The sequence below is a fragment of the Dendropsophus ebraccatus genome, chromosome 7 (assembly GCF_027789765.1).
Source record: "Dendropsophus ebraccatus isolate aDenEbr1 chromosome 7, aDenEbr1.pat, whole genome shotgun sequence".
In the NCBI taxonomy this organism is placed as follows: domain Eukaryota; kingdom Metazoa; phylum Chordata; class Amphibia; order Anura; family Hylidae; genus Dendropsophus; species Dendropsophus ebraccatus.
In genome coordinates this window covers 116,997,386-117,069,474 of record NC_091460.1, presented here as the reverse complement: position 1 = coordinate 117,069,474, position 72,089 = coordinate 116,997,386, and the positions used below count along the sequence as shown (strand labels likewise).

Below are 72,089 nucleotides of genomic sequence, written 5' to 3'. Positions count from 1 at the left end.
ATGACCATAGTATTGGAGGTCACTTTTGTACAACACATGATGGCAGGTGGCAAGAGTTGCGTGTATGTGGAATTAATCACATGTGTTTGGGGTCCAGAGATTGGCACAGTTGGAGTGTAAATGGATGACTAAATTAGGGACGGTATTACCAGAGAGTTTGAATGAGCAATAGACAAGTTGTATAACTATATACTGAGTTATTGTGTAACGACTGGTCATGGATCTGCTGTACCACCACTAGTAATGACGTAAGCCGAACCAGAGAGCGGAGTCTAAGGGCCACTGGACTTCACCAGTGCCCACCACAAGGTCTTGCTGTGCCCCCACGTCCCTACCCCTGGCGAGGTGCAGCTGGAGACACATAGGCAGGCAAGTATGAACACAGCAGGACTCACGGCTTGAACCAGAATAGCAGACACAGGCAGGAACCAAAGGTAGCTGGAGCTAGGAACAGCAGGAGGCAGGAACCATGGGCAGGAACCATGGAGAGCTAGGACCACACACTTATGGGAGCCATGCAGTGGCACCAACAGGGAAGGACAGGGTGGGTGCATAGTTATAGGGACAGATGATTAAGTGCATAACCAATCAAGGGCATATTGGCCCTTTAAATCACATGTGTCCGGCCTGCACATGCCGTAGGAGAAGCAGGCAGGATTGTGGCCAGGTGAGGCACCCAATGGAGATGGAGCCGCCGGACCCCTGCACGTGGCACACGGCACACAGGGACAGGACCCCTGCATGTGGCACACGGCACACAGGGACAGGACCCCTGCATGTGGCACACGGCACACAGGGACAGGACCCCTGCACGTGGCACACGGCACACAGGGACAGGACCCCTGCACCTGGTACACGCCACACAGGGACAGGACCCCTGCACGTGGCACACAGGGAGAGGAGTGGGTACGGCACACAGGGACAGGACCCCTGCACGTGGCACACAGGGACAGGACCCCTGCACGTGGCACACGGCACATAGGGACAGGACCCCTGCACTGCACACGGCACACAGGGAGAGGACCCCTGCACGTGGCACACAGGGAGAGGAGTGGGTACGGCACACAGGGACAGGACCCCTGCACGTGGCACACAGGGACAGGACCCCTGCATGTGGCACACGGCACACAGGGACAGGACCCCTGCATGTGGCACACGGCACACAGGGACAGGACCCCTGCATGTGGCACACAGGGACAGGACCCCTGCACGTGGCACACGGCACACAGGGACAGGACCCCTGCACGTGGCACACAGCACATAGGGACAGGACCCCTGCACTGCACACGGCACACAGGGAGAGGACCCCTGCACGTGGCACACCGGGAGAGGAGTGGGTACGGCAGTGGCGGCGGCCCCGAGCACGGGGCGCTGCCGCAGCCCTAACATTTTGTGAGCTGGTTAGTGTTTCATCTTTCAGGGTTTCTCTATGGTTTTTACATGAATAGATATAAGTTCAATTAAATGAGGAGATTGTTGTTTGTTTGTTTGTTTTTTTTGGGGGGAGGGATAGTTTTAACTTGGTGACTTTTGGCATTTGATTAGCGGTGGCTGCTGAAGTTGGATAAAGCCCTAAGGCTATGTGGAAAACATGGATATAGTCATTGGCTGTATCCATGTTTTCCAGACAACCTTAGAGCTTTATCCAAGTTCAGCAGCCCCAGCTAATCAAATGCCGAATGTTCGGGTTCGGATCGACTCAAACCCGAACCCGGTTCGCTCATCTCTATTCCCTATATATGTATTGTCTAATAATAGGTCACCTTAAAGGGGTTGTCCGGCGATAAAAAATTATTCACAGAATAACACACATTACAAAGTTATACAACTTTGTAATGTATGTTATGTCTGTGAATGGCCCCCTTCCCCGTGTTTCCCCCCACCCACACTAGACCCGGAAGTGTGGTGCATTATACTCACCGCATCTTGTGTTGTCCACGGTCTCCGATCCTCAGCAGTGACGTCTTCTTCGGGAGGCCGGCGGATCTTCCCGAGTGCCGGCCGCCCTCTGCAGCGTCATCCGAAGCTCAGCCGCGATTGGCTGAGCATAACTGTGCTCAGCCAATCGCGGCTGAGCAGCTGATGACGTGGCCGCGTTATCAGCTGCTCAGCCGCGATTGGCTGAGCACAGTTATGCTCAGCCAATCGCGGCTGAGCTTCGGATGACGCTGCAGAGGGCGGCCGGCACTCGGGAAGATCCGCCGGCCTCCCGAAGAAGACGTCACTGCTGAGGATCGGAGACCGTGGTCGGTACGTGACAGGTAATGTATAGCGCACCACATTTCCGGGTACACGGGTGGGGGTGGTGGGACACGGGAAGGGGGCCATTCACAGACATAACATACATTACAAAGTTAATAATTTTTTATCACCGGACAACCCCTTTAATGTTTTGGGCACTTTATTTTTCATTATCATTGTTGTGGTCTATGCTTAATTCTTAAAAAAAAAAAATGTTTTGTTTTCTGACGTGTTTTTGTTTTCTTTTTTACTTTGCTGTTTGATTAGTAGCATTTAGCACACAGCACTTTAGATCTCTGTAACAGGAGCAGGGACATATTGCACGCAAAGCAGAGGTGTGGGCTAAATGGTTTGCCTTTCCCTCTTCTAAGATGGCCGCCAGAGTTGAGCCCTCTGGTGCGCATGCATTCCCCTCCTGGCATTGCGTCTCTTCCGGTTATTGCTTCATCAGTGGCGCATTTCCATCACCGCATCGTGATGTCAGCCTGGTGGCCAATGATTTTAGGTTAGGACCTAATGACACGATCAGCCGATGATTGTTGTCATCAGCTGATTGTAACATAGTAACATAGTAAATAAGGTTGAAAGAAGACAAGAGTCCGTCAGGTTCAACCTAGGAGAATCCTACTGTGTTGATCCAGGGAAGGCAAAAACCCCCACGAGGCAGACGACAACCGCCCCACCACAGGGAGAAAACTCCCCCCCCTGAATCCAATGGCAACCAGAACAATCCCTGGATCAACGTATCACCGGAAATCTAATGCCCATAACTTGTAATATTATATTGTTCAAGAAAAGCATCCAGGCCTCCCTTGAACTTATTTAATGAATCGGCCATGACAAAATCATGTGGCAGAGAGTTCCACAGTCTTACCGCTCGTACAGTAAAGAACCCGCGTCGATGCTGATGATAAAATTCTTTTTTCTAGACGTAGAGGATGCCCCCTTGTCATGGTTACAGACCTAGGAGTAAAAAGACCACTACAAAGATCTCTGTACTGTCAATTCATATATTTGTACATTGTGATCAGATCGCCCCTAAGACGTCTTTTTTCTAGTGTAAATAACACCAAGCTTGATAACCTGTCCTGGTACTGTAACCCACCCATTCCCTTAATGACCTTTGTTGCCCTCCTCTGCACCCGCTCTAGTTCAGCTGTGTCCTTCTTATATACCGGTGCCCAAAACTGTACACAGTATTCCATATGTGGTCTGACCAGTGATTTATAAAGAGGCAAAACTATGTTCTCATCTTTAGCATCTATACCTCTTTTGATGCATCCCATTATTTTATTAGCCTTGGCAGCTGCTGCCTGGCACTGATCACTAAAGTTGAGTTTACTGTCCACCAATACCCCCAGGTCCTTTTCGGAGGTAGTTTTACCCAGTGTTTTATTATTTAGCACATAACTGTATTTATTATTTCTACGGCCCAAGTGAATAACCTTACATTTATCCACATTAAACTTAATTTGCCATTTCACCGCCCAAGCCTCTAGCTTCTCCAAATCCCTCTGTAATATGATATTATCCTCCTCTGTGCTGATTACTTTACCCAGTTTAGTATCATCTGCAAAAATGGAGATTCTGCTCTGTAGCCCCTCAACAAGATCATTAATAAAAATATTAAAAAGAAGTGGACCCAACACTGACCCCTGTGGTACCCCACTAGTAACTAAAACCCGAATATGTTCCATCAATGACCACCCTCTGTTTTCTATCACACAACCAGTTACTTACCCATTTGCATACGTTTTCTCCGAGTCCCAGCATCCTCATTTTGTAGACAAACCTTTCATGCGGCACAGTATCAAATGCCTATGAAAAGTCCAGATACACAACATCCACAGCCTCCCCCAGGTCCAGTCTATAACTTACCTCTTCATAGAAGCCGATCAGATTAGTCTGACAGGACCGATCCCTCATAAATCCATGCTGGTGCTGCGTCATAAGATTATTTTCATTAAGATACTCCAGTATAGCATCTCTTACAAACCCTTCAAATACTTTACCTACTATAGATGTTAGACTTACGGGCCTGTAGTTTCCAGGATCACTCTTTGACACCTTCTTGAATATTAGTACCACATTAGCTATGCGCCAGTCCTGTGGAACAATCCCTGTCGTAATAGAATCTTTAAATATTAGGAATAACGGTCTGTCTAACACAGTACTCAATTCTTGCAAAACTCTAGGATGGATACCTTCTGGGCCCGGTGACTTATGGATTTTAATGTTTTTAAGGCGTCTCCCCACTTCTTGTTGTGTTAGGCAGGTGAGATTTATGGGGGTATTTATATTATCCCTAGTCATGTCCTCTGTTATGGGATTCTCCTCTGTGAATACAGTAGATTGTTTTCCTTATTACTCAGAGCGATGAGCTGCTGATTATCGCTCCATGTAATAGGGCCCTAAGCTTGTGGATGGTGCGGAGAATCGCTCATAGAGTAAGGGGGGGGGGCAGTATCACTTTAAGCAAGCCTGTTTTATAGTATGCCCAATAAGACATTATTACTAGTGCTGAGAGGAATTGCTGAACTATTTGGGTTTGGCGATATTCTCTAAACCCAATTGCTTGGCATTTGACTCCTGGTGGGTGGAGATTACAGGACGTCCCTGGGGGCTTTGTCCTGGGCTTTCACTAGATGCAGGTAGAGAGGCTTTACAATTAGGTTACAGATCGAGCCCCCTCACTTTAGGAAAACAATCAGCATTGATTATGGTGATAAAGGGAGGAAGTAACCAATATATTTGTACACAGTGGTACCCTGGTTCTTGAACCTAATTGGTTCAGGAAGGCAGTTTGAGGACCGAGCAGTGTTTTTCCATAGGAAACAATGTAAATGTGTTTAATTGGTTCCAGCACCCACCAATAATTACCTACAATACTCATTTATTACATTGTATAGTGTCCAGTTTTATCCCTACAGTACAGTACAGAGCAGCACTATATACTGTACAGTACATTATACATAAGAAACATTCAACAAAACCAGCAATTATAGTACAGAAGTCACTAACTCCTCACTCATCCTTTACTGTATAGAGTCCCCCACCCCAGCACTGTAACGTATGGGAGATGGTGGTGCACTGACTGTACTACTACTGTACTATATATGCACTCCAGCAGTCTTATTCAGTACAGGATGGGAGATGGTGGTGCACAAACTGTACTACTACTGTACTGTATATGCACTCCAGCAGTCTAATACAGTACTGTACAGGATGGGAGATGGTGGTGCACTGACTGTACTACTACTGTACTGTATATGCACTCCAGCAGTCTTATACAGTACTGTACAGGATGGGAGATGGTGGTGCACTGACTGTACTACTACTGTACTGTATATGCACTGCAGCAGTTTTATACACTACAGGATGGGAGATGGTGGTGCACTGACTGTCCTACTACTGTACTGTATATGCACTCCAGCAAAATGGATAAATGGATACAGTCATAGGCCATAGGCTGTATTTATATTTTCCAGGACTCCCTAGGGCTGCATCCAATTTCTTCACACACCGGTATTCAAATGCCAAACTCATCTCTAGTTACTTTTTTTGCATTGGATTGTACAATATAGTATAGTATAGCAATGTATAGTACAGTACAAGACTATACAGAACAATTAGTAAGTGCATTGTAATTTTATTTGACACATTTATAACTTCATCCATGGTATATTAGACAGTTTAGCTTCACTGTTATGTCTGCTTCGAGACATCCTTGCAGGAGACAATGTAAAGTACACTCCTTTTCCAAGTAAACTTTCTCTCCCCACCTTGAACCTTTTACATATTGACATACTTTGTTACTCACCCGCAACGACGAATGGCCCAGACAGATATTCAGTGACAGTAGTGATGAATCATACTCCGGAGCGTGAATTAGGGAGGAGGAAAGCGTGCGCAGAACAGATGTTATGTCAGAGCATGTTTAACAAGCAAATAAAAAACCACTCAGTTCTTAGAGTCAAAGCTACAGCAAGTACATCCTATACATCCACAGCATGTTATTAAGGTATTCTAACTGGGAATGATGGACCAAAAGCTTATCTTTCACTATCATTAACGTTGCTTAAAGATCCATCAGTACGTGAGCACATTACAGCTTAACAATATTCTTGATATTCATAATCCAATCATTAAAGGAGAAGTCTGACGGATTATAAAATCCTGCAGATAGCAGGGGAGAAAGGCATTACAAGTTCGAACTTACCCCCCACCCCACGGTCACTGACTGCTGAGCGGCCACTCCATCAGCCGGGTTGTGACGTGTCAGCTCTGGAGATCCAGGAGTCGGGCAGGGGTCCCGCGGCCAGCTCCGCCACTCACATGGGCACGGGGAGAGGTAAGTTAGTACTTCCAATCAATTTCCCCCCTGCCAGCTGCAGGATGTTATAATCCGCCTGACTTCGCCTTTAAAAGTGTCATGTGTGGAAGCCTAATATACTCAGCCAATCAGCGGCCTTGATTATCTGAGCTTCTGATCAGCTGAGCGAGGAGAGTATGCAACAACCCCAAACACAGCAAGCGCAGTGTAACTGAAATGGCTGCAGGAGAATGGCGGTGAGAGCGAGGGAGGTAAGTATAATTAATGTGCTTGTAAAAGCCCTATATTATAACCCCTTTTCTTTCTTTTTCTTCTTCTCCCGATTTTCTGTAATTAATACAGCCCGAACCAATTTGCATGCAAACTCAGTTCAAACTGCGCTTGGGAGCCCTCGGCAGGGACGGGTGTGCTATGTATTTTTGTAATTCGACCAAATGTGTCAGACTCCCCCTTAGAAATAAATGGCGAAAAGTTCAGAAATTCAAATATCACACAGTATAGCACTGACCAGCCAATCACAGCACACATGCAAGTAGCTGAAATGTAGCAGCTCATAGAAACTCACAGGTCCTTCACTCACATGTCCCCTATTGGACAATCTCCACAAGATTGTCATGGTAATGAAGCAATTTTCTTTACCATTAAGGCTGCTGTGGATTTCACTGTTAAAGAGCCAGTATGAAAATCGCTCTTAAAGGGTGAATACCAAATTAGCTGTTAAAGGGCATTTACTGAATTTGCTTTTAAAGGACTGGTACCAAATACTGAATTCACTCTTAAAGGGCCAGTTCTAAATTTGCCCTTTAAAGGGCAGGGCTAAAATTTCTCTTAAAAGGGTTCTCTGGAAGTCACTGTTAAAGGGGCGCTCTTTTTGAACACTATGGGGGAGATTTATTAAACTTATGTAAAGTAGAATTGCCTTAGTTGCCCCTAGCAACCAATCAGATTCCACCTTTTATTTTTCAAAGAATCTGTGAGGAATGAAAAGTGGAATCGGATTGGTTGCTAGGGGCGACTAAGACAATTCTACTTTACACCAGTTTGATAAATCTCCCCCTATGTATTTTCTCCTGGAAATGCACATTTAGTTTTTAATGTTTTCCAGCAGGCTTAGCACAATTCAGAATACCCATTTAACCCCTTAACGACCCCGGTCGTACATTCACGCCCCCACTGCCGGTGCCTTAACGCAGGAGGGCATAAATGTACGCCCTGCTGGGGTCCCAGGCTATGGAGCGGGCTCAAGAGCTGAGCTCGCTCCATAGCAAGGGATTAGTGTATACAATCCAATGTATGTAATCGATAGTTCCCTAAGGTGACTATAAGGCTGGGTTCACACTACGTATATTTCAGTCAGTATTGTGGTCCTCATATTGCAACCAAAACCAGGAGTGGATTAAAAACACAGAAAGGCTCTGTTCACACAATGGTGAAATTGAGTGGATGGCCGCCATTTAATGGCAAATATTTGCTGTGATTTTAGAACAACGGCTGTTATATTGAAATAATGGCCGTTATTTACTGTTATATGTTTATTTGCAAATAAAAGTTTTACTTTTAGTTAGAAAACCTAGTAAACCTGCATATCGCTGTGTTCATACCGACCTATAGAATAAAGAAAAAATGCCAGTTTTACTATAAAGTGCATTACGTAAACATGGAAGCCCCCTATAATTTGCAGAATCACATTTTTTACCCCAAGTCTTCCCCCTAAATGATATTTTGGGGGTTCCGTTTTTTTCATTTAATGGCAGAATGAAAGATGCTCCTAAAAAAAACAAGCCCTCACATGGCCCTGTAGGTGGAAAAATAAAAGTGTTATGGCGAGGAGGAAAAAACAAAATGCAAAAGTGACAATTGGCCCGTTCCTTAAGGGGTAGTGCGGCGTTAAACATTTATTCACTAAATAAAACCCATTACAAAGCTATACAACTTTGTAATGTGTTTTATTTAAGTGAATGGCCCCCTTCCCCGTGTTCCCCCCCACCCCGGAAGTGTGGTGCATTATTCACTAAATAATACATATTACAAAGTTATACAACTTTGTAATGTGCGTTATTTAAGTGACTGTCCCCCTTCCCCATGTGCCCCCAACCCCTGAAGTGTGGTGCATTATACTCACCGACCCCGGCCGCCATCTTGGGTCGACGACGCCATCTTCGGTAGGCCGGTGGAACCACTCGAGCCGTCCCTCATGCCGCCCCCCTCTGCCGCATCATCAGCTGCTCAGCCGCGATTGGCTGAGCACAATTATGCTCAGCCAATCGCGGCTCAGCAGCTGATGATGCGGCAGAGGGGGGTCATTCTTTTGAACATGGTATATATTGTGGATATTTTATTAATAAACAAATGTTCATGCCAGGTGAGTTCTGTGCAGGAGCCCTGTCCTGATTCAATAGTGCTTGTGCACAGACCGCACTCAGTGTGGACATATCCATGATTGTCCAAACTTCTGGCAGCAGGAGTGACGGCACACTAATTGGGAAAGCTTCATCATGACATGTACACTTTAAAACGACTGTGTACCCACAATCTGCCCCCCCCAAACTGCTTGTACCTTCGGATAGCCGTTTTTAATCCAAGATCTGTCCTGGGGTCCATTCGGCAGGTGATGCAGTTATTGTCCTAAAAATAACTTTTAAACTTGCAGCTCTGTGTCAACTTGGCGTGGCCTAGAGTGTGTGTGTTAAAGCCTTGCACCGCCTCTCTGTCCCTCACCATCATTAGGAATGCCCTGGGCAGGATTATTCCTATTCATCACCAGTGTGAACACTGCACATGGGCTGGATCGTTAAGGCACATGTGCAGTGTTCAGACAAGTAACGAATAGAAAAAATACTGCCCAGGGCATCCCTAATGGTTTGGACGGCGGGAAGAAGGGACAGAGAGGCGGTGCAAGGCTTGAGCACACACACTCTAGGCCAAAGGGCTGCAAGTTTAAAAGTTGTTTTTAAGGACAATAACTGCATCACCTGCCAAATGGACCTCAGGACAGATCTTAAAAGCAGCTATCCGAGAGTACAAGCGGTTTGCGTAGGTTAGATTGTGGGTACAGAGTCACTTTAAAATCTCTTTCCTGATATGGAGCTGGATCCAGTCCTGGGAAACTGGCAGACATTTCCCAGGACTGGATCCAGCTTCTCCAGGGACCCGGAGTGGAGTGGCAAAGAGTGGCACAGAGTTCAAGGGCAGCTGGCTGATCGCTTTGCTTGATTAATACTGTCAATTCACTCATCTCTATTCTCAACATTCACATAGGTGATAACATCATTTACTTTTCCATGCATATACTGTTATATATACTTCAAAGTTTAGTTTTACTCATTTGTATTGGTACTTGTATGAACAGTCTTGCCTCTCCCACATTCGAGTGTATGTTGAATGAAAGAAGCCTTTATGTGGTATTGCTTAACGTGTTAAAGGTGTGCTTCTATCAAGGAAAACATCTCCCAAAAATGTTAGTTTTCAAGCCCCGGTTGAGTCACGTATGGAAGTTACAACATCAATTATAACTGAAAGTACTGAGAAACCAGGTGAAAAGTATAATCTACCCACAAACCACATTGTTGGATTTTGTCCAAGACACAAGTAGGAAGTGCCATAGATGGAAGTAGCTTCTGGCACTCACACGTCTGCGTGACAAGGAGAGCAGCTGCCTGGTGGAGGTTGCTTTTGAAGTGAAGGCTTTATTAGATAATGGATAGTTTTACAATGTATGGAAGAGAATTTTGTTGTTGTCACCATCCTTAACAAATCTGAGGTAGATATATGACTCTTTAAAGACTTCTTTCAACTGTGTCACTGTACTTACAAAACAACATTATTATTCGTAAACAATGATGGAGAAGGGATCATTAATATTGGCCTCCGATTTTCCTCTGTACAAAGACCTAAAAAGATACCACCAATGGTCTTCTAAGACCATCGTGTTCTAAGCTCAATACAACAAGATCAACCACTCAGTTTGAAGCATGAATTACAGCTGACAGATTTTCCCTTGAAGAGCTGGATTGGCGGGAGGCCAGGTAGACTAGAGGAAAGTCATGAAGGTGCAAATTTAGGCTATGCTCACATAATGAGTTTATTTTCAGTATCAAATAACAGTCAATGGTACCTTATTGTAGTTCAGGTTAATGATGGCCCTTTTCGGTGGGGCTAATTTTAAAAGGTCAATTTAATTTAATAGAAAAGACGGTGAAAAAAAATCTATGTGTGAACAACATAAAATAACAGCCACTGTTCGCTCAATAATACCACAAATTAATGAGAGAAACATCGGCAAACAGCAGCCGTTATTTTATACAATGTGTGAAACGCCTGTTGTTTCCATAAACTTCAATGGAAATCTTTGAAGACTGAAAACAACGGCTGGCATTTGACAGCATGTGAACATAGCCTAAGTGTGTTTTTTTTAATAGTCTTTTTTGCCTAACAAAAGGGACCCTGTCACTTGATGTCTTCCACTTGGTGTTTCTCCCGTAGATTCCCTGTCACCTTTCCTCCCCCTCACCTCAACCTACAGAGCCAGTGTCCTTCCAGCTTACCAGGGACCCCCTCCCACCACAGAGCCCCTGCCAACACAAGTTTCCCTCTTCTACATCCCTCACAGAGCCTTAAAGCCGCATTACATGGCCCGATAATCCACCTGATAATGTCAGGTCAGCGCTCACTTCCCCCTTGTTCCCTGCTCCCTGCCTGTGCTATTATATGCAAAGACAAAGAGCAGGGAGCAGTCGGAGGGGCCGCCTGAACGATCCTTAGATTGTACAGCCGGCCCATTGAAGTCTGCGGCTGTCTGCTTTTACTGCTTGGTAGCTGCTGTAGATTTCTGCGAGCGAGCGGGCATACATCATGATATATCAGGCATGGGAGGAGGCCATGCTTCCTCCTCGCCTTGCTGCGGCCCCTGCTCAACCATTGGGTTAGTGGGAGATATGGCAGGCGTACGCCATGGAAAAGAAGCAAATCTGTGTGTGCTGCGGCGCATCTTGATAAATCTCCCCCAATATTTTTTACAGTCCATAAAAAAAGTGTAACACTCAACCCATCACAGGTATAGTTGCAGTCTATTAAAATGAAAGAAAAGAAAACAGAATTTCTTCAGCTTATAAAATCGTATATTCTTTATTTGCGTTCTATTAAAGAGAACTTGTCAGCCGGGATGCCGTGGCGGAGCCCACCTGTCATGATCATGCCTGAAAAGGCATCAGTGCCACCCTCCGACCACTGCGCCAAAGATTGCGCTTTTGGCATTAAGTCCGTGCCTGGTTTTGTTATGTTCTCTGCTTGTCTTTTGTTATCCAGTCCATGTTTTCTCAGTTTTCCATGCACTTTCCTTGTTGTGGTCTGTTCACTAATTGTGTCTGCTGTGGTGTGATTGACAGGTCTCTTCACCTCTGGATTTCTTGTGTGTTTCTCCTGCTCCACCTATCCGCTTGGAGTCCGGGACTTCTGTTCCCTTATAAGCTTCTCCCTCCCTTCACTCAGGGCTCTTGATAGTTTTGCAGCTTGTCTGTCTGCTAGATCCTGCCTTTGTGATTTTGTCTGTATTCCTAGTTCCTGATCCCTTTGCTTGTTTCTTGCCTTTGTCTTTTGGTTCAGTGTTCTCCTTAGTCCTCAGTTTACCTTGCTTAGTGCTCAGTTCTTCTTGCTTTATCTCTGGCTTTGGCTTCACTGTTCTGGCTTTGGCTTCACCGTTACCTGGTTGCATCTCTGGCTTTCGTCCTCCGTTCGTTTGGTCCTCTGTTCCTTGCTGCTTTCTTGGTCCTGTCCTTCTGTGTGTTTTTGTGATTTTGCTTTGTCTGCTGTCATTGTACCTTGTTCGTCTGTACTGTGTCTTGTACTGTGTTCACACTTATTTGAGTGCAGGGATCGTCGCCCAGTTGCGGACTGGTTGTTTAGGACCTGCACTGCAAGTAGGTAGGGAGAGTGTGGGGGGTCTTAGCTATAGGGCCCACTTGTCCTGTGTGTCTTTGTTCCCGGGGGCCCTGACACCACCTGACCTCCCGGTGGAGCCTGCCATACTTAACCCTCCTTGCAAGTCTCACTCCTGGACCCGTTCCCTGGGCTGAGAAATCACGTCCCGAAGCTGAGCGTGCGCGTTTTGCAAAGCAGTAGAGATGAGTCGGACGTCCATCTCTACTGCTTTGCATAACGCGCGCGCTCAGCTTTAAGGCGTTTTGAAGCTTTCCTAGTTCTTACTCATGGTTTCTGCATTTCTGTAATTTCTGCATTTGCTGTGGCTCTAGATAATTTTTCCGGACATGCACTTTGCGTAATATATGAAAAAAATTACAGAAATGCAGAAACTATGAGTAAGTACCAGGAAAGGTTCGAAACGTGTTGGTGTTTCAATTGAAATAAAGAATATATGCTTTGATGAGCTAAAGGGATTCTGACTTCTTTTCCTGCATTAATTACCCCGGAGTCCAGGGGCCTCTCTATCGTGCTCTCAATCTATTGGCAACGGGCCAAAAAAGCACGTTTGCATATTACAGAGTGCTGACCACAACACCATTATTTTATTATAATAAAACCCAGAGCCACCGGCAAGCAGTGATTAAAGCACTCAAACTAGAGCCACAATGGGGGAATGGGACACTTGAGTACACGTTACTTGCTATTTCTAAGGCTAGGTTCAGTATACGTCAGATCCCTTCAAACCAGGGATGCCAACATATACCGTGACATACTGCAGGGGGCCTGATTTACTTCAATGTCATAAACATAAAATTAGGCAAGTAGATTAAACAGGTGAAACACCATTAGAGGTAGAGAAAAAAGAAGGGGGGCACAGGATGAAGTGAGCGAGCACACTAGAGAAAAACGTAAATAGGGAGGTGCAATAAACAAACCATCTTAGTGCAGATTACTAAAACTGACCCCAACCCTCTATCAGAGATAAAATGTAATATAATGATATGCCTTGATTTAGTTGCTATTCTGCAAAATGCAAGTCCTCCCTTAGCCTAGATATTTCAGGACCCTAGCAACATCACTGGCAAATAAGCAAACACTGCCTACGTTTTTCTGACTCATAAATAACAGATAAGAAACTTCATTGCAGGTACAGTACTAGTAATAAATCAGTGACGTCAAACATAAACTTGCATCCAAATGCTGATTGCAGAAGGTGTACTTAAAGGATCCAGGAGTAGAGAAACGTAGGTGCTTTGTTATAAAAACAGCGCCACCCCTTTGCTCAGGTTGTGTGTGGTGTTATAGCTTGGTTCCATTCACTTCAATGGCACTGAGTTGCAATACCACGCATAAACTGAGGACATGTGTGGAACTGTTCCTGGAAGATAGCAGCTATGTTTTCTAATTCTGAAAATAGGGAATTAGGGAAATTTACCTTTTTAAATTAAATTAAAACCATTTAATTTTAAAAAGGCCAATTTCCCTGGGTTAAGAGCTAAACTTCAGGGCATAGAATAGACTGGGAGCAGCTGTTACTAATACCGATAATAAATGAGAAATTTTCGAATCCACATTAAGGCCAGGTTTAGACTATGTAACTGTGCGGCTGTATTTGCGGCTGTAATTGTGCGGCGGTATTTTTGGTGGTTCATGCGTGCGCTGGAAAGTATAGGATATACGGCTGCACAGTGCACACTATGTATGAATCTACGGCCCGATCGTAAACGGACCCGTAAAAAATGAACAAGACCGTTGTTTGCGGCTGGAGATGCGGACGAGGATTGACAGGCGGTCCGTACGGAGTACTTCAAAAATAGCCGGCAATGATGCCGAATGCCGATGCCTCTAATAGTTAATATATTAAATTAATAAAACACATTCTCTTTGTAATAAAGTCCCTTTCGTTGGTCAATAATTTAATTCTAACGAATCCATCATTGTGCAATTAAATATACTGTTAAAATAAATAGATATATAAATAAATGTATATTTATATATATATTTATTTTTTGACAGTATATTTAATTGCACAATGATGGATTCGTTAGAATTAAATTATTGACCAACGAAACTGAATTTATTTCAACGAAATTGTGTTTTATTAATTAAATATTAATTAGTACAGGAAGCTCTATAAGCCGTTAATTCATATTGCCGGCAAAAGAGCATTCTGTACTAATCATCACTTTACTTTAATGAAAACATCAAATGTTTCTTCTAATTATGTTATGACAATAGCATTATTAGAAGAAACATTTAGAATTATATGTGCGCTCAGCTGATTGGCTGATCGGCTCAGCGCACATATAATGTGACAGTGACTTCATTGTGCTGCGGACCAGCGAAGAGACAATATCGGGACATCGGATGGTGAGTATAGAGCTCTCCCCACCCCCTCCCCAGCACTGCACCCCTCCCAGTAAGGAAGGGGGGTCAGTTAACCCCTTCCTTGCTGGGATGGGTGCAGTCTGACATTAGTCTGGCCCCCAAGGGGTTAAGGGGGATGCAATGCATCCTCCCTTAACCCCTTGGGTGCCACACTGTAAGCAGCGATCTGTAATGATGCTGCATACTGTAAGGTGCACAACACCGCTCACAATGATGGGTGTTGTGCTCCTGTTTGTGTTTCTCCCTTTTTGTTTTTCAGATATCGGTATCCTGGGGATTACGTCGGATTCCGTGGACTACGTCGATGACCAGCGTTTTTTTTATGTTTTTTTTTTTTTATAAAATGGTCAATGAGGGGTGTGGGGGTGTTTTTATTTGAATAAAAAATTTTTTAACTTGTGTCTTGTCTTTATTTCTTTACTTTATAGACTTAGTAGTGGAAGCCGTCTAATAGACAGAATCCATTACTAAGTTGGGGCCTAGTGTTAGCCGGTATAAAATGGCTAACACTAACCCCCTATTATTACCCCAGTACCCAATGCCACCAGGGGTACTGGGAAGAGCATGGTGCCAGTGGTCCCGGAGCGTCAAAATTGGCGCTCCTGGACCGGGCGGTAGCAGGCTAGTAAGATTTAGGCTGGGGAGGGCCTAAACCAATGGCTCTTCCCACCCTGGTGTTACCAGGCTGCTGTCGTTTGGTTTTTAACCCGGCTGGTTATAAAAATAGGGGGGACCCTATGCATTTTTTTTTAAATAAATAAATAATTTAAAAAAAACGCATAGGGTCCCCCCTATTTTTATAACCAGCCGGGTTAAAAACCAAACGACAGCAGCCTGGTAACACCAGGGTGGGAAGAGCCATTGTTTTAGGCCCTCCCCAGCCTAAATCTTACCAGCCTGCTGCCGCCCGGTCAAGGAGCGCCAATTTTGACGCTCCGGGACCACTGGCACCCGGCTCTTCCCAGTACCCCTGGTGGCATTGGGTACTGGGGTAATAATAGGGGGTTAGTGTTAGTCAATTTATACCGGCTAACACTAGGCCCCGACTTAGTAATGGATTCCGTCTATTAGACGGCTTCCACTACTAAGTCTATAAAGTAAAGAAATAAAGACAAGACACAAGTTAAAAAAATTTTTTATTCAAATAAAAACACCCCCACACCCCTCATTGACCATTTTATTAAAAAAAAAACATTTAAAAAACGCTGGTCATCGACGTAGTCCACGGAATCCGACGTAATCCACAGGATACCGATATCTGAAAAAGAAAAAGGGAGAAACACACAAAAAACACACAAACAGGAGCACAACACCCATCATTGTGAGCGATGTTGTGCTCCTTACATTATGCAGCATCTTTACAGATCGCTGCTTACAGTCTGGCCCCCAAGGGGTTAAGGGAGGATGTATTGCATCCCTCTTAACCCCTTGGGGGCCAGACTGATGTCAGACTGCACCCATCCCAGCAAGGAAGGGGTTAACTGACCCCCCTTCCTTACTGGGAGGGGTGCAGTGCTGGGGAGGGGGTGGGGAGAGCTCTATACTCACCCCGATGTTGTCTCTTCGCTGGTCCGCAGCACAATGAAGTCACTGTGCTGCGGACCGGCTCATTATATGTGCGCTGAGCCGATCAGCCAATCAGCTGAGCGCACATATAATTCTAAATGTTTCTTCTAATAATGCTATTGTCATAACATAATTAGAAGAAACATTTGATGTTTTAATTACAGTAAAGTGATGATTAGTACAGAAAGCTCTTTTGCCGGCAATATGAATTAACGGCTTATGGAGCTTCCTGTACTAATTAATATTTAATTAATAAAACACAATTTCGTTGAAATAAATTCAGTTTCGTTGGTCAATAATTTATTTCTAACGAATCCATCATTGTGCAATTAAATATACTGTCAAAAAATAAATATATATATAAATATACATTTATTTATATATCTATTTATTTTAATAGTATATTTAATTGCAAAATGATGGATTAGTTTAACCCTTTAAGGACATGGCCCATTTTCGTTTTTACGTTTTCGGTTTTTCCTCCTTGTGTTTAAAAGGTCATAGCACTTGCATTTTTCCACCTAGAAACCCACATGACCCCTTATTTTTTGCGTCACTAATTGTACTTTGCAATTACAGGCTGAATTTTTGCATAAAGTACACTGCGAAACCAGAAAAAAATTCGAAGTGTGGTGAAATTGAAAAAAAAAACGCATTTCTTTTATTTGGGGGAAATGTGTTTTTACGCCATTCACCCTGGGGTAAAACTGACTTGTTATGCATGTTCCTCAAGTCGTTACGATTAAAACGATATATAACATGTATAACTTATATTGTATCTGATGGCCTGTAAAAAATTCAAACCGTTGTTAACCAATATACGTTCCTTAAAATCGCTCCATTCCCAGGCTTATAGCGCTTTTATCCTTTGGTCTATGGGGCTGTGCGAGGTGTCAGTTTTTGCGCCATGATGTGTTCTTTCTATCGGTACCTTGATTGCCCATATACGTCTTTTTGATCGCTTTTTATTAAATTTTTTCTGGATTTGATGCGACTAAAAATGCGCAATTTTGCACTTTGGGATTTTTTTGCGCTGACGCCGTTTACCGTACGAGATCAGGAATGTGATTAATTAGTAGTTCGGGCGATTACGCACGCGGCGATAGCAAACATGTTTATTTATTTATTTATTTGTTTACTTTTATTTAAAACCTGGGAAAAGGGGGGTGATTCAGACTTTTATTAGGGGAGGGGGCTTTTTATTATTAACAACACTTTTTTTTTTTTTTTTACACATATACTAGAAGCCCCCCTAGGGGACTTCTAGTATATACACTTGGATCTCTCATTGAGATCTCTGCAGCATAGATATGCTGCAGAGATCCATGAGATCGGCACTCGTTTGCTTTCGGCTGCTGCAGCCGAAAACGAACGAGTGCCGAGCCGAGGACGGCGCCATCTTGGACGCGTCCCCGGCCGGCATCAGTAACGGAGATCGCTCCTCCGGGACAAGGTCCCGGAGGAGCGATCTCCCCCACTAGACACCAGGGAAACGTTGCCTCCGGTAATCGGAGGCAGCTGTCAACTTTGACAGCTGCCTCCGATTAGCTAATTAGCGGGCACGGCGATCAGACCGTGCCCGCTAATAGCGGCGGTCCCGGGCTACACACGGCACCCGGGATCGCGGCACTTCAAAGCGGGGCCGCCGCGCGGCCCCGCTTTGAAGTGCAAGTGAGGACATAGGACGTACCGGTACGTCCTATGTCCTTAAGAGGTTAAATTTAATTATTGAACAACGAAAGGCACTTTATTACAACGAAAATGTGTTTTATTATTTTAATATATTAACCATGAGAGACATCGGCATACTGCAGAGGATCGCAAACCCCGGTAATAGCAATTCATGTAAACTGTGTTCCCTGCTTTCCCAGACGCATCCAGAGGTGTTTGCATCACTTTCTTAAGATTTTATTTGTTATTTTTAGTTCAACCAGATTTCAAAGTAAATGACCGTATGTTTTGAGCCGCATGTCTATTTTTTCCCACGGCCGGAGTTTCATCCGCACATTTACAGCCGCATAAAAAATACAGCCGCACAGTTACATATTGTGAACCTAGCCCCCATAACTATACTGCTAAATTTATTCCTATGGGTGAGGGTATACGCACACAGAGTAATTCTGTCAGAAAACTGTGCGGAATCCGCCGCTCGTCCCTGCGCGCTCCTGTTTTCCTCTTCACCGGCTCCATAGGCTCCATTGGCTCCATTATATGATCCGGCGGATTCCACTGTCCACCCAAAGAATTGACTTGTCAATAATCTGGGTGGACAGCGGAATTTGCCAGAGCATATAATGGAGCCTATGGAGCCGATGGAGAGGAAAGCAGGAGCGCGCAGGGACGAGCGGCGGATTCCGCACAGAGTTTTCCGAAAAAATTACTCCGTGTGCATATACCCTAACAAATGTAAACAATTCAAATTTAATCCTACATAACTTACAATTCAAAAGGGCTATAAATGACAAAAAAGGCATTCAAAAATCGGCAATAAAAGTAGCAAAAAATCACAATGAAAGACAGGTGGCCATAGATGCCAAAAGAGCCCCCCAAATTCTTCAAATATATTAATCCAAAAAAAACAAGATAAGAGCATGTAGGACCCCTAAATAATGGAGACGGGGAGTTAATTACTGGGCGATCAAGAGAATGGATTCTGAATGGATTCTTTAGCTCTGTATATACTAGAGAAGAGGATGGAGGCAAGCTGGACGGGGCCAGTGCTGAAGTAGGCGGGGCCAGTGCTGGTAACACATGTAATGAACTGAACCATACTGTAGATATGGTACTAGAAAAATTAAATAAACTGAAAGTAAGCAAAGATCCAGGACCTGATGGATTACACCCTAGAGTTCTTAAGGAACTCAGTTCTGTAATTTCTTCACCCTTGGACAAAATATTCAGTGATTCTTTGGTGACTGGTATGGGCCGAGGGATTGGCGTAAGGCAAGTCAAGTGTTAATCTTTAAAAAGGGCTCTAGGTCTTCCCCAGGTCCACATCTTCATGGCATTAAGAACTTCCTAATAGCAATGGTCTCTCTTCTTTCCCTAATAAGAATCTGCAAGTGTTACCAACACTGAAAGTGGTATGAATCTGTTAGCAGATTATTAGTTTATTATTATGCAGAATTCATGTCTAGCCTATGCTCTGATCTCTCAGGATCCTAGCAACACGTCTCGTAGACAAATACAGCCTTAGTTTCTATTACTCATAATACTAATAAATCAGTGACATCAGATATATATATATTTTCAGCCAGAAGGTGTTTACAGTAATACAACTGTCCACCAGTCTTACCTTTGCTGTAGGTGGACTATCTGTTGTGGATACTGGTGCCTTTCCCACAAATGTGCAAGGTCTAAACATATTTGTATAAACTGCAAAAGTCCAAGACCATAAAAAGATTTGGTTGCCTTTCAGCTTTATAGAGGGAAGATGCAGTTTCCTGGCCCTTTTGGTGCCTCTGTTACACATAATGGGGGACATGTATCATCCGGCGTACGGAGGATTTTCGTCGGAAAGTGCCGATTTGCGCATTATTTTATTCGCAAATCGGCACTTTCCGCTAAGTACGCTGGGGGGCGGGGAGGGGGTGTGAAGGGGCGGAACAGAGGGTGCGGAACAGAGGGCACGGAACAGAGGGCGCGGACTCAGAGTCCGCGCGATTCACCATCCGTTCCGCCAAAAGATACGCCGAAAAGCTACTCCAGTCCTCAGTTGGCGTAGGTTTTCGGCTGTGTGCACCGACGCGCACAGGATTTATGTGGAGGCAGTAATGTGAAACGCTGGACTTAATAAATGTCCCCCATTGTGTCCCACACGGCCCACTGCAAAGCTTGTGGTTGGGCATTTTTTGGGCCTTTTACATTTTAATTTATACTGTGAACACTGTAAGAATGAAGCCTGTGAAGGGTTCACACACACACACACACACACACACTCTAGTAACTACTTACCAGAAGGAGGCAGAGTTTAGCTTTAGTCCAGCCTCTTTACTGAGAGGAGGTCAGCAGGCAGCTAAATACAAACAAGAGGGAAGAGGCAAGTGCGAGAGGGAGCAGTACAAGGAAAAGTTTTTTTTTAGGGAGGAGAAGTTGTACAAGGACCTCTTGGCAGTTATATCTTGATCCAAGTATGCCTCTAGTCAGGCCTAGTTAATAGCGCCTAGCATGTCATGGATTTTACAGATTAGCAGTTTACAGCTGAGATTTGATGTCCTGAAATATTTATGGAAACTAGTAAGACAAGCAGATGTGATTCCTGCCTGGCTACCTTAACAGAACCAGAGCTGTGAACCTAACGGTTAGAAACCTGCACCCAGAAAAACTTAATTGCTAAGAAGGCTAGAGTTACAGAGGGATACAGCCCCAGACACCTACAAAGGTAATATACTGAGAAAACCTGCTCCAACATAAACCATGCCTGCCTGAACAGTTGTAAAGATGTGTGCCTTGATATTAGAAGTATTACCTGTGTTTAAATTACTAGTAAAGAGAACTGTAAGACTCTTTTACACGGGGCAACTGAGAGACTGTCAGCGCTCGTTTGCTGCTCATTCCCCGCTTGCTTCTGGTGCTGTTACATGCGTCAGCAGCGAGCGGGTAAGTGCAGTGGGGACCGCGGGGAACTTCGGGGGGGGGGGGGGGGGGGGCTGCCCGGGTGATCGCTAGAAGATAACGGTGGTCTGCTGCCGCCGCTCCTTTTCCGCTGGGCAACAGCAGCAGATGCTTTCTATCTAAGCCATTTGTCTTTCAACATGTTGAAAGACAAACAACTGACAACGACCAGCCGACATCATTTATGTTGGCTGATCATTGTCTCTTATTACACAAGACGATTATTGGCTGTAACGGACGATATCGGCCAAATCGTTTTGTGTAATAGGTAGAGATGAGCGAACCGGGTTCGGGTTCGAGTCGATCTGAACCGGTCGTTCGGTATTTGATTAGCGGGGGCTGCTGAACTTGGATAAAGCTCTAAGGTTGTCTGGAAAACATGGATACAGCCAATGACTATATCCATGTTTTCCACATAGCCTTAGGGCTTTATCCAACTTCAGCAGCCACCGCTAATCAAATGACGAAAGTTCGGGTTCAGATCGACTCAGCATGCTCCAGGTTCGCTCATCTATATGAATAGGGCCTTTGGGTATTCATCTATGAGCTATTCTTGTATCTGTCACCTTTATTACACATTATCAACTAGGGCAACCCAACTACCATTAGCCAAGGGCACTGTTTGCACTGAGCTGTGCACTCTGGAAACGATAGAGTTAAAAACTCCAATCAGCTTGACAGGTACTGCTGCAATTTAGCTTGTGAGCCTAATTGGTGTGTGGTTTTAGCATTTTCCTTTCTAGAGTTCACAGCTTGGTGGGAGCACTGACTCTGTTGTTTCCAAATCTTTGCTCGTTGCCTGACTGTCCCCGTGTTAGACTAGGTCACTGTTTTCCAACCTTTTCCACCTCAGGGCACCACTACCTAATAAAGTTCTACAAAATACAAAAAACCTCATTCAATGACACCTGCCTTGAGGCGTCACTTTTCCTTTTCCTCTCCATCCAGCCCAGACATCCATGACGATTTCTTCCAGCTGCAATTCATCTCTTCAGCACCTGCTTAACACACATCTTAGGGTGGTATTACACTGGCCGATTTTTTGGCGATTAAACGATCTTAAACGACCGCTGTGATGAAGAAAATAAAATCATTCACCCTATTACACAGAACGATGATCGTTACTTATGGTCGTTCTTGCACTCGTCCTTTCCTGGAACGACCGAACAACGTGTTATTACACCGAACGATGTTCAAATGATTTGTGAACGATCAACGATGAAAATAGGTCCAGATTCTATCAACTGATCAATGATTTCTCGTTGGCCGTTTAATTGTTGCCTGCTATTACGCGAAAAGATTATTGTGAAATCTAAACGATCTATCGATTTTTCGAACGATAATTGTCCTGTGTAATACCACCCTTAGGCTCTGCACTTTACAAGCAACTTCCTTTCCCGTTTCCCACCTATAGGTTCCCATATAGTAGTAATTCTGTTGTTTGGTGTCATGTGCAGTACATTGAGTAGGTATGTGGATTCCCCTCTGTATGTATTATACCCTTTATATCAATAATATCCTCTTCTGTGACCTACCATATAGTAATAATGTTCCTGCACTCCCCACACAGTAATAATGCCTCTGCTCACACAATGTACCCCCTCGCACACACAGCAAAAATGCCCCTTTCATGCACTCCTCCACAGAGTAATAATGCCCCCTGCTCTGTACAGCCCCCCAGCCATAATAAAAATGCCCCCTGCTCTGTACAGCCCCCCCACCCATAGTAATAATCCTCCCAGCTCTGTACAGCCCCCCCACACCAATAATAATAATGTCCCTTGCTCTGTACAGCCCTCCATCCATAGTAATAATGCCCCCTGCTCTGTACAGCCCCCACCCATAGTAATAATGCTCCCTGCTCTGTACAGCCCCCACCCATAGTAATAATGCTCCCTGCTATGTACAGCCCCCCACCCATAGTAATTATCCCCTTTGCTCTGTACAGCCCCCATCCATAGTAATAATGCTCCCTGCTCTGTACAGCCCCCCACCCATAGTAATAATTCTCCCTGCTCTGTACAGCCCCCCCACCCACAGTAATAATGCCTCCTGCTCTGTACAGCTACTCACCACCACTGTAATAATGCCCCTAGCTCTGTACAGTCCCCCACCCATATTAATAATGATCCTCTGTTTCAACATAAAAAAAACAAACACATCATACTCACCAGGGGCGTAGCTAGGATTCATGGGGCCCCATAGCAAAAAACTGTACGGGGCCCCATGAATCCTGTACGCTCCACCCCCCCACCCCCCGCCAAACACAGACAATGACGCACATATATACACACAGAGGCACCATTAACGTATATACAGATACGCCACTGACATACACACATATATACGCTGTAATGTGATTACACTAGTGCAGATGTATACACCATGAGTAGACTGTACACAGGGAAATCATCTCAGTGTAATAAGAAATACTCAACCAGAAATAAAAGAAAAGCAGCAGATATTAATAGTGGGTTCTTTAATTAGAGCCCAGCATTAATAGAAGCTGCTGCAGAACATCTTTGGGAGCAAACCTGTCAATCACTTGAGACACTACTGACATACACAAACACACACACATATACACCAGTGCTACAGACATTGCTGACATACACACACACATATACAGTGGCGGTCTTTGGCACCAAGCACCCCAAGCGATCGCTTGGGGCCCCCAACATCCAGGGGGGCCCCCACGCCCCGCTCTTGTGCTCAGGACCGCTGCCTCGCTTGCTGCTGCCATCTGAACTGTAACTATGAGCACTCGTAATGAGCGCTCATAGTTACATGCATCAGCACTGACAGGGCGGGAGACATTGGCTCCCTTCCTGTCAGTCACTCTTGTGGCTGCAGGAAGGGTTTTCCCTGCGGTCACAAGTGGCAGCTTTGTCCTTGTGGTGCCAGCGCTCCAGTGACATCACTGGAACATCGGCGCCAGGACAAGGGGAGTGCTGCCTCTTGTGATCGCAGGGAAAACCCTTCCTGCAGCCACAACAGTGAAGAGAAGAGGAGACACCCGGACCCAGGTGAGTATAAGTGTTTGTTTTATTGTGTTATATACTATATGGGAGGGGGAGCACACAGGGGTCTGTTTAACTGGGGAAGCGCACATCAGGGGTCTTTATAAATGGGGGGAGCACACAGGGGGGCTATATAACAGGGGGAGCACACAGGGGGGCTATAGACTACTGGGGCTTTACAGAGGGGTCTATATACTACTGGGGGCAGCACACAGGGGTTCTATATACTACTTGGGGCAGAAGAATGGGGTCTATATACAACTTGGAGAGCACACAGGAGGTCTATATCCAAGTAGGGGAGCACACAGGGGTCTATATACTAATGGTGGGGCACACAGGGGGTCTATATACTACTGGGGGAACATACAGGGGGTCTATATACTACTTGTGAGGCACACAGGTAGTCTATACATAACTGGGGGAGCACACAGGGGTCTGTATACTACTGGGGCAGCACACAAGGGGTCTATATAATACTGGTGGGGCACACAGGGGGTCTATATACTACTGGGGGAACCACACAGGGGGTTTATATACTACTGGAGGAGCATACAGGAGGTCTATATCCAAGTGGGGGAGCACACAGGGGGGATAAATACCCCTGAGGGAGCACACAGGGGGCCTATATACTAGTGGGGGAGCACACAGGGGGTATATACAACTGGGGGCAGCACACAGAGGATCTACTGTATATACAACTGGGGCAGCACACAGGAGGTCTATATACTTCTGGGGGAGCACACGGGGGCTATATATAACTGGGGGAACACACAGGGGTCTATATACTACTGGGGAAAGCAAACAAGGGGTATATACTACTGGGGGCAGGACACAAGGGGTATATACTATTGGGGGCAGCACACAAGGAGTATATATTACTGGCGGTAGCGCACAAGTGGTATATACTACTGGGGGCAACACACAACGGTCTACTGTTTTGGAACGCGTGTCGAGGGGGGGGGAGCCCAGACATAACTTCGCTTGGGGCCCCAGAAATGCCAAGACCGCCCCTGCACATATAGCCACAGATACATACACATACTGACATATAAATATATACACAGATACATATATACACACACTGACATATACATATACCCACAGATACATATATACACTCACTAACACACATACACAGCACTTACAGCTCCCAGGCTTCCCCCCTCCTCCTCCTGTAGTCCGGGCTGATCATCACATAGAAGTATTCAGGACTTTTGAGTCATGTGACCCAAAGGTCCTTCATCCCTCTTCTGTGCCGTCTGGCAGGTCCTGCTCTTCTGTTCAGCCTGCTCACCCGGCACTACAGTGAGGGGCTGAACAGTGCAGTGGGGGTCCCTCTTCCTCTCTGGACCCCTGGGGGAGCGGGGTGCCTACCATGAAGGCAGGGCAGGCTTCCTCAGGCCCCCTTCCTGCAGGGGCTCCATAGCAGTCGCCTTCCCTGCCTTCATTGTAGCTACGCCACTGATACTCACCTATTCCAAGTCTGAAGTAGGTCTCTTCATCTTCAAGCCTCCAGCTTGTGAGCCATGGGGATGGATCCTCCAACAGGTGCAATGACGTCATATCATTGCGCCTGCTGGAGACATGTCCTGGCCTCTTATAGGCTGTGGGCACCAAGTGCGCGGAGCACATGACAATGAATAGAGCAGCAGGATGCTGACAGGTCCTGATGCTCTATTATGTGCCTATTATGTTCAGCCCACTCACCCTGCACTATAGTGAGCGGGCTGAACATTACAACGGTGGAGAACCCCTAGAGGCTACACGGCCGCAGCTTCTAGGGATGCTTAAAGTGGACATGTGAATAATCGGCGGTGGTCTCTACATCTTTGTGCCCCTGTGCAGCCAAACTGGTTTCATATACGGTATTTCCACCATTGGTAGCATGCTTTGTATAGGTGTAGCATAGAAACTGTTGAGTTGGAACTGGCTCTGCACCTGGCCCAGGGAGTGTAGGGCCTAATACAAATCAATCGACAAATACAAAACAAAACCTCCCATAACAAATCTCAGGTTTCGGTCATCCTTAGTTATGGCTTTTAGAATCCTGGGGAAAAAAAAAAAAATGAAAACTTTTCTTGATTGCTAAGGGGTTAATAAACTTGAATATCTGGTTAACAGAGCTTTCCGTAACTTAGCGCTCTAATAACTTGCATGCAGTACATACCAACTGACTTCCTCCAGTACTTGAAAAATGTTGTGCCATATCTGTGCTAAATTCCTTTACATTCTTCTTCCTCTTAGTTTATGTATCATCTAATAATGCAATTATTGGATCTTATAGAAACATAAAATGTTAACTTGTTACTTAAGAAACCAGATGTATGAATGAAGATTTTCTGTCCCTCACAAAAAGTCTGAGTCTTATGGTGCGTTTACACAGACAGATTTATCTGACGGATTTTTTAAGCCAAAGCCAGGAATGGATTTGAAAAGAGAAGAAATCTCTTTTAAACTGGACAATCCGCAGGTACTAAGGTGTATTTGGAGAGTTTAGCCATTGCTACATCCACCTTAGGGGGATCTACCCATTCCTCAGCCTATGGATATGTCCACACTCAGTATTTTTGCCCAGTATTTTGGTCAGTATTTTTCAACCAAAACCAGGAGTGGATTGAAAAGGCAGAAAGGCTATGTTCACAAAGTGTTATTTTAAAACAATGGCCAGAGCTTCAAACAAGGGTTTATCAGGTACAATTATGACAACTTACCCATCCTGATCCTGAGCACCTCCAGAGATCTCTGACATCCACACACTACCGGAAGTCCAAAATGGCGACTTCCAGCTTGCCATAGCCAAATGGCGGTAGCCATACCTGTAGGCCATCTCACCACTGCTAGCCCCACCTCCCTGGCCGAACCGAGTGGCTGAAAAGCAACAGCGGCAAAACGCAAGATGATCCAAGAACTTTAGACACTTACAGAAAAATACATATATACATGCAAAATATTTCCAGTCCTGTGGGCTCATTGGGGCAGAGACACCCTATCATTTGTGCTGCTAATAGGGACAACAGGGACATATGGTGTTGGGCAGCCTTTACAGTGAACTGATTTTAAACACTCATTGTATAGAAGTATTATTTAATCACAATGTACAGGAATAATGTAGGCATTGTTTTGCTTTATTATGTAGCCACTGTCAAGCAGTGTTAAGGGGTATCTCTCGTTTTAACTTTCAAAATCTTAAATTAACAGGGGATATGATATAAAGCATGTTTGTAATTTATATTTATTTATTTTTTTTTTTTGTTATCATGCTATAAAACAAAGCTATACTTACTTGTATCCAGGTCAAGTCTCCTGAAGGCAGCTTTTTAGTCTTGTGCTGGTTGAAAACAACAAAACAAAAGCAGAAACTACAGAGTGTCAGAACTCAATGTGTCCATCAATCACATGACTGCCTTCTCTGTGAGCGCAGATGACCGTGACATCCTGTGTTTGGTCTCTTTTTTTTTTCAACCAACACAAGACTAAAAAGCTGCCTTCAGGAGACTTGACCTGAATACAAGTAAGTATAGCTTTTTTTTAAAGCATGATAACTAAAAAAATAAATAAATGTAGATTGCAAACCTGCTTTTTTTTCCATCACTTGCTGATTTAGATTTTAAAAGTGCCCGTTTAGGCAGCTAGAACTGTTCTGCAGGAAATGATATATACAGTAGGTTGTTGTTACATCTTGTTGCAGAGATTAAACAATTCAAAAACTTAAGTAAGCGCTGACATGATGACCCACAGCATGTATCCTACATTGCACATCCATTACATCATCCCTTAAGTTCACTAGCAATGAGTACATTGCCCACATAGTTCACAACTACCTCATTTTTTTACGTGGCAGCTCTTTGAACACAGAAGTTAGAAGAGATAATACTTCAAAAGGCTTGGAGGGATTTTTATCAAAACAGTCAACTAAAATATTACAATTAATAAATATAAGTAGGTTAGACTTTTGGCAATGCAGTGAAGCTCAATTCAGTTCCGGTATTTATAATTAGTTGTCTTATAAAAGCTGAGTCCCCTGGAAACAGTCTGATTATGAGGCCCTGGGGTGAGGGCTATTGCTGCAATGTAAATGTATTTGTAAATTTGTATTTGTAGCATTAATATTAGAGATGAGCGAATTTACAGTAATAATGAAGTGAAGCTCTACGTTATCTCTGCAATCCGCTCATCAGCCGGCTGCCTTATAACTGACTGCCGCTCCTCCCCGGATGCTGGGAAAAGCTGGATCCAGTCCTGGGAAACTGGGAGAACCTTCCCAGGACTGGATCCAGCTTTTCCCAGCACCAGGGAGGAGCAGCACGAAGCCGCAGTGAGTTGAAAGGCAGGAGGCTGAGGAGTGGATTGCAGCGATAACAAAGCTTTTAACTTCTTTATTACTGTAAATTAACTCATCTCTAATTATTATGAATTACGTTGACTGAGACCATTGGCGGCCCTTGAATTTAAAATACTCTGGCAACTCAGAGGCTGCCCTTCATGCAACTCCCTGCTCTATTAATAGAGAGGGCTATTGCTCAGGTGTCCATTTATCAGATCAACAAGCCTTAAAGGGGTTATCCAGCACTTCAAAAACATGGCCCCTTTTCCCCCCCTCTTGTCTCCAGTACAGGTGTAGTTTGTAATTAAGCTCCATTTACTTCAATGGAACTGAGTTTAAAACCCCACCCAATCTGGAGACAAGAGAAGGGAAAAGTGGCCAAGGTTTTTGTAGCACTGGATAACCCCTTTGAGGCCTTATCACACGGAGTGATAATCTGCCAATCAGGCCGATTCAACAGATTATCGCTCTGTGTAATAAAGACAACGATCAGCCGAAGAAATGATCATCGGCAGACTGCAGTCTTTCAACATGTTAAAAAATCATCAGCTTCCCACCATGCATTGCTATGTGCGGCCGATGGCTTATGATTGTGTGTCTTTCTGGCTTCTGCCTGTGCCCCGCAGCCACTGCTGGAACTCCAGAGCTGGTCTCTAAAGTGACAGGCGGCTCTGCCAATCACTTTATTTATTTTACACTTATGGCAGGGGCTGCACGGACATTGCTAACGATATATATATATATATCGCTGGACGTTTATGGAACTGTGTAATAAGCTCAGTAAGCAATCTGGCAGATTGGCGCTCGCTTATTCAGAATATCAGGCCGTGTAATAGGCCCTAAGGGTCCATTTACACGGCCGGACATGGGACAGTGCAAGGATGCAAATCTCAGTCAGTGAGATGATGGCTGGTTTGCAGTGCCTTTACATGTCTCCAATTATAGAGCTGGACAGGAGAGGCAGACAGCGGGATGCTGGATCAACAACAGGGCAGAAGGTAAGTATACACTTCTTGTGTGATCTGGAAACTAAAGCCCCTATTACACAGGCCGACTGTGAGGAGCAAATGAATGCTGTCAGTGTTCCCTGCTCACTGCCACCTCTATTACATGGATGGCAGCAAGCGGGTGAGAGTCGGTGGGCCGCGGAGAGGTGCAGGGGGGCTGCCCGGGTGATTGCTTGATCGTCTGGGCAGCCCATAGCAGATAGCAGCTCCTATTCCACAGAGCGACAGCAGCAGATCGCTGCTATATGAGTCATTTGCCTTTCAACATGTTAAAAGACAAATGACTACAACGATCATCCGACACTGTTCATGCCGGCTGATCATTGTGTTCTATTACACAGGACGATTATTGCCTGATAATTGTTTCGTGTAATAGGGCCTTTACAGTATAGTCATATCTGTGCTGTCAGTTTCCCTTTGCTATAAGTCCGTCACATATCTGTAGCTTCAAGGCTTCACAGATTTTGAAGTCTTAAATAAACTTTTGGTAGACTTGATAAAGTAAGCAATGGGTGTTTTAGAGCTTTATGACACACACGTATACATTGTCATTTCAATCCGACATCAACAGGTGGCAGCATACTCAACAACTCTAACGTATGGTATATAGCATATGCCTGTGTTTCTCAACTCCATTCTACAAAAGGGGGATTCCCACTAAAAAAAAAAAAAAAAAAAAACTCATTGGACCCACACCATTTAGACAGTCAAGGTTAATGATTGATCAGTCACATGAACAGGGGTCTCCCTGATTATATTAAATGGCGGTTAGACATGTGTACTGCCTTTCCAATCACCTTTAAGAGATGAAGAGAGCCACGTACAGTTTGTACAACCAATTCTTATCATGCGGGTTCTGTGTTGTGTAGTCATTGTGATCATTAGAACAATAGTAATCACAATATACATCTCATATGTTACAGATCAAAAACAACATAAACTTAAAAAAAGGAAAAAACTTCAAAGTACAAAAAAAAAAAAAAAAATAAAATCCTTATGACTAAAGGAATGGATTAAATGCTTTTTAACTAAGTTTCCACAAGTATTAGCAACTTCAAAAGACTTGAAGATTCCTTTTAAGACCTCAACAACTGTTAAACCAGATTTGAAGCTGTTTGTTGTGATTTTTTTTCTAGATAAGAAGCACCAGATATGTCTGACACACGTTTATCTCCCACCCTTTGCTTTTTTTTTTTAAGTATCCTAATCACCAGGCTACTTCTCATGAGGGTTAGTACATACATGATCTAAGAATGCCGCAAGTATATATATATACAATTAGAACAATCATGCGATCATACATATTTCTTAGTACTATATAAAAAAAAAAATTTGAATTAAAGGGGTATTCCCATCACCTAAACATTGGTTAGGTGATAGGGAATGCAAAAGAAAGCAATTTTTCAAATGCTTTGCATTAAAAAAATTACTTACTTTTTGAGTTTGGCGCAAGTCGGGTGGTCGGGGCCTCACGCAGTGGTATGTATACTTTATTCCCCATTCCCTGTCTCCCTGTGAGGTCACATGTTACATAGTAACATGGTTAATACGGTTGAAAAAAGACACATGACCATCAAGTTCAACCTAGGAGGTGATGGATGGAGGGAAAGGGGATGGATGATGGGTAGGTTCTATACACATGCATTAATGTTATTTTGGCCTAAGAACTTGTCTAAGCCTGTAGTGAAGCCCTCTACTGTTGCTGTGACCAGATCCTGGGGTAGACTGTTCCATAGATTAACTATTCTCATGGTAAAGAAGGCTTGTCGCCTCCGGAGACTGAACCTTTTTTTCTCCAGGTGGAGGCAGTGCCCCCTTGTCCTTAGAGGGGGTTTTACCTGGAACCTCTTTTCCCCATATTTCTTGTAGGGGACATTTATATATATTTAAATAAAATAATCATTAGAGATGAGCGAGTAGTGAAATATTCAACTTTCGAGAATTCGAATCCAATAGGCACCAATATTCGACTATTGGAACGAGTATTCGATCCCATTATAGTCTATGGGAAAAAAATTTGCAGCATTTGGAAATCAAAATTCGACCACTTGGAGGTCACCAAGTCCCCCATGAAACCTCCCTAAATGATGCAAACACCTCCGGAATGACACTGGGACATTAGGGGGAGCATGCCTGAGTGCACCCAACACCCCAAAATCTCAGTATAATGCCACTCTCCGCAGTTGCGAAGGAAAAATATTTGCAAATGCTTTACTAACATTTATGGCAATGTTCACACATTTCATTCGTATTTCTTGCGCAGTGTTACATACATGATTCCAATGTGTGTCCGCAGACCATCATGTTATTCACGCGTATCACGCGTAATGCTGTACGAACATTACTGGAGTCGCCAACATTTTTTTACACAACTGTGCAGTGATGGGACAGCTGATGGGACTTTTTTTTTTTTGGGGATGGGACAGTGACTTTTTTTTTTTACAGTTTTTTTTTTTAAACTTTTTTTGTTGAGGCTAAACGGGGTTCTCCTATTTTATTTTTTGAAACTTTAATAAAGTAGATCAGCTTGAACACTGAAGTTGCTTGTCTTGGTTGATACTCACAGACAGCTGTCACATTACATTTTTGATTAGGCAGCACCCAAGTATATCTGAGGAGACTAATTTAAGGTCTCGCCCTAACAGGCGTGACGTCACACATCTTGATAGTTACAGAAAACCAGGATACAAGGGATTATAGGAGTAATAATCCCTTGTATCCTGGTCTATTCTGTAATTTTACTTGTTATTGTTATTCTAACCAGATTCGTTACGAACTTTCTCAAAGTTTGGTTTGGTGACGAACCAAACTTTTTGCAAAGTTCGTAACAAATCTGGTTTGTTATGGTTCGGTTCACTCATTCCTAGTTATTAGTACCCAGGTACATAACTTTACATTTATCCACATTGAACCTCATTTGCCAAGTGGACGCCCAAACACTCAATGTGTCTATGTCTCCAGGGCTTGGAAGGCTCGGGGACATGTGTAACCTTAGTAGGAGACACAGCAAGTTGAGCTGATTCAGCACAGCACCGCTGCATCCAGGCACCACCTTCCCCCTTCCAAACCAGGCAGTGAGTAGGGACGCAGCATTGCTAAACTGAGTATTTAGCAAGTGGGACAACCCCTTTAATAGTGAAAGAATTAATTGGGGGAATATATGTATATATTTCACTAAAAGACATGCAATGCATTTGGAAAGTCTTTAGACCCATTCACTTTTTTATATTTTGTTACATTGAGGCCTTGTGGTAAAATTAAGAAATAGCATATAATGGGAATGTGAAAAACTTACGTTTTGCATGGACAAATATATTCAGATCTTTTACTATGATACTTGATATGTAGCTCTGGGTTCTCCCGTTTCTCTTTTTTCCACCCTGATTGGTGTCACCTGTGGTAAATTCAGTTGATTGGACATCATTTGGGCACATCATAAGGTCTTACAGCTGATAATAAATATTAGAGCAAAAACCAAACATGAGGTGGAAAGGACTGCCTGTAGAGCTCAGAGACAGGATTGTGTGGAGTTACAGATCTTGAGAAAAGGACAAGTGAAAGGGAACAACCAGGAAGCTGGCCATTCCGCCAAACTAAGTAATCAGGGGTGAAGAGATTTTGTAAGAGAGTTGACTAAAGGCCCTATTCCACAGAACGATTATCGGCTGAATTCTGTTGATATCGGCCGTTATGGACGATAATCAACCTGTGGAATAGAAGGCAACGGTCAGCCGACATCATTCATGTCGGCTGACAGCGCTCGTTTGCTCCTCCCGTCGGCCCGTGGAATAGGGCCTTAAGACCCCTATGTTCACTCTGGTTGAGCTCCAAAGATCCTGATTTGATGAAACCAAGATTAAACTTTTTGGCTGCAATTCTAACTTCTTGTCTGAAGAAAACCAGGTACTGGTCATCCTCTGCACAATACCATCCCTACAGGAAAGCATGGTGGTGGTAGGAATATGTCTGGGGGTGTTTGTCAGCAGCTTTGTCATCAAATGAAGAGAGCTGAGGAAAGGCTGAATGGAACAAAGTGCAGAGATATTCTTAATGAAAACCTGATCTCAGAGTAGGCCGAAGGTTTACTTTCAACAAGACAATGTCCTGAAAGCTGCAGCTGCAGAGACCAGGGAATCCCACAGACAAGGCCTAAGGCCACTGGGGAACGTGATCGGGTAAAGGCCCTATTCCACGGGTCGTTTAGAGGAGCAATATCGTCCGTATTCGGCCGATAACGGCCGCTACGAACGATATTCGTCCCGTGGAATAGAGTGCAACGATCAGCCGACATCGTTCATGTCGGCTGATCGTTGCAGTCGCTTGTTTTTCAACATGTTGAAAAACAAGCGACTGATATAGCAGCGATCTGCTGCCGTCGCTCCGTTGAATAGGACCGTCGGCAGCAGATGCTGCTATATCCTATGGGCTGCCCGGACGATCAGCGATCCCCCGGGCAGCCCCCCCAGCAGCTCCCCGCCGCCCCTCCCGCACTCACCCGCTCGCTGACGCCGCGTTGAATAGCGGCGGCAGCGAGCGGGGAACGAGGAGCAAACGAGCGCTAATAGCGCTCGTTTGCTCCTACAAACGACTCGTGGAATAGGGGCATAAGTCTTTATCCTTCATTACATTACAATTAAGGCAAGGACTGCACAGTCATTGCTAACAATATATAGGGACACTGCACATGCCTGCTATAAACTCTTCCATTCTGAAGGTGTGCTGCTGATCTCTGGATATTGTATTTCTTTCTTGCCTTTTGGGTACCACATGTACCCATTATTATCTTCAATTTTGCTTCTCTGTCACTAGGCAGCATTTCCAGCCAGTAAGTCATTTGACATGGAACCCTGAGTCACATAATGACGTTTGTGTCTTTCTTTGAAAGACTGTGAGAAAACGAGTGCATCATTCTTCTCTGTGACAATGTCATTCACGTTATGACACACCATGGTTGTGCCAGGCAGTAAGCTGTTCTCTATTGTTTTGTCTGACCTTTCACTTAGTGAACAAAAACTAGAGTCTACAAGGGTTATCTTTTCAGTTGTATAGTAACGTCTGGGTTAGCTTCATAGCTTACTTATGTTTATGGCAAACAACCTAAGATATTTTAGGCCCCAGGGCTCAATAAACAAGACTGCTGTGCTATTTTAAAGTGTATCTGTCATTTCAAAAGATTTTTAAAAACCTGCTTGGTTTTTATTAGATTAACCTTTCAGATTGGTGAGAATGAGATTCTAGTGCTCTCTTTGGTGTCATTAAGCCACCTCTGCATGGTGCATGGGGGTTTCTCTTTCACTTTATTACAGAGGGTGGGGCCAGGGCTGGGAAACTGCCAGTAGTACACACAAAGGGCTTTCATTCCCTTACTTCTCTGGCCAATCACAGCACAGCACTAAGTGCAGGGGAAAGAGCACTGATCAGAGTGTGCTGGGCTGATGATTTACTATATTATATCTTTAGTTATTATTAATGGAATGTGGCAGAAGGGTTACTGATGCACCAGCTTTGCAAGGTGCTGTGTGAGCAGTACTGAAAGAAACAGCAGCAGCTCAAAAAGGAGGGAGAAGAGGAGCCCTGAGCTTGAAAGGTAAGGGAAGCCCACAGAGAGGGTGTGTTTAAGATTGCTGTTACACAGCCAAGATTTTCTCAAGCTTGCTCTCCCACTCCCTAGCACATAGCACACTTCCTGCATTCTGTCCTGACCTAGCTCTTACTAGAGATAGATTGAGCCTGCTCAACAGGCAGTGGACAACAAACTATAGGGAGGGAAAACACCCAGTGGCAAAAAAATTGGAGCTGGTTTTCTGTGCTAAGGAGTCATCTTTGCAAGTAATTAACCAATATGTTAGAAAGCACATTAAGAGAAGTGACTGCACTCTGTGAGTCACAACGATCAGTCCTAAAGTTCCATAATTGAATCCTTCTATAGTGTGGTATAGGTTATCAGAGGATTGTTTGTTCATTTTCAAATTCCAACATATTATAAGCACTTTCTGTACCCTCATATAGTAGTTAGGTCCCTCTGTCTCTATATAGTAGTTATGCCCCTCTGTGCCCCTACAGTAGTTATGCCCCAATCTGTGCATCTCTATAGTATTTATGCCCCTCTGTGCAGGTAACCCCCTGTTAGTAAGTATCTCTTGTGTAGCTAACCCCAGTAGGTAGTCTCCCTAGTACTGGACACTTCATAATAGGCCAGTGGATTTTGGCTACAACATCAGAAAGCATGACCATCTTCAAAGGAAGATATATATGATATATAGTAAAATATTTGTCAAGTGATTTTTTTTCAGAATCTTAATATTTTACTTAGTTATGATAACCAAGAAGAATTACTTTTAGCTAGGGAAAATCACTGGTAACACATTTTCAGATAACATTACACTATGCCGAATGATAAATGTGGCACATCTGCACCCATAGAGTGCGTATCGAATTTACTGCAATATAACTGTTCTCTGTGGAATTACATGAGTAGAGGACATTAGTTTCACTGGATTAAGGGTAGCTTCACACGTACCGACTCGCAGCATTACGTACCGCTGCGTGTATGTAATTCTGCCGGCCGCTTAACCCCTTCAGCTGCCGCCCGGCTCCTGCTCTGTATACATTACCTCTCCTCGCTGCATGGGGTCCCGGCGTACTGCTCTCCCACCCGGCCAATCAGTGTGTTGCCCTGCTGCAGCCACTGATTGGCCAGGCGGGAGAGCAGTACACCGGGACCCCGTGCAGCGAGGAGAGGTAATGTATACAGAGCGGGAGCCGGGCGGCAGCTGCAGGGGTTAAGCGGCCGGCAGAATTACATACACACAGCAGTCGTTCAGACCGCTGCGTGTATGTAGTGAAAGTGATCTACCAGGACCTAGCCGACTTGCAGCGTTATTAATGCTGCAAGTCGGTACGTGTGAAGCTACCCTAAAAGGGAATCATTGAATTTTCTGCATCAAGCCTTCCAAGCAATCATTGTATCTTGCCAACAGGTTTAATAGTGTCTATGTCGTTTCACGAAACTATTGAATGTCATAGAGACATGTCAAAAGTTTTTATTGTTCCGGGTCTGAGTGTTCAGACCGAATCAAGAGATAGAGTCAGGAGAAGACTGCACTAAGGCTGGTCCTTTACCGGCTCTGTGTCACATGATCAGTTGGACTTATTAGTCGGGCTCCATAGAGCTCCATTATGAATCTGACTGATCACGCGACACAGAACCAGGAGAGGACACGCTTAGCGCGGCCTTCTCCGAAATCTATCTCCAGATTGGTCAGGGTCTGAGTGTCCAGACCCATACCGAAAGTGAGAAAGAGCCAGGAGAAGCTCAAAACTTTTGACATGTCTCTATGACATGTCAAAAGTTTTGTGAAACAACAGTGACACTTTAACATCTCTGATACAATAGGAGGCAGTCTAACATTTATTGTTACTTTGCAAGAGAACCAACAAAACACAGTAATCACTGAACTCAAGGAGATCAGTGAAAAAATTCCAATGAAGTACTCAATCAAGAGTCTCCACTGATGCCCCCAAAAATTTAAATGCAAAACAAGAGTTCGTGGAGTCTCGGTTATGCGTCTCAGAACACGGGATAGCCAGATATCTCTAGCCTGTTGCCACGGGGTGCCTCCATGATGGGGAGAGCACCACACCACCCTGATAAATAGCCCCTTAAGTCCCACTCGGTTGCGAGTTTTGGAACATAAATAGGGAAACAACAGGGTGGCCCCTTTTTCTCAACGTCTATCTCAAGGTGCGAGTATTGCGATCATGACAAGGGCTTGCCAAGGCAGGCATCCATCCACAGACAGCCGTTTCTGCCCCTTGTCAGTGTGGAGCACGATTCAGGCTGGTTGGGGCAATGACTAATCAACCAACAAAACACAGTAATCACTGTCTGTGGATGGAAGCCTGCCTTGGCAAGCCCTTGTCATGATCGCAATACTCGCACCTTGAGTTAGACGTTGACAAAAAGGGGCCAGGGTAGAGATATCTGGCTATCCCGTGTTTTGAGACTCCCAACCAAGGCTCCACGGACTCTTGTTTTGCAAACTTTGCAAGAGAACAATTAAGTTAGCACAAGGCACTGCCATGATTCATCAGTGCACCACTAGGTCAGGTATATGCATGGCTATAGATGCATAGGTAGCAGTTGCACTCATGGTCTGGTGTCTAAAGATACCATAAGGCCACTCTCCAGCATAGGCGTACACTAGTATAATAAATGGCACATAATAGGGTCCCTGACACAGACTGTGCATTGGGGCCCAGCAACATCAATGTGACAAGAGTACTCAATTATTTATTTATTTATTTTTTAATAGTAACCCAAGTAGAACTGTACTTTACTTGTCAGCATTGGCACCAGTGATCTTAATATGACTTGTTAGGATGGTGACACTTAAGTAAATTCCTATCACTTTAGTAAATTTATTTGTATGAATAAAATGTTAAGCCAAGTCCTTTCTGATGTCTAATAGCATGTTTCAATGTTAGTTGTTGAGCAGGATTTGTCAGGGGTGGCTGATGTACAACTAGGTCTCACCTTTCTTTTGATGCATTTTGTTTAATTTCTTTGAAATGACACTCCTCACACCAAAAATAACACAGAAGGCACATTTCATTGGATTAGTAGAAGGAGGAGGCGTTCACTTGGATGGATTTTATATATTAGTCAAGTTTCTCAACTACGATCTTTGATGTGCTGGCTATAAAAGGTCAAGGATAATTGCACTATAATTCATGATAAAACAACAAAAAGGCGTAATATATTTTTATTATCTTCCTTGTAATCAGTGGTTTCATACTGAACTAATCTCTTTATTTTTGATGACTTTTTTGAGGCTGCATTTAGTTTCCTATTATTATTATTATTATTATTATTATTATTAATAATTCCAGAGCGCTATACAATAGATAGGGGTAACAAACAGGAACATTACAAGATCAAAACACATTACATGAAGGCAAATGGCAGACTGGTACATGGGGAAAGAGAACCCTACCCACAAGGGCTTACAATCTATAAAATCCTGTTAACCATTGCTGTATTAGACCTTTGCAGGTGGCCAGGACCGGCTCCAGGTTTTTGCAGGCCCTTGGGCGACAGAGCCTCAGCGGGCCCCTCATCCATCCACTATGCACCCATCATCCACACACTATGCACAATCAATTGAGACACCACTAACATATACAAACACATTACTGACACAGATGCTGACTGACGGACACTGATTGACTTTTTGACACAAACACTGACTGACTGACACAGACACACAGCACTTACAGCTCAATCTTCTCCCTCTTCCTCTCTTTCAGGCTGCTCTTCCCACTGTAAGGTTGAGGACCTTTGAGTCATGTGATCAGGTCCTTCACCCTCTTCTCTCTGTGCAGGTTGTGCTTTGTCTCCTATGTCTTCTGATTAAGGATGGTCCGAACCTGCCTAGGTTCGGTTTTGTATGAACCCGAACTCTCGGCATCAGATTCCCGCTGTCTGGCCGCTCCGTGCAGCGGGCTGATACAGCGGGAGGACCGCCTGGAAAACTGGGATACAGCCTTTGGCTATGGCTGTATCCCAGTTTTCCAAGCGGTTCTCCCGCTGTATCCACCCTCTCCATGGAGCCGGCAGACAGCGGGAATCATTGCCGAGAGTTCAGGTTCAAACCCGAACCTCGGCAGGTTCGGACCATCCCTACTTCTGATGTTCAGCACTCACCCTGCACTACTGGGTGCAGGGTGGAGAAAGAACACCTGCCATGCACATGCAATGTAATTATTCCATACAATTTCCCCTCTGTCTTGTTATTGGTGGGGTCCCAGCAGTCAGACCCCCACTGATCAGCATGTTTTCCTCTATTCTGTAGATAGGGAATAAATATTCGGGATTGGAATACTACTTAGGGCTATATTCATACACCATCAAAATGACAGCTATTTTTTTTATACAGCAGTCATCTAACGGCAAATAACAGCCCTTGTTTGCTGTGACATGGCGGCCTGCCTGGATGTTCCTTAGATCGTTTGGGTGGCCCACTGAAGCCAGCGGCAGTTTGCACACAGCAGACCGTCACTGACTTGATTGTGCTTTTTTAACCTGTTGAAAGACCACATCATGCATGTTAGCAGACTGTGGCCTTTTGATATGTCCTGTTATACCAAGTGATTGTCGGCGGCCGGTACAGCTGATAATCGTTTCCTATAATAGGACCTTTAGTGTTCATTTTCTATGAATAAGTTCTTGGTTATGTCTCACAAGGCATTTCCAAAAACCTGTTGTGGTAGGGTTATAGTTACATATATATCCCAGGTGTTTGCCTGTATCAGCTCAGCCAGTGTTGTTAATGTTGTGACACCAGTGCTTGTCCAGCACACAGGTGTGATGTTGGTACCTGCTTGTTTGTGAGGCTGTCTGTGTTCCCCAAATAAACGGTAACCTGCCAGGTTGTTGCGGGTCCCTTGGGCTGTTGTCACGGCAGTCCTGAGTGGCAACTGACCCACCCTGACTGTTGGTACCGCCACCCACAGAAAAGGGGAAAAACGACCCATGCACACAGCACAGTGTATGGTGCTGTGTGTATAGGTGCTGGTGCGTATAGAAGATTACAGAGTCCCAGTAGTATAAAAATAGAACAGCTTTACTGTCAGGTTCTTCAATATAACAATACACCTTTTACAAGTAGATAAATCTTCACACAGACTTTAGTGCTTGAGAAGAAGTGAGAGAGGTAGTTGTAGCTGTGCTTGTAAGAAAGAGTGGAGCAAAGTAGAGGAGAGGAGTGGGCCAGAGGAGCCCCAACCCAGTGTAGCAATGTACTCTGCCAGAACCTGAAGATATCTTTGTAATAAAGACTTGCTTGTACTTGTGTATAGACTAAGTCTGACCACCTTCTGCCCCCTGGTATTGTTGAACCCATCCCAGTAGGGTAGTACAAGCTGCAGCCGTGGTTATCTGGGTGTAGCTAGGTGTCTGAGGTGTCCCAGTTACCTGCACTGCGCAATAGGATACGTAGACCTTCTTTAAGGTAACTTTGTCCTATGGGGCTAGTTCCTCTTGTTTCAGGATACTGCCATGCTCTGTTGTGACGTGTTCCTGGCGTGGGTCAGGGTGTTCCTTGGTGACCTCTCCCTTTAAGGTGCTTAGCACTGCATACTGAACATAGTGGTAGTAGCAAAAGAACTGTTGGTCTCTAACTGCATCTATACACTTGCGTGATTAGACTCAACTAACTACTTCCTCCCACACTGAGCTAACTCACTCCTCCTACAGGGGGTGGGTGTGTAGAGAGCAGGGATATGTAGAAAAAGAAGAAGCACCTCCTATTGGTTAGCACAAAACACATGGTAAGAAACAATATTAACCCATAACTTCTTCAGCCGTGCATAGAAACACTTAGGCATATAGAAAACACTGACACCTAATGGTGAAACTTTAAAATACCTCATCACCATTTAAAAGAGAAGTCCGGCAAAATTTTTTTATCAAAGTATTGTATTGCCCCCCAAAAGTTACACAAAAACATAAAGTGTTTTTTTTCCCCTGCACTTACTACTTACTGCTGTAGAGGATGATGGCAGGGGGACACTAAGGGGCACAGGGCACTGGAGGGACATTGAGCATCCCTCTGCCATCATCCTCTCCAGCAGTCACAGCCCGCACAGCTCTGGGAGTCAGGTCGTGACATCACCATGTTATCCAGGAAGTGACATCACCATGTTATCCAGGAAGTGAAGCCTTGATGCAGTAGTAAGTGCAGGTAAAAAGCACTTTATAAGCATTTCCAGTAATAAGTGTATATTGGGGATTTGTAAAACTTTTTGGGGGCAATACAATACTTTAATAAAAAATTTTGCCGGACATCTCCTTTAACCTGAGGTGAGAACTTTGTGACAGGAGCATAATACACAATAATAATAAACAATAATGGGACACCAAACTGTCACTGCCCCCCCTCTCAAAAAAAAAACAAAACACCAGAAAAGGCTACAAACCAAAAAGCTTTGTGTGCTGTGCATTTTATATTTCATTACAGACTATAAAAAAAAATGTGGCGTGTAAATGCTGTAAACCCAATTCAGCCAAACGGTGTGAAATTATTGTCATGTTTGCATATTGCTGACTCAGCAGTTCTGATCAGCTGGTTCAGTATCTACCCTTACCTGGAGCAAGTATATGGTTTACTATTTATTTCTACTGAAAGAAGTATGGGCAGGTTTAGACAGGCGGACAATTAGAATGAAGCCATGCTGGTATTTCTAATAACAATAGTAACTACTTTCTTGAAACCTCTCTCACATGGATTAATCTTTACATATACTGCGTATAATCAGCTGGATTCACATGTACCGAATTGGAGCGGATTTTACACTGCAAGTTTCTCAGTGAAATCTGCTGCCATACTGATTCTACAGCACACCGATCTTGCAGTGGGTTTTCATTTCGCTGAGACAATGTATCGTGCTGTAGACTTGTAAAAAAAAAACCTACTTAGCTCCTGGCACTATGCTTACCTGCCCACATTCCACCAACCCACTCCCACATGCTTCTCAGGGTCCCCAAACACTGGCGGCCCGCTCAGCCAATCACTTGCTGCGGCGAAACAGTGCAGTGATTGGCTGAGCGGGCTGTCAGTGTGTGGGGACCCAGAGAAGCATGCGGAAGCATGCAGATGGAATGCGGGCAGGTAAACATGGTGCTGGGAGCTAAGTGGTTATTTTTTTTTCATGTCTATAGCACAATGCATTCGAACAATGGAGTGAAAACCCGCTGACTGCATGATGTGCCATAGACCTTAATAGAAATCAGTATCGCAGTGGATTTCACTGCGAAACTTGCAGCATGAAATTGGTATGTGTGAATCTAGCTTTAGGCCAGTTTCACAGGTACCGCATTGCAGTGGATTTCACGATGCAAGTTTTGCAGTAAAATCTGCTGCGATGCTCTGCATTGTTATTCTCTGCTTCTTTGGCTCTCTGGCGTCCCACTCTGCCAATCAGTGCGCTGTCCCGCAGAAACACACTGATTGGCTGAGCGGGATGTCAGGGAGCCGGGAGCCAAAGAAACAGATGGGGGCACGGACATGTAATGTATTAGCCCGGTAGTGGTGGGTTAAGTGGACAGGGGCTTTACATGAAAATCCACCACAAGAATTTAAATTCGTAGGAAATGACACTACAGAGCATTGCAGTGGATTTTGCTGCGGAACTCGCAACATTAAATCCGGCGTGATGCGGTACGCGTGAAACTGGCCTTAGGGTTCCTTCTCCTCTATATATTTTGGCAGTTCTCCAGAATGGATGTCTTTAGGCTGCTGTCACACACATCAGTTTTGTTTTTTTTTGTGTTTTTTTTTTAATTAAAACTACCACTGCAGTTCTTGACCAAAACTAAAGCTGAGTTCACATTTGTTTTAAAATATACTGTATGCTTCATACACTTTGTTAGATACTAATAATGAATGCTACTCTGTGCTGTACTGCAAAATCCATTTCTGATTGAATTTCATTCAAGCGGGTTAAAACGTATATACATTCTTTTTTTACGACCATATTTTTGTGTGCATCATGTAGTATATTAGAAACAGTAAAACAGAGACAAAAACTCTGTGTGAAACCAGTTGATTCAAAAGGAAAGTAAAATAAAATACAGTATATAGGAATGACTTATATTGGTTCCTGCTGGATCCACTTCTGGCAGCCTAAATGCCTATTCTATGTGGAAAAAACAAAGAATATTTTGCACAATACGTCTAGGGCAGAACATGAGACCATCATTTTGTCACAATTATTATAAAATTGCCTGTTTATGCTACTGTTTTATTATTAAGTATACAGAAAGCTCCTAAGCTCCCCCTAGTGGTTGTTGCAGACAGGCTGTATTTTTTAAATTTTTCTGTATGTCAAAGAAAGGGATCAAGGCTATATTCACACGTGGCAGATTCATTGCACAAAATGTATGCACATAGAAAGGTAATTCCATAAATCTGAATGAGGTTGCTTTTGTGGCATGTGCATGGATTCTGCAAGCTGCGTTCGGATCAATTGGACATTTTCAGAAATATTTCTAACAAATATGCAGCATATGAATATATTCTTACTTGGAGAACAAAAAACAGCCCATATATGAACATATTACAGGGGGGTTACCATAAAAGACACTCATCACCTACCTGCAGGTAATAATAATTGATAATTGATGCTTACTTGTAGTGATTTTTAGGGGTCTTATAAAGTTCAAAATCTGCACACAAGCATGGAATTGAAGGGTTTAAATCTATGGTTATGCACCAATCTAGGACTGTGATATTGATTATTAATTTTGAGAATAAGAGATCAATATTAGATTAGTGAAGGCCCTTCCCTTTTTCCAAGAAATATATCTGGGAATTTTATAATGGCTGTGCCTGGTATTGCAACTCAGTCCCATTTTGTTGACAAGGACTGAAGTGCAATATAGAACATCCACTAGAAAATGATCAAATCTGTGCCTGGTGGGAATGTGGTATCCCACTGTTAAGTGCCCGAGGCACCTGTCATAAAGTTCTTACTCTATGTTCAGTGATGATGAAGGTAGTATTCTCTAGTTTCACCACTAGATGTCAGTGTTCTATATACACCTTTGTTCTTGTGTGCACAGCTGTAGTTAACAATGGGTAACTGTTATTGGTGTACCATGTGTTCAGTGCTGACCTATAGGAGGTGCTCTTTCTTTTTCTGCCTATCCTTGCTCCCCCCACACACACAGCCCTTAGAGAGGTAGCTAGTTAGCCTTGTGTGGGAGGACGTAAATTCAGTGTGTTCAGTGAAGTGTGTTCAGTGAGTTGGACAGAGACACACATGTGGTCAGATGCAACTAGAGACACTTAGTTCTTTCAGTACTTATCCTATATCTACTTTGCAGTGCAAGACACTACAAAGGGAGAAAAGTTGGGGGATCATCCTAGCTCACGCCGAAAACCACTCTACAAAGTATAGGGCAGTATCCTGATACACAAGAGGAACTAGCCTGGATAGGGCAAAGCAACCAGAGGGTCTATGTATCCTATCTCGCAGTGCAGGTAACCGGAAAGACTTGGAAACGTAGCTTCACCCAGGTAACCAAGGCTGGGAATTATATCACCTGATTAGGACGGTAACTCAACACTGTATAGCAGAAGGTGGTCAGACTATAGTCTATACATGGGTACAAGTATCTCTCACTCTCAAGTATTCTCTCAAATTTCGGCAGAGAACAGTACTACATTGGGTTAGGACTCCCTTGACAAACTCCTCTCTTCTACGCTGCTCTACTCTACGCTGCTCTACTCTGCTAAACGTTCAAGCACCGATACAATTACCTCTACGCTACTGCTCCAAGTATCTCCTCAGCACAAACGAGTTCAAGTACTCAAGTCTGTATAAAGATTTATCTATTTGCTGTGTTTTGTACTATTAAGAGACTGTACAATAAAGCTGTTCCATTTTTTTTTTCATCACTGGGACTCAGTCATCTTTTCCTACGCACCAGCACCTATACACACTAGCAGTACACCTTGGGTTATTTTTCCCCTTTCTGTGGGTGGCAGTACCGATAGTCTGGTTGGGTCAATTGCCACTCAGGACTGCCGTGACAAGAGCCCAAGGGACCCATCACAACCTGGCAGGTCACCAACCATTTCTGGGGAATACAGCCAGCCACACTAAAAGCAGGTACCAACATCATACCTGTGTGCTGGACTAGCACTGGCATCACAACACATACCACCTCTGGCCGAGTTGTATCACACCACTGATAACATCCACCAAACATTGGCATCTACCTCTCTCCCGTACTACACCACAGAATGTCTGCCATAAGGCACAGCAAGATCACACGGAAGAGCTGTCAGCATTACACACCTTAGGTTATCCACTATATTTAAAGTAAAGCTAACATTTGGTCACATGGAGAATTTAGAACAAGCATGTGCTACTTAAAGGGATTCTGTCAGCTTATTTGCATGCTATTAGCTGCAGACATAGGCAGAGAGACAATGAGGAAGTGAAATTTATCATATATGTGTTGCAGCTAATGACCCTTTCATAAGTTATAAAATCCAGTTATTGTCCTTTGATCAAGTATCCAGGTAAGAGGTAGCTAGTAGGCGAGCAGCGGCACTTCATCAGCTTGGCCCGCCTCCTGGACACTTGAGCCTAGGACATAGACTGGATTCTGTAAATTACAAAAATATCAGCCACAGGTGTTATGGATTTCATTGCCCTATGTTGCCTGAGACATTTGCTATGTGTCTGATTATATCAGACGGATGAGTAAATCTAAGCCAAAGTGAGCACACTAATACGAACATGAAAACCAGACTTTTTAAATTTATATTAAACTTAAATTTACATTAAACATACATAATGCAACATGAACGTACTCATTCAAATAAAGCTAACCACAGCATGCATATTTTCTTGTACTATGTATACTGTATATACATATTAATTGCTTTGCTTCCGGTCGTGTGTTACAAACACGAGTCCCTGCATTTTATTAGGATGATATAAAAGAAAAAAAAAAAAAGTTGGACGCACTTCCCGAAGATTTCACTGATTTTACCCTAAGGCTGAATTTATTTGGCCCATTGTATCTATTAAATCGGATATTCATGAGATTTTGTTTAAAGAACTGGAAACTCATGGTGATTCAGCACAAGATCATTCCATACAGTAATCATTAAGGATCTTAACTGCAAGGACATCAAGGTGGGTTCATTCTGTTTAAACATGCAAATGATTGATTCATGCTATAACAGACCACTCGTAAAAACAAGACAGTCACGAGAGCTTCAATAATTTTTTATTTGCCTGAAATGCAGAAACTACTACAATAAATGGAGACTGGGGGTTGAATTTGTGTCCTTTGGTTCATGCAGCACTCTAGGTAATGTATAAGGGCCCGTTATATCATTCGAACTTAAACGATAGTCGTCCTGTGTAATTAAAAAATCGTTCGTGGATCGTTGATTTGTGGTGTGTTTACACAGAGAGATTTACCTGACAGATTTTTGAAGCCAAAGCCAGGAATGGATTTGAAAAGAGGAGAAATCCCAGTCTTTCCTTTATGACCTGTCTCTGTTTATAGTCTGTTCCTGGCTTTGGCTTCAAAGATCTGTCAGATAAATCTCTGTGTAAATGCACCCTAAGATCTGAACCTAAAATCATCCATAATCGTCGCTAATCATTCGCTATAATTCCACATTCGTTCCCTGTAGTTCCACATTTGTTCCCTAATTGTTCAGTATAATTCCACATTGTTCATTGTTTTGCTGGGATCAGATGGAGTAACAATTGCAGTAACAATCGTTGTAACAACCATAACTAACGACTATCATTCTGTGTAGTATGGTGAACGATTTCAGGTTAACGATAAATAATCTCAGTTGCAAACGTTTATTGTTCGTTTTTAAATCGTAAAAAAATCCCTTCATCTAATAGAACCCTAAGGTATTACACGGGAAGATTTTTTGATGATAAACGATCTCAAACGACCGCTATGACAAACGATCTTAAATCATTCACCCTTTTACACAGGACGATGAACGTTACTTACGTTCGTTCTTGCGCTCGTCCTTTCCTGGCTGATAGACCGAATGACATGAACGATGAACGATGTTCAAAACGATTTGTGAAATCAATGATGAAAATAGGTCCAGATTCTATGAAACGATTTCTTGTTGGTCATTTAATCATTGCCTGGTATTACACAAAACGATTATTGTTTAAAACCGAACGATCTGACACACATGGCAGCTTTGTGCAAAATCCAGAAGAGGATCCAACAGGTAAGAGAGAAGTACAAGTCCTACCTTTATATTTTACATCCTATTTGAATCCACTTTTGGTTTTGGCACACAATCTGCAGTGTGTGTATCCAGCCTGACGGTAGGTTCACACTATGGAACCTGAGCGGAGAATTTTCGACAGATTCCGTAGCTCGTACTGGCTCACGGCCGCGCGCCTTTCTGCCGGCTCCATAGACACCATTCTATGGGTGTCTCGATTCCTCTATCCGCTGAAATAATTGACATGTCAATTCTTTCAGCTGAATGCGGAATCCGCCCGTGCATAGGATGGTGTCTATGGCACGGGCGGAGAGGCGCGCAGCCGTGAACGGGTACAAGCTGCGGAATTCGTCGGAAATTCCCAGCTTGAGTTCCATAGTGTGAACCTACCCTGACAGCTATAAAAATAGTGGCACTGTGGTAATGGATTTAGATGGACATGTATATAATGCCCAGGCATTTTAATTTATAGTGCCAATGTGAACTAATGTGTAAGTGCCAGTAACTATTTGTCTGATTAAACCTTAGGGTACAAACACACTGGGCAAATCCGCAGCAGATTTCTCACAGCGAATTCGCTGCGGATGACTGCCCTGTGCACTCAATGGCAGACAAACTCGCAGCAGGATGGACATCTTGCTGTGAGTATGTTAGCAGCCCGCCCCGTTAACGCCCGGCTGGCCGGATCGTATACATCACCTTCGCCACGCTCCGGCTTGCTACGGGGCTCCTGTCGTCTTCATGTCACGCTGCGGCGGGGCAGCGCACTGATTGGCCAAGCGGGACTTGCCAGGAACCTTCCGAAGGAAGCCGGAGCGGGGACCAGGTGATGTATACGCTCCGGCCGGCCGGGGTTTCACGAGGCGGGCTGCTGACATACTCGCAGTGGGATGTACATCCTGCTGCGAGTTTGTCTGCTATTGAGTGCACAGGGCAAGGAACCGCAGCGGGTCTCGCTGCGAATTCGCAGCGAGAAATCCACTGCGGATTCGCCCAGTGTGTTTGTACCCTAATGGATATACGATGTCAACCAACAGATTCTAATGGTACCCCTCTACTTTTTGAACCGCTGCCCGATTCCCGAAATGTCTGCCATTTTCTGTGTATGAAAATTAAGTCTTTAGGTGCACTGGGGGTTGGCCCAGCACCCCTAGTACACCAATGTCTCCTCCCCTGGGTGCTGCACACCTTCTGCACTGCTTTGTCCCACCTCCTGTAAGCCTATGAGCTCCATATACACCTAAGAAGAATGGATACCCCCTGATTACATATCAAACTTCATTTTGTAAAAATCTAATTTTATTTAATTCATCACAAAAATATAAAAAGACGTATATTTACATACCCAATGTAAGGATAAGAGGAAGCACAAACACAATGGAAAAGAGCCCACAGACCTCACTGAATGTATAGCTATTTAGGCTATGTTCACACTACCTAAATCTAAGGCCGTAGTTCTCGCCGCAGAACCACGGCCGTAGATTTGCGGTGTGGACACAGCCTCAGTTTCAATGGGATCCGGGCGGAGCGTGCACACATCGTATACGTTCCGGCCGGATCCCATGAGGCGCCGCAAGAAACTGACAGGTCCATTATTTGCGTCCGGAACTCAGCGAGTTCCGGCCGCAGAGGGACCTGTCAGTTCACACAGTGAAGCGAGCGGCTCCGGCCGCTTGCTTCACTGTGTGCTATGGGAGGCTCTGATGCGGGCACCCGCCGATGCGCCCGCATCAGAGCTTCCCGGGCGGACGTGATGATCCGGGCTGGGACCGTCCGTTCCGTGACCCGGAGTCACGGAACGGCCGGATGTTCACGTAATGTGAACATAGCCTTATATTGTATAAGACTTGTTCGCTTGTACTTTGAGCTGAATATAGTGTCTAGTCTTTTGTAATATAATTAGCTATATATCCAGTGAGGTCTTTGGGCTCTTTTCCATTGTATTTGTAGTTTACAATACATTGTAAATGAAGTTTAATATGATGTTATCTGGGGGTATCAATTCTTCTTAGGCGTATATTGAATGCTTGGGTACCCCCTCTTTTTTTTCTAAGCGAGATCTAAATCTTTTGTTTTACATAGTGATCTGGCTCACAGAAGGATGCAGAGGATTTCCCTCTGTGATGTCCATGTAACCTAGCAGGGCATGTGAAAAGGGGTTGTCTTAGTTATGGGTCACTTGCTGGACGGGGAGCCAAGCTTCTTTGCTTTGTAAATCAGATCGCTGCATTTAACTTTAGCCACTCATTATAAGCGCTTACGGTTAAAGGGCTAGACGTAGCACCCGGCGGCCAAGTGGTGAAAAAGCCTGTAAATCAATGAACTGTTAAAGGGGTTGTCCAGCGAAAATCTTTTTCTTTCAAATCAACTGGTGTCAGAAAGTTATATAGATTTTTTATTTACTTCTATAAAAAAATCTCAAGTCTTCCCATACTTATCAGCTGCTGTATGTCCTGCAGGAAATTGTGTTTTCTTTTCAGTCTGACACAGTGCTCTCTGCTGACATCTCTGGCCAAGACATGAACTGTTTAGAGCAGGAGAGGTTTTCTATGGAGATTTGCTACTTCTCTGCACAGTTCCTGTCTCGGACAGAGATGTCAGCAGAAAGCACTGCGCCAAACTGAAAAAAAAACAACACCATTTCCTGCAGGACATACAGCAGCTGATAAGTATGGGGAGACTTGAGATTTTTTTAATAGAAGTAAACTACAAATCTATATAACTTTCTGACGCCAGTTGATTTAAAAGAAAAAGATTTTCACTCAATAACACCTTTAAAGATGAATAGATCCACAATGCCACATCTCTCCAGAAGTAAAAATTTGCTAAGAATACATATTCTGGGGATTGCAAAGGTTGCTGAAAGAACAAATGTAAAACCAATTAAGGCTGGGTCCTCACTATGTTTTTGCAACCTGTTTTTCATGTGTTTTTTGGAAAAACGGATGTATGTATGTGCATCCATTTCGATCATTTTTTATATTGACTTCCATTGTAAAAAAAACAAAACAAAAAAAAACAGCTCAAAACGCCTCAGTTTTTTTTAACGCACACAAAAATGCGGTCGGCTATGTTTTTGTGTACATTTAAGAAAAAAAAAAAGAAAGATGCTTTTTGATCCTTTTCTTTTAATGGAAGTCAATGGAAAAACTGATCAAAACGGATGTGCACAAATGCATGTTTTTCCATCTGTTTTTTCAGCCATTTTTTGGCAAAAATGGATTGAAAAAGTGGCTTGCAAAGTGAGAACCCAGCCTACCATAAACAAATTTGAAGGCCAATTGCATTTTTTTTTTCTTTATATTTCTAGGTGACTAATAGGATGACTATGTAGAATGTGTATATGTGTATACATTTTAGATTATCTCAATGGCCCTTAAATTACATATAAAGCTGGATGTATCACTGTATGTAAACAGGTCATGTTTGCTTCACGTTTCTTCACTTCGTTTTTTCCATTTACGCACAAAATGTAGGCGATAAACATTGCATATATAAGGAGCTTTAAGTAGAACTGTGACAGGATCCGGAATGTTGTTTATAGGGCACTTTAGTATATCAGTGATACATTCTAATGTGGTTTCATAATAAGGAGCTGACAGGAAATACCATGTCTTTGTATTATATACTACAAGCACATGAAACAGTCAAACTTATTTGGAAATCCACACTTTTTATCAGAACCAAAAATAGGTTCAGTTTAAAAAATATAGTGTTAATTTACCAAGGAAATTGCTACGTGAGCTAAAAGTATAGAATTGTGGGAAGACAGCAGGCAATGCCCTCTAGGAAATATACAGGTGCAGCTCACTACAGAAGGTTAAAGGGGCTGGTCACTTTTTAGTGAAATAGTTCAGTGTACAGTATTAGTAAGTGTACTCACTGTATATACTGACAGCAGCTCCCTGTGTACCTCATAGAGCTAATATCAGACTCCTCTCCTCCAGGCTGTCCTGCTCTGTGGTGAGTCTGGCCATAATATGCCTGACATGGAGCCCCCAGTGTCCACCACTGAGTCTGTGGAGCCTATGGAGGACACTGGGGGCGGGGCGTGGTCACATGCTCCTCTATGTCGGCCATATTATGGACAGGTTCACCACAGTGCAGGACAGTACAGCCTGGAGGAGCGGAGTCTAATGTTAGCTCTAAGAGGTACACAGGGAGCTGCTGTCAGTATATACAGTGAGTACACTTACTAATACTGTACACTGAACAATTTTACTATAAAGTGACCAACCCCCTTTAAGCATTGATATGAGATAGATAAAGTGGTAACATAAACAAAGAAGGAACATAAAGAATATATAAAGGAGAAGTCCGGCAGATTATAAAATCTTGCAGCAGGCAGGGGCAGGGGGGAAATTGATTAGAAGTATTAACTTACCTCTCTCTGTGCCCCTGGTGAGCAGTAGGACTGGCCGCTGTACCCCTTGCCGGGCTCCGGGATCTCCAGAGCTGACACGTCATGACCCAGCTGATGGACTGGCTGCTCAGCCAGTCAGTGAATGGGGCGGAATGCCACTCCAGTCACTGATTGACTAAGCGGCCAGTCCATCAGCTGGGACGTGATGCCTTCTGGCGGGGGTCCTGAGGCCAGTCCCATCACTCACCGCGGGAACGGGGGGAGAGGTACGTTAGTACTTGTAATCAATTTTTTCCCTGCCTCTGCCGGCTGCAGGGTTTATGAGCTGCTGGGCTTCTCCTTTAATTGAAAACACGACTGTGATTCTCTCTAGGGTGAGCCATTCCTCTCAATTCCTTGTGTTTCTTGGCTTGTCCCCCCCAGCAGATGCCATCAGTGATAAAACTTAAATAAAACAGATGTAGGATTCCTTTTATCCCTTACAAGGTGCTTGTATTGCCCCCACCCTCCGTGTCTTTTTCCTAAACTCATGTACCTGTCATTGCTGAATTGTTAAATTTGTATAATTTGCTTTATCAAAAACCAATAAACCTTTGAATTGAATTGAAATAATATTAACTGGTGCCTTTTAAAGATACTCTGTCAGCAGGTTTAGGCTGTCCTTTCTCAGGGTAGCATATACTAGTGACAGAGAAGCTGAACAGAATGATGTATCACTTACTGTTCTGTACAGCTAATTCGGAGATATACCCCTGATTAGCAAAAATTTTGAGCATGACAATCTAGTCCTCTCCATCATTTGTGTGTGCTCGGTAGTCCAGGATATTCATGAGCACTAGCACACTCAGCCCACTGGCCACCGAGTGGTAGTTGTCTATACTGTATAAAGGCAGACAACTGCTAATCAACATCTAGAGGCCAGTGGGAATGGAGCAGCACAAAGCCTATTCTTCTGCATATTAGGAGAAGGACTGAACAGAATGATGTAAGTAATACACCAATCTGTTCAGCATTTTTGTCACTGGTTTATGCTGCCCTCATTTAAAGTGTACCTGTTGTTATAACTTTCAAAATCTAAATCAACAGTTGATCTGGAATAAAGAAGTTTGCAATATACATAGATATTTTTTTTTTTGCTGTAAAACAAAGCTATACTTACCAGAAGTCCAGGTCCAGTCTCCTGAAGACAGCTTTTTAGTCTTGTGCTGGTTGGAAAAAAGAGACTTAACACATGAAGTCCCAGCCAGTAAAGAGTATTACGGTACAATGTGTCTGTCAGTCACATAACTGCCTTCTCTGTGAGTGCCATGTTTACACAACGTATTTTTTACATAAATCACAGTTGTTGTTGCAATTTGCAACATCCCAATTCATCAGAAATGGAGATCATGTGGCCAGTACTGCAGTACCAGCCGGGATGATCCTCTCTGACAACGACTGTTCTGTGACCTGGCTAGTTCACAGAACGGCTGGTGTCTTACACCATGTGAACATGGCCTAAGGCAGCATAAACCTAGGGACAGATTCTCTTTAAATAAGAAACATAAATTGATGGGTGTTGAAACTTTTCAGTTGACCAATTGATATTGTGAAGTTTAGGAATTTACTTTTGATCTCAGCTTCAATGAAGGTGGGTTAGGCGGGCAGCCTGGCATTTAGTAATATGTTCTTCCAAAAAGCTGTAGTAGATCAAAATGATTAAGGAGAGCAAATTTTATTAATTCAGCAAGCTTGCATTTAGAAAGCATTGTTGGTCTAGTTCCATGTTTAAGGTTTATGTCACTGCCTAAACTTAGATGAGTAGAGACTAAATGTAGAACATTATCTCATTGTAAGAGCGGTAGAGTAGAAGGACTAGTTACAACACATATATGGGTATAAAATACGCTTTCAGATTCAGTACAAAAACACTAGAATACAAAAAGTTAACAACTAGTTAATCAAATGTGTATTTTTACTACATATCTATTAGAGAGAGTATGTTGTGGCCAGGGGGGTAACTACCACTGTAGCAGCCATAGCGGCTGCTATGGGGCCCACCACATCAGGGGGCCCCATTGCATGCTCTTGCAATACACTGGGCCCCATCATTTGGAGCACCAGGTGACCAAGTGGGCCTGGGGTTCTGCAAATGTCCCTTTAACTGCAAGCACTCCTGACAAGTGCTTGCAGTTATAACTAAACTTGACAGCTTAGTGATCAGTCGCGAAGCAAAGGGGCCCAATCTAAAGTTTGCTATAGGGCCCAGCCAGTTCTAGTTAGGCCCCTGGTTGAGGCTTTTTGGTAAGTAAACATTAAAGGGAATATTACAGCTGCAATTCAGGTAGAAAAATTAATGTTTTCTCTGCAAAGTGTCAAAGAAGCTTTGCCACACACCTGAGTGCTGAGGGCAGTAATGCCTCCTTGCTCCCCCTCCCAGCCTTTTCTCTGTTGTTTGCAAATCTTGCACCTGTGCCCAATTCAGATGCTCAGCACAGGAATGAGATTTGGAGGCTAAGCCTGAGCCTCAAAACAGATAGGTCTAGTAGAGATACCTTGTGTCTCCATAATGTAATAGCTATTTAAAGGACAAGTGCCATAAAAAACTTTTTCCCAGTAATTGAAGCACATTACAAAGTTATATAACTCTGTAATATGCTTCAATCACCTATCTGCCTCCCTTCCCTGTCTTTTCCCCCCTCCACCCCCCACCAGGAAGTGTCCTGACTCACACAGACCTAATTACTGCCGTCACCGTCACCAGGCAGCTCCTTCTTGTGAGGATGAGTCATCAGCAGGAGGGCTGCTCTAGGTCCTGTTACACCAGCCCACCCTCCCCAGTCCAAGTGATGGCTTGCAGTTGTTCAGCCAATGGGAGCTAAGCAAGCTGAGTCACCTGACAAGGCAGGGGAGGGGGGAGGCTAGTGTAACAGTAGAAGGAGCTGAGAGAAGAGCTTGGTGACGGTGACGACAGTAATTAGGTCTGTGTGAGTTAGGACATTTCCTGGTGGGGGGTGGAGGGGCGAAAAGACAGGAAAGGGAGGCAGATAGGTGATTGAAGCAAGCCGGAGCAGGGAGGAGGTGATGTATTCTCTGGCCACCAGGGGGTTAACTTACATACACACAGCCGGATGTCAATCCCGCTGCAGGTATGTATTCTCATAGGGATGCACTGACACTGGATCTGCAGCGTGAAATCTGCTGTGGGGCTGGTATGTGTGAAGGCACCCTTAATGTCTATGAGCGCCTAAACTCCTGTCATAGCTCCACCACTGTATTATTTGATCACTCCGCTAAAACCACCTGTTTGTCAGAAAATGTGTTGTCGAAAAATCATCTATTGTTTATATTGTCTTTAGTAAAGATGATTGAATCTGGAGCACACTTGGCTTAGGCCGAAATTGAACTCTCGGCATTTGATTCCCGGTGGCTGAAGAAATTGGATGTAGCCCTAGGGAGTCCTAGAAAACATGGATACAGGCTATAGCCTATGGCTGTATCCATGTTTTCCAGGCAGCCTTAGGGCTGCATTCAACTTATTCAGCCACCGGTAATCAAATGTCAAGCATTCGCTCATTTCTAGTCTTTATGTTAAAAGGGTGGTCTATAGAGATGAGCAAAACTCCACTAAAACAACGAAACAATTGTTAAACTATTTTAGTGCAGTTTAAATAATTCGCTCATCCACACTTACACGTATGGGTTCCTCAGTATAGTTCTACTCTGCTGTTCAGTGTCCCCCACAGCTGCCAAAATCCTTTTCAGCCAATCACTCTTGAGACAAGAGTGACAGTCCGCTCAGCCAATCACTGGCCATGGCTCTGTCCCGTCTCAGTCAGTTATTGGCTGATTGGGCTGGAGGTGGCTGGAGACCACAAAGACCTGAGGAGGACGCTGGAGGAGCACAGCAGGACACTGGAGGAGCACTTACTACTGCATCAAGGCTTCACTTCCTGGATAACATGGTGATGTCACTTGCTAGATAAAATGGTGATGTCACGACTCGACTCCCAGAGCTGTGCGGGCTGTGGCTGCTGGACACTGAGGGACAAAGGGCACTGGAGGGACACTGAGCATCCCCCTGCCATCATCCTCTCTAGCAGCCACAGCCCGCACAGCTCTGGGAGTCGGGTCGAGACATCACCATTTTATCCAGGAAGTGAAATCACCATGTTATCCAGGAAGTGAAGCCTTGATGCAGTAGTAAGTGCAGGAAAAAAGCATTATATAAGCATTTCCAGTAATAAGTGCAGGGCCGGATTAAAGGGAGGGCACCTGGGGCACCTACAGTAAGCTGCCATCTGTATAGATTGTGGCATAGTTTATTTTTTATTTTTTTGGGGGGGGTAAGATTGTCGCCCGGGGCCTCCACCAACCTTAATCCGGCCCTGAATAAGTGTATATTGGTGATTTGTATAACTTTGGGAGGGGCAATACAATACTTTAATAGATAATCTCGCCGGACTTCTCCTTTAAGTGAAATTATAGCTTAGCCTTTTTACTTCTATGAGACTGAGCTGCAATTCTACACATAATTGTTTTGTGTGGCCCTGTTCATGCAATAAGCAGCTATATTTTATCATCCCAGACAACCTCTTTAAACATGTTTTATTTCCAGTTACCTATTTTACCATCAATATTAGAAGATTTTCTGAATTAAGATTTCTAAATGAACCTTTACAATAGGCTGATACATTCTGATTTGTGTTTCCTATATAGAGCGGTAAACTATTTGTTCTCTACACGTTTCTTCTTGATTCGGTGCCGGGTTTAGTCACTATGCCTAATGCAGGAATACTAAGTGGGAAGGTATTTTTTCCACTGCACTTGGGGACTCCACATTGTCTTGTACGTCATAGCTTAAATATTAAGCAACACGCGCTGCCACTGTTACACATTACACTTACCAACAATGTGATATACATGTCTTTTATGACACAAGGAAAATACTTTTCTGATGTCGCACTCAGCCAATATGTGTGCTGCCCCACTGGATGCTGGGAGCCCCCCGAAGCAAGCCGGAGCATGTACCGCTAATGCGGGTTAAGGGGGCGGCGTTTACATACTGACATCGGGATCAAAATTCTACTGTGATTCTGAATGAGAGTTGAGGGTATTGCAGCGTATTTCTCCGAACTTGCAGCGTGAAATCCGCTGCGTATCAGTTACGAGTGCACCTACCCTTATGCTTGTAAAGTGTGTAAAAAATCTATACACCAGAAATGAATTTTTATTGAAATAAAAACACCCTCACACCACCCGTTTCCACAGCTTGGCTGACTGTTGTTTAAGCCCTTTATAAACACCCACATATTCTGTCCATTAATTTTGGCCCTTCCAAGCCTAATAATAATTATTTAAAAATTAAATAATTGAAATAAAATAGAAAAAAAAAATGATTGATGTAAAAAGTCAAATGAAATGAACACACACAAAAAATGACATGACCTTTTCAATAGCAGAGGATAGGAAAAAACATGTCCTAAAACAGAGAAGGTAGGAAATGGGAGGAAAAATGAGGAACGGAATATGACATAATGTTTGACACAAACATATATTGTTCATTTGACAGTGGAGTTTCAACATATTTCTTTGAATTTCTCGACTATTCATTACAGCTGGCAGTATCCATTCACTATGTACACAGAGCTTGACAAATACATTTATTTTGATCATTTTTATGGAATTTAGCATTTTCATTGTTTTGCTTTTTTTAATATATTGCTTCCTCTTGTGTTTGAACCTTTCTTATGTTAAAAAATAATTGTTTTTTCTTTGTACCCAATAACATTTCCCACTTTTATTTTAACCCTCTCCACATCTTGTGTGGGTCCACCATACATTGAGATGCCTCAAACTGTAACTACAGATATAACCCCTTCCTGGGCTGTAGGCCTGGAGAATCTTTGCAGTATTGTAGTTGTCTAGAGGTTTGCTTTTGCAGTTAGTTTTACTTTTTTTTTAATGGCTTCATTTTGGGCCACATTTACCTCAATAAGTACTTTTAAAAGGGATTTAGAACAACTATTTTGCGTCTCTCCACTACTATTAACGGGGAAACAAAACTATTTCACTATTTTTGCGTATCCCCACTACTGTTAATAGAGAAACAAAACAATTCCACTATTTCTGCATTTCAGTATTTTGTACTATTGATCATGCCAATGTTTATTCTGTGGGTCAGTATGATTGTGTTATACTGCTTTTGAACAATAATAGCACATCAAACCATAACTTTTTTCTTTTACGTCAGTGTATAATGGCTTATTTTATCAGAAAGAGTTGTATTTTAAGTAACAATTTTAGGTTATGTTACTTAAAAATTCTTGATAATCTTTTATTAAAGGGGTTATCCACGATTAGAAAAGTAGCTACAGCTACTTTCTTGAAAAAACAAAAAACAAAACAGCCCCACACCTGTCTTCTGGTAGTGTGCGGAATTGCAATTCAGCTCCATTCAGTTCAATAGAACTGTACTACAAAATTACAAAAAGTGGATGTTAGAATCCAAACTTTTTGTGATTTGTTTTTGATTTGTTTTGCCCCTGATCCTGTATTCAGAGTTGCCTGAAGGTAAAGTGTCATTGTCATTATAGCAAAATCTAAATCAGTAGTAGATGTGAATTAAAGCAAGTTTGCAATTGACATTCATTATTATTATTATTATTATTATTATTATTTTTTGTTATCATGCTGTAAAACAAAGCTATACTTACCAGAAATCCAGGTCCAGTCTCCTGAAGCTGTTAGTTTTGTGCTGGTTGCAAAAAACAGACTAAACAGATGAAATCTGACCCTTACAGAGAGTCATGGCTCAAGGTGTCTGTCAATCACATGACTGCCTTCTCTGTGAGCGCTCAGATGACCTAGGAAACAAGGGACTTCCTGTTTTTAGACTCTGAAAAAAAAAAAAAGAGTGAGAACACAGGAAGTGTCGTATTTTCAATGATAACCTAAAAAATAATGAATGTAAATTGCAAATTTGCTTTATATCACTTCTACTGTTGATTAAGGTTTTGAAAGTTATAACAATAGCGACACTTTAATGCTGGACCAGCTACCTGACCTCACCACTCAATGCATTGTACAGAAGCAGGGGTTCCTCTGCATCGCCCAGTGTAATAGGAGTGGCGGCAGCAGAGCGCTGCTGAATGCAATGGGCAGCCTGAATCATCTAAGGATCACTCAGACAGCCCCTCTCGCTGCTTTCCGCTCGCTGCCTGTATAATAGCATAGGCAGAAAGCAGGGAACAAATGGAGAGCAAGCACTGAACTGACAGGCCTGCGCTCGCTTTCCACTCATTATTTTGCCATGTAAGGGTTCTATTAGACTAAACGATTTTTCGTTTCCTCCAATTAATGATAAACAAATCAAAAAATCGCTTTTGCAAATGACCGGAAATGATTGACTGTAATACACAGTAACGACTAATAGTCGTTAGTTAGGATGATAATAATAAGCGAACAATGTGTACATACAACTAAAGATTTGCAAACTATTAGCCAATAATTAACAATGATTTTATGGTCAGCTCAAACGATGCGTTTAACGACACTAATCAATTTCCGTTAGTTGTTTGATCATTGCCTCCATATACACAAAAAATTATGGCTTAAAATTGAATGATATGATGATTTTTTTCACATAACAATCTTTGCCTAAGGCAACTGCCCCATTGGCATCTGGAATATGAATGTGAAATAAATCTGACAGTCGCATTCCACAAGCCCGCATCAGAGACCAGGAAGCAACCGGGCAGCGTGGACCGTAGCGGCGTGATCCAGCACCCGGCGCTGGAAACCGAGGAGGTACGGGGACGTTGTTGCTTTCATCCACCTCCTCCCCAGCCATAGGCGAAAAAGCTCCCCAGCCCGGAGTACCCACTTTAAATCTCTGTCTGATACAATAGGATATTAATATTTACCCAGAATAGGCAGAAGGAGATAAGATAGCTATAAAACGCAAAACATAAATGCAATTTTGTTTTCACGGAGAACACTTATATAGTATGACGTGATCATAGTAGTACACATAAAAGGCAATACAGTGTATACATTACATATTACATTGGCAATATAGCATAAAACAAATTCCTATTGTATCATAACGTCTTCTATATATATAGAAAAAAAAAATAAATTACCGCTGTGGTCTTCTTTGTATCCGTAGTAATTTTCCAAAGTGTGTCAATCTGAGAGAAGTCAGATCAGGAAAGGTTGAGTCATACCTGTACTATGCAATGGAGGCCACAATACCTCACATGCTGGATTTCCTGGCCTACATACCGGAGAGTTACCTCACAGTCATATATGTCGGGGACAGTTATGAGAGAAAGACCGTGATTTTTTTCCTGGCCTAGAAACTGAGGAGTTTACTTCACAGTTATAGTAATAATTGCCGGTAAACAGTGGTGATAAGAAAAAGTGATACGGTATATCTGCTTGCTACTGTTAGGCGATCTAGTAGGTTCAGGTTTTGTGACTGTAATATGCACTTTAATTAGGCCGGATTTACTAGAGGGTTTAAAAGAGAAACCAGTGTAAACTGCCATAGCAACCAATCACAGCTCAGCTTTTAGGTCGAATAAAATGAAAGAGGAGCTGTGATTGGTTGCTATGGAAAGTTGAAGTTTATTTTTACACACTTAAATCAAACTGGGGCTAAATGTGTATTATGGTCATGTAAAAATAGATTTAAAGGGGTATTCCGGTATTTTTTTTTTATTTTTATTTTTTTCAAATCAATTGGTTTAATAAAGTTATATAGATTTGTAGTTTACGTCTATTTAAAAATCTCAAGTCCTCTAGTACTTATCAGCTGCTGTATGTCCTGCAGGAAGTGGCGTATTCTTTCCGGCCTAACACAGTGCTCTCTGCTGCCACCTCTGTCCGTGACAGGAACTGTGCAGAGCAGTAAGAAACAAATAAATCCTCATAGAAAACCTTTCTTGTTCTGGACACTTTCTGAAATGGACAGAGGTGGCGCCAGAGAACACTGTGTCGGACTAGAAAAAATACACCACTTCCTGCAGGACATACAGCAGCTGATAAGTATTGAAAGACTTGCGATTTTTAAATAGAAGTAAATTACAAATCTGTATAATTTTCTAAAACCAGAGTTATTACACTGTCTTCATTACTAGAGGTCGTTACTATCATTGCTGGAGGCACGTGCAGTGAAAGATACACCGCACATGCATTGCAGCAATGACAGTGTCAGTATAAAGACCGCACAGGCGCGCTGACACACAGGCAGACAGCAATGACCTCAAATGTGTCAGCATGCCTGCAAAGGTGCCATTTATTTTCTATTTCATTCCAGTTGATTTACAGAATGTCTGAGCTCCATGAAACATATGTGATCAACAGGAATTATACTGGTCGGTCCAGACTACCATATTACACCCAGGAATCCACCTGAGAGTAGCATATTATTAAGAAATAAGAAAGAGGAAGGAGGTGTGGTGTTTTCTAACTCTAATATAAGACACGGTTTAAATCGATGACAGTATGCAGATGGAATCTCAAGAGGAAAGTCCCACAATTTTTAATGCTAGCGTATTCTAATTTTGATGTCATGACAAAGGAACTCTGAGAGGTAGAGGCAAAGTTCAGGAAATCTTACATGGAGGAGACCAGTCTGTATATTAATACATGTACATAATGCAATAGAATAGTCATGTGTTATAGTTGGCTTCTGCATCTCATCTAGGCTGTGTTCACGCACAGTATAACTGTGTATAATTTGTTATACTGGCTGAACACCATCCTGTGTTTCCATGTTCCTGCGGCCGTCCAAGCTCTGACAGCTGCAGGAACATTTATTTCCATACGGCCCATTCGGGGTGTGTCTGGAAATTAATTAAGCATTGATTTTCATTCACACCAAAGATGAACAGACTGCATCCGTGGGTGCATGGAAGATTAATAAGGGCCGCTGTGGCCTCTAGTGGCTCATCAGGCTCAGTGTGGTGTTCCACTGTTAAGTGCCCTAGGCACCTGTTGTAAAGTTCTCTCTCTTTAGGTTCAGTGGTCATGAAGGTAGTATTCTCTAGTTTCACCACTAGGTGTCAGTGTTACTTTTAAACCTTGTAAGCAAAGGGTTACTGTTATTGTTGTACTATGTGTTCAGTGCTGACCAATAGGAGATGTTTTTTATTCCTCTGCTTATCCCTGCTCTCCCCCCACACACACACACACAGCCCCTGGTGAAGTAACTAGTTAGCCCCGTGTGGGAGGAAGTTCAGTCTAGACAGTGCGGTCTAGTTAGTGAGTTGGTGAGATACCTGTGTGCAGATGCAACTAGAGACAACCAGTTCTTTCAGTACTTATATTATATCTACTATACAGTGCTAGACACTACAAGAGGGAGAAAAGTCAGGGATCAACCAGTTTAAAAGGAGCAGGGCAGAATCCTACTACACAAGAGGAACTAGCCTGGATAGAAAAAATCCACCAGAAGGTCTACTTATTTTATCTCGCAGTGCAACCTGGAAACCTCGGACACTTAGCTTCACCCAAGTAACCAAGGCTGGGGCTTGTATCACCCAATTAGGACGAGTATCTCAATACTGTAAAGCAGAAGGTGGCTAGACTATAATCTTAACACGGGTACAAGTAAGCGTCTCACTCTCAAGTATTCTTCTAAAGTTCCGTCAGAGCACAGTACTACATTGGGTAAGGACTCCCTTGACAAACTCCTCTCCTCTATGGTACTCCACTGTACTGTAAACGGATAGTCCACCTGCACCTGTGAGTGGACAAGACAGCACATGTGACGTAAAACAGTTAACCCATTAGTCTCCTTCAGCCGTGCATAGAAAATAACAAGTGCTGTAGGGACACCTAGTGGGGAAACACTAACTACAGTAAATACTTCATCCCCAACTGTGTAAACCTGAGGGAGTTACTTTACTCAGGTGCAATAAGACATAGGGGCCTGTAGCGGGTCACTACAGTGTCAGGGCACGATAAGATGGGGAGGAGGTTTGTCCTCCTACAACCCCTGACTTAGGGCCCTATTCCACGGGACGATCATTCGCATAATCGTTAACGATAAACGATCCAAACGACCGCTATTGCAAATGGCCTGAAATCGTTCACCCATTTCATGGAAAGATAATCGTTATTTATGAACGTTCTTGCTGTCGTCTTTTTGTCGTTTAAATCAACGATCAGCCAACATCGTGCATGATTTAAAACATGATCTATTACATGAAACGATTACCAGCTGGAATGGCCAAATACGGCTGATGATCGCTTTGCGTAATAGTACCCTTACTTCAATTTTCTTATTGATGGCTCATTTGCTTATAATATTTTTTACATGTTACTTGCTTAGTTGTAAACCTCTGTGCTAAATTATTATTCATATTGTTATCATAATATTTATATTATTAATGGTGTTACCATAACATTTATGTAGCAGGCTTGCTAACACTGATAACCAAAGTGATTATGTGTTTTTATTAATTACAGCATACGCACAGGAAATTTGCCTAAATTATGTAATTACAAATTGTTGCATGAAAATGAAGCCGAAAATGCAGGTTGGCCTCGGCTTATTCATGGCGTTTGAGGGATTACTTACACTGAGTAAATAAGAACTTCCTTTTCATCACAGGTGAGAAATCCCAGTGTATTTCTTGGGCTTCTATACTATACACTACCTAAATGCTGAATGAAAAAGACAATGTAAAGTTCAACACAGGCTAAAAATAGCAGTCTATAAAAATACCAGGTACACCACACCCTCCCCCGCTGTATTATATGTCATTAACAATTTATGTGATGTGAAAACCTTTTTCTAGTACAGATACGGTACATTACATTAGTAAAACTTTCAAAGGATCAAGGGATTTATGTAAAGTCTCTGCATACTGTATATAGCTGAGTAAATGTAATGACTGATATGTTTCCGACTGTTATGTGGTGATGCATAGGACTTCAGTACTATAATACACAAAATAAGATCATTCTCCTTAATAAAAATGTTTACTGAACACTACATATGGAACTTTTTGTTGATGTCGACAACTTAATTTTGCTAAATATCACTCCACTTGAAACTGGAAACTTTAAATATTTTTACAGTGAATGTACCATTAAAATTTTCTTTTACTACCTTGACTACGCCAGTGCGATAGTTGGTGGTGCGGCCAGTGCGATAGTTGGTGGTGCGGCTAGTGCGATGATCCCAGTGGTGCCATCCTTTTTTCAGAATGCCACCCAGCCTCTTGTGTCCCAGCCTGACTGTATCTACCCCATAGTGTCAGCTACTGGAATTGCTGACCTTCTGGTGTGCATCCTCCTGCCGTATGTTGGGGTAGCTGTGCAGTGTTATGACAGCTAGGTGGGTATTGGGTCACTTGGGAACTTGTCATGGTGGCCAGGAGTGGTGTTGGAACTGACCCCTTGACATACGGGCACTGCGCTTGAGGTTGAGGATAACCAAAGAGGACAGCAATCCCTCCCAAGGGTTTCTAGCACAGAGTAATGGTCCATTACAGTAATGAACAAATAACGATTTCTAAGTAACGATGTGTTTTTTATAACGATCAGCGTTTAGACGGAACGATATATCGTTTGGAAAAAACTTTATTACGATCGTTTTAGGATTGCTTAAGCCCATCTTACACATAGGGTGAATCGGTGGAAGACTGTTTACACAAAGCGATCTGCGAATTTTCAGTGAACGACCAATGACGATTTGAGAACTTGTTGAAAGATCAGGATGAACGATTTATTGCTCGTCGCTTGATCGTTCGCTGTGTTTACACAAACTGATTATCGATCAAATGCGATCGTTGTCGCGAAAATTCAAACGATAATCGTTCCGAGTAAACGCACCATTTCTTTGCGCAGGTGTAATAACACTTACCCTACAATACCCTTACTTTTGTGGACCCTGATCCAGAGGTGATGTAGGATCTTTGCTTTTTGTTATGTCTCAGATACATATCAAAAGTTTTGATCAGTTGGGGTCTTAAGGCCCTATTCCACGGAACGACTATCGTCCGTATTCAGCCAATATCGGCCGTTACGGCCGATAATCGTCCCATGGAATAGGAGGCAACGATTAGCCGACATTGTTCATGTCAGCTGATCATTGAAGTCGTTTGTCTTTCAACATGTTGAAAAACAAACAACTTCCGCTCCGTGGAATAGGAGTGGCGACAGCAAACCGCCGCTTTATCCAATGGGCTGATCAGCGATCACCTAGGCAGCCTCCCTGCAGTTCCCCCCCGGCCCTCCCTGGACTCACTAGCTCGCTGCAGCCACGTGGAATAGCGGAAGGAGACAGCGGAGAACGAAGAGTAAACGAGCGCTGAGTCAGGCCGTGTAATACGGCCTATAGGGTACTATTACATAGAGGGATTTTTAACAACTAACGAGAAACGATGGCAAACGAGATTGTTTATCGTTAACCTAAAATCGTTCACCATATTACACAGAACAATGGTCGTTCTTATGACCGTTATTGCAATCGTTACTATGATCGTTTACTCCTGATCCCAGCAAACCAATGAACAATGTGCAATTACACAGAACGGTTAGTGAACAAATGCGGAACTCGCGCGAACGAATGTGGAATTACAGCGAACGATTAACAATAATTATAGGTTCAGATCTAAATCAACGACCAACAACATACGAACGATTTTTCGATCGTTACCTGCAATTACACAGAACGATTATCGTTTAAATTCTATGTGTTCAGACGGTGACTGATCAGTTAAATGAGTAAGGAGATGATTGCGCTACTCTGTGTTTATGTGAGGAGACGTGCCCCATTGACTTCGATTTAGCCCCCGTCTCATCATGTGACACTAAGTCTGGAGAGGAATGTGTTGAGCCCCACTTCTCCTGGCTCGTTCTCTCAATCAGTCGTAGCCTGAACAGTCAGACATCGACTGATCAAACGTGGGACATGTCAAAAGTTTTTTTTCCATGACGGTGCCTCCAAGTTTGTTTGAGGACATCATGTCAGCATTCTTGGTTTGTCTATCTTAGTAAATAATTGTAATCCAAAATAAATTAGAATTCTGGCCCATCTTTTCCCTGCATCATGCTGTTTCCTTTTGCTCCATCTGGAATGCATGTATTAGTGCTGTTACCATTGATTCGCCAGTGTCCGATTTGCTAGTGTAGGTACACCCCAGTGACAACTGGTATAGTAACAAAAAGTCAAAAATTAGCTGAGGAACACTTCATGGCAACATATACTCTAAGGGCCCTATTACATGGAAAGATTATCATGCAAAAAATCGTTATATCGTTCAAATTTAAGTGATAATCTTTCCGTGTGTATACAGGCAACCATCCAATGGGGTCACCCAGCTTTCCAGGCATCCTGTATAATAGAGGTCACACAGCTTCCCAGGCATCCTGTATAATGGGGTCACCCAGCTTCCCTGGCATCCTGTATAATGGGGTCACCCAGCTTCCCTGGCATCCTGTATAATGGGGTCACCCAGCTTCCCTGGCATCCTGTATAATGGGGTCACCCAGCTTCCCTGGCATCCTGTATAATGGGGTCACCCAGCTTCCCAGGCATCCTGTATAATGGGGTCACCAGCTTCCCTGGCATCCTGTATAATGGGGTCACCCAGCTTCCCAGGCATCCTGTATAATGGGGTCACCAGCTTCCCTGGCATCCTGTATAATGGGGTCACCCAGCTTCCCAGGCATCCTGTATAATGGGGTCACCAGCTTCCCTGGCATCCTGTATAATGGGGTCACCAGCCTCCCTGAAATCCTGTATAATGGGGTCTCTCAGCTTCCCAGGCATCCTGTATAATGGGGTCACTCAGCTTTCCCAGCATTCTGTATGATGGGGTCACTCAGCTTTCCCAGCATCCTGTATGATGGAGGTCACTCAGCTTTCCCAGCTGTGGTGCTGTCCGCTGTTAGTTAGTCAGTGATTGGTTAAGTGGGCTTTCACTCTCCGCTCAGCCAGTCACTTAGTAACTGAAAACGGACAGCCGGTGGCTAGTGATTGGCTGAGCATGTGGCCGAAGATAAAGAAGAGGACACCGGGGAAACGTGGACAGGTATGTGTAAATTCAATAGGATTGGTTCTAAAAGTTCAAGAATTTTGCACTAAAAACAAATTTTTTAGTGCTTCGCTTATCTTTAATGTAAACAAGGGCATGTGACCTGGAATACTGGTACCTCTCTTCCATGCTGGTTTGCAGGTGCACCCCCTGTGGCAGTGATGGTTACCCCCTCCCCCCCCCCCCATACCATACTATGGGTAAAAGAAACCATTGAGTGTAATAGTTTAGCTTGTAGCTCAGTATAGAGTTTATGTGTTCTCATACATCAATACTATTAGTGTTGATATATGAGAATTATTATAAGTGTTTAGAACTCTGATCTACTAAAAATGATCTGTATATACTAATAAATGATTAACTATTAAACGAAAATACAAACAATATCATTATATGATGTCAGACTCAGAATTAGATGTACTTGCAAAGTTAACATCAATGCACTTCACATTGTCCTTTACTTTGTCTACATTAAATGAAACACAACAGCATGTATGTGACCACAGTGTTTCAAATTTAAAATGTTTAGATGTTGTCATGAACTTTCCCAGGTATGGAAAATCAAAGGCGCTGATCCAGTTTGGCAAGTAACATTCGGGTGTTGTCTGGTTCCCACGGACTCATGGACATCAATGCCAAGACAATAATCTCAAGCCGTTCAACCTAGCTTTAATTACAGACTTCTTGTGAATATTAAAGTATATGCTAGCTTATAAAGACTAGTTAGGTGTCCAGAATCTTGTAGTGGAACTCATCAGCCCAGCTGTATATTTCTTATGACCATAGTTTTCCTTATGTGCTACACTGAGACTTTACATGTGGTACACTGATACGTTACATACTCAATAAGATCTACGACCATTTTATGTATAGTGGAGGGAAGATTTATCATTCATATTTATAAAGAAAGAAGAAAAAATAGATGAAATAGAATATAATCTCAGGTTGTGCAGTGTTAGGTTTAGAGGACAAGGGGAAGAGATAAAAGCATTAATTGACAAAATGTAGGCAAATATTTCTGGAAAGCCAGTGGAGGATGTGTCTATCTGAAGTTCCATAGGCTCCATTACAATTTTATCCGCTGCAGTGAGAGTGGCGATGAAGAGGCAGAGCGCACCTGCCTCTTTGTTCTACAGATCGGCGGGAGTCTCAGCACCCAGACCCCCACTGATACAAACCTCAGACATGTCAGAAAATTTTTAAATTATAGGTACACTTTAAAAAGGTTGTCCAGGGAAAACTTAACGTAATACTTACATCAGCCATACTTACTCTCCCCAGCCCCAGCTGTGCTTCCATTTTGCCGACTTCCACTAACCTCCCACTCTCTGCTTAGCCAATCACAGAACGTCAGGGTGTCACAACCCGGATCAGAAGATCATAGAGTAGAAGCAATGAAGGGGAAGCTGGGGGGTATGGGGGGGTATGTGTGGCTGGTTTACTGTGTTATAACAGGGGCAGGCTGTAGGCAAAGTTGTTTGACAAATACGTCAAAAGTTTTGCTCAGTCAGAGTCTGAGTGCTCAGACTTATACCATTCGGGAGAACTAGTTAGGCTTCCAATGTAAGTCTATGGAGCTTGACTCTTCTCATTGACACAGAGTGGGTAGCTTATACTCTCGATCGGTAGAGGTCTGAACACTCAGAACCAGACCGATCAAAACTTTTGATATGTCTCTGTGAAATATCAATTTATTTTTTTTTATAACGACAGGCACACTTTAGGCTTTTACTATGCAGAAGTGGTCTTCAAGCTCATTTTGTTGGTTGCCCAGACCCTCTGAAAAGTCAAAAGCTCTTTCTCCAAATCTAATACTCTGAAGATGTAGCACTGAAAGGATGGAGAATCATCATTAAAATGGATGGACAAATAAAAAAGACTTGTTTTGTGCTGCAATGTGGATCGGATATCACAATATGGGATCCCAGTGTTCCTTCTTTTAGATTTTATAGATACCCTAACTTTAATTATAATTTATCTTTGTACGAATTCTTATATCTGATTGCATAAATCCTTATTACTATTAAAAGCGCATAGATGGAACCCTATTTATTCATCTCCTATTTATAGTGACATACGTACTCCTGCATATTACTATTCATAGCGATGGTTGAACGTCATGTTAGAAAGTTCCGTACAAATTTCCTGACTTGCGCTTATACTCACAGATCAACAAAGGAACTATTCGATAGCATGGACCCATTACAGTGTGAGATGGATGACGTAATGACTGTGCAGTCACATCAATGTTAGTAGAGCAGAGTTCAGGATTATTGTTACATAATCAATATATAAAACTTCTATATGTGGACAAGGTCCTTACAGCCGTTCATTATAATAGAAGCCCTACATTATTTATATGTGTCTGTACCATAAAAATTCATATGGAACGCAGAGTACCTAGTCTATCCTCAGAAATGACATGTTTGTTTCAAAAGTGCATGTTTTAACGTGACTGAGTGATCATTCCATGTGGAATTGTTACGTAGGTGGAAAATCTCAATTCATGGTTTGTTTAAATTGTAAGAACATACATTCGCCATTACATCTTCCTACTCTATGTGAAAATCAAAACAGACCATACTCCTTGCAGTATGTCATGAAGTACAGTCGAGAGCATGCAAGATTATTTATACAGAGTGCTGTGTCCTTATGAAGTAGAAACTGTTAGATTCCAGCTGGCAACATGACCAGGGAATTGCAGAAATGGGTTACTCTAACCTCACCCCTTACCTTGTTCCCTGTTTTTCCTCCTCCCTCAATGATGACTCTAGACGCTGAGTGACGTTGGAAAATAATGGCCACCGCAGCTTTATTCTAAAAATAACATATAACATAATAACAAATATAACAGCTATAAAATACTTTATATAACATTACATCAATGTAAACATTATCTATAACCATATCCGATCCCCAGGAAGGTCACAGATGGAGCAGTACCCATAATAATCCCCAGTTGCACTGCACCAGCTTGGGATTGACAAATACTTCACATTCTGCAATTCCTCCTGGCATCAGACCACCATCTTGGTCATTTCTGACTGTACCACTTCAGGTTGGCAGAGGCTCTGGGGTGCCAAAACATAAAAAAACACCCCTAAAAGGACACCATTTAGAAAACTACACCCCTCAAGGAATGTAACAAGGGGTGCGGTGAGCATTTGGACCCCACAGGTGCTTCACAGATTTTCCGAACAATATGTCGTGAAAAAAGAAAAATTTATTTTTTACACTAAAACGTTGTTCTAGCCTTCATTTTTCATTTTCACAAAGGGATAAAAGGAAAAAAAAACACAAAACATGTAGCGCAGTTTCTCCCGAGTACGGAAATACCCCACATGTGGATATAAAGTGCCAAGCGGGCGCAGCACAAGCCTCCAAAGGGAAGGAGCGCCAATTGACCTTTGGAAGCTGGATTTTACTGGAATGGATTTCAAAGGCCATGTCGCATTTACAGAGCCCTCGTGCTGCCAAGACACTGGGAACCCCCCACAAGTGACCCCATTCTGGAAACTACACCCCTCAAGGAATCTAACAAGGGGTGCAGTGAGGATATGGACCCCACTAGTGACAGGCACAAATGTGGAATAATGTGACGTGAAAGTGAAAATTTTCATTTTTTCACTTTCATGGCACAAATGTGCCCGTCATCAAGGGGTCCATATCCTCATTGCACCCCTTGTTAGGTTCCTTGAGGGGTGCAGTTTCCAGAATGGGGTTACTTGTGGGGGGTTTCTGGTGTTTTGGCAGCACGAGGGCTCTGTAAATGCGACATGGCGTTCATCATCCATTCTGGCCACATCCAGCCTCCAAAATCCAAATGGCGCTCCTTCCCTTTGGAGGCTTGCCCTGCGCCCACATGGCGCTTTATGTCAACATGTGGGGTATTTACGGACTCGGGGGAAATTGCTCTACACATCTTGTTTTTCTTTTCTCTTTTAACCCCTTGTGAAAATGATAAATTCAAGGCTTGATTTTTTCCATTTCCACAAGAAGTTAAAAAAGAAAATAAATGCAAAACGTGTAGGGTAATTTCCCCTGAGTACGAAAATACCCCACATGTGGACATAATGTGCCATATGGGCACAGGGCAAGCGACCAAAGGGACAGAGCGCCATTTAGAGGCTGGAATGGAGGATGGAGGCCATGTCGCAATGACAAAGCTCCTGTGCTGCCAGGACAGTAGAAACCCCCCACAAGTGACCCCATTATGGAAACTACACCTCATAAGGAATCTAACAAGGGGTGCAATGAGCATATGGACCCCACTGGTGACGGGCACTTATGTAGAACATGTGGTGTGAAAATAAAAAATAAAATTTTTTTCATTTTCACGTCCCAAATGTGGTCGTCACCAGGGCGTCATATCCCCACAGCCCCCCTTGTTCGATTCCTTATGAGGTGTAGTTTCCAGAATGGGGTCACTTGTGGGGGGTTTCTACTGTCCTGGCCGCACAGAGGCTTTGTAATTGCATCATGGCATCCTCTAATGCGAATGGCGGCCATACCTATTTAGCTGGGGAAAAGGGACAATTCTAATTTATTTGGGGGAATTAGGCCAATTATTAGTTTATAAGGTTGAAAATGACAGGTGTCCATCAAATTCAACCTGTGTTGATCCAGAGGAAGGCAAAAAACCCTCTCAAGGCAAACGACAATATCACAGGGAAAAAATTTCTTCCTGACTCCATAATGGCAATCAGAATAATCCCCGGATCAACGTGACCCCTGAAATAGGAATAAGAAGAAGAATTTAGACAATGTAGATCTCCAATGACGTGTGGTACGCCTTGAAGCGATCCTGTATGCAGAGGCCGGGGCGATCAGGACAGGTGTCACACTGGTAAATGGTGTCCTTTCTGATCCCCCTGTTACCCCACACTCTGCACTTCTTCTGGGGTCTCCTGTTTTCCAGTGTGGGGGACGTCACCTGGAAAATGTTGCCCTGGTGCGATACGGGGTCCTTCATATCCAGAAGCGCTGGGTCCGCTCCATGGCTGCTAAATATTAGGGCACTATTACTGCTTCTTATATTTTCGAATTGTGCCGCAAGCTACAGTAGCTCGGGCAGTAAGGGACCAGAAGAGGGGGTGCTGGTATAAAAGTTTTCCCCGTACAGGTGGTAACCTTTATCCAGCAGTGGGAAGATCAGTTTCCCAAACGATCTTCCCACTAACTCCGAGGATTGGGGGGAGGGGGCATCTGGGGGCTGGATTCGGGTGTCCCTTCCTACATACACTCTAAGGGTACGTGCACACTGTGGAATCGCGACAGACAACCCTTCACGCATTCCGCAGCTGGCACCCGCCGGCGGACTGATGCGGGCACGCACGTCTCCACACGTCATAGACTCCATTCTATGTACAGGCGGATTCCGCTCTCCGTCCAACGTATTCATTCTTTGGACGGACGATGGATTCCGCCCGTGCATAGAATGGAGTCTATAACATGGGTGGAGACGCGCGCCTGCACCAGTCCGCCGGT

At 43.4% G+C, this 72,089-nt stretch overlaps 1 long non-coding RNA gene across 1 annotated transcript; it reads right to left on the bottom strand.

Annotated features, from left to right (window-relative positions):
* Window positions 1–32,669: 32,669 nt before the first annotated feature.
* LOC138797002 (uncharacterized) lies at window positions 32,670–60,047 on the bottom strand. The gene is made up of 3 exons (XR_011363875.1): window positions 59,691–60,047; window positions 58,263–58,444; window positions 32,670–32,806 (listed from the first exon to the last, which is right to left on the bottom strand). It is a non-coding gene; the product is annotated as an uncharacterized lncRNA (long non-coding RNA).
* Between the last annotated feature and the right edge of the window lie 12,042 nt (window positions 60,048–72,089).